The sequence below is a fragment of the Mesocricetus auratus genome, unplaced genomic scaffold (assembly GCF_017639785.1).
Source record: "Mesocricetus auratus isolate SY011 unplaced genomic scaffold, BCM_Maur_2.0 Super-Scaffold_6730, whole genome shotgun sequence".
NCBI lineage: Eukaryota > Metazoa > Chordata > Mammalia > Rodentia > Cricetidae > Mesocricetus > Mesocricetus auratus.
Window position 1 is genome coordinate 116,258,442 of NW_024429184.1, and position 72,089 is coordinate 116,330,530.

The 72,089-nt window shown below is 43.1% G+C and overlaps 1 protein-coding gene across 5 annotated transcripts; it reads right to left on the minus strand.

Annotated features, from left to right (window-relative positions):
- Positions 1-4,717: 4,717 nt before the first annotated feature.
- On the minus strand, positions 4,718-48,732 carry Ndfip1 (Nedd4 family interacting protein 1). 5 transcript variants are annotated; one of them, XM_021226658.2, is made up of 8 exons: positions 48,482-48,732; positions 26,362-26,449; positions 21,499-21,629; positions 17,804-17,891; positions 17,035-17,159; positions 13,607-13,673; positions 10,056-10,161; positions 4,718-5,644 (listed from the first exon to the last, which is right to left on the minus strand). In XM_021226658.2, exons 1-7 carry the CDS (start codon positions 48,542-48,544, stop codon positions 10,058-10,060), a joined length of 666 nt encoding a protein of 221 aa, XP_021082317.1. In that variant the 5' UTR covers positions 48,545-48,732; the 3' UTR covers positions 4,718-5,644; positions 10,056-10,057. The 5 variants fall into 5 exon arrangements, with proteins under 5 accessions (XP_021082317.1, XP_040597821.1, XP_040597818.1 ...); XM_040741887.1 differs by having other exon boundaries at positions 21,499-21,632; positions 48,482-48,729; XM_040741884.1 differs by having other exon boundaries at positions 4,718-5,659; positions 21,499-21,632; positions 48,482-48,687.
- Between the last annotated feature and the right edge of the window lie 23,357 nt (positions 48,733-72,089).

The window sequence follows — 72,089 nt, forward strand, 5'->3', positions numbered from 1 at the left end:
GTGTAAGTGATTTTAATTAATTGCTTTTGGAGAAGGATGAACAGTACGAAAGCAAGCCAGGTGGTGTGAATTTCATACACCTCCCATGCCAGCTCCCAGCCTGTGCCGTGTCCCACAAATGCATGGCCACCCTTCCTCGTTCCCAGCACTCTGCACTTGGGCTTAAGAGACTTCCGACTTCCACTGCGGCAGTGGTTAGCAGTATATGCTGTTCTTACTGGAGTTTGGTTCTTAGCACCCACGTCAGGCAGCTCACAACTGTTTGCTGACTGCAGTACCACAGGCACCTATACTCACACACACATACCGACACAGAGCAACACACATACATATAACTAAAAATTAGTAAAAATCGAGGCATGGTAGCATGCGCCTCTAAGCCCAGCAGTCTGCAAGCAGAGTCATGTGGATCTGAGACTGAGGCAAGCTTCAGGCTGGCCAGAGTTAAGTGGTGAGGCCAACTCAAAAGTCAATAAACAAGAACAAATCTTCAGATGTTTACACTGAAATTACTAGTTTCTTTTAAAAAGTGTGTATGTGTGCTGCTGCATGTGTGCTATACAATACATGATGTGTGGTCAGAGGACCACCTCAGGTTCTTGCCTAGGACCTTTGAGTCAGGGTCTCCTGTTTTTTCCCATCGGGAATGACAAGCTAACTGGCTCAGAGCGCATCGAGGGATGCTCCTGTCTCCACCCATCTTCCTGTAGAAGCATTGGGGTCGCAGACACCCACTGCTGCGTCCTACTTAACATGGGTCGAGAGGACTTGAACTCAGGCCTTCAAGCTTGCACAGTAAGTGCTGAACCCACTGAGTCATCTCTCCAGCCTCATGCCTTTCTGCTGCTGGTGGTGGGGGGCTGTGATGGGGATCTGCCCAGGCCCTTGCGCATGCTAGGCAGACACTCTTCACTCTATCTCTACTACTTTGTCAACTGATGAATTTAGGATTAAAACTCAGAGACAATGCTTCTTGGAAAATGAAAACAAAACAGCCCTTTAAGTAAGACTCAGGATCAAATTACATCAGAAGCTCTGAGTAATACGCTTAGGCTCCAAGTGGCAAACCGTGACAAGGACACGCGAGGGGATTAAAACACTCCGGAGTAGAGCTGAGTATGGAGGTATACGATCTTATTCAAAGACAGACAAAACTGAGTCCAAGGCCAATCTGGTCTACATAGCCTGGCTATAAGGTGAGATGCTGCTTCAAAATGTGAAACAAAATGAAAACACTATGGAGTGTTTAAAATCTTTTCTTTTTTTTTTTTTTTTTTTTGGTTTTTCGAGACAGGGTTTCTCTGTGGCTTTAGAGGCTGTCCTGGAACTTGCTCTGTAGACCAGGCTGGTCTCAAACTCACAGAAATCCACCTGCCTCTGCCTCCCAAGTGCTGGGATTAAAGGCGTGTGCCACCACCGATGGCCAGTGTTTAAAATCTTACCAACAGGAAAACCAGTCTGGGAAAGCAGCTCTTTCACAGCCATGAAGTTGTAGGTGACACAATGAGCTGGCTATAAACACCCTCCTATGGGAATGGGTATGAGGCTGTGTGTGCTGGCAACTGCCTTTAATCTTGAGAGTCTACGGCAGGAGGATGCTGTTGAGTTTGAGGCCACCTTAGGCTACACAGTAAATTCTAGCCACGCAGGGGAAAAGCAATTTTGTCTCAAATAAACAAATAGAGGGCTAGAGAGTGCTTGCTGCTCAATAAAAAGGAAATGAGCTCAAAGCCCAGCAGTTCACAATCACCAGTACTTCTAGCTCCAAGGGATCCAATACCTTCTTTTGGTTTCCATGGGCCCCTCCACACTAGAACATACACTCGTAGGGACACACGTACACACACATATGTAAATAAATAAAATCAATCTCCAACAATGAATGGGGATGATAGAATAGCAGGTTCATAACGATCTTTTCTTCCCCCTTTCCTCTCAACCTAAATTTCCTTTTCCCTTTGAGAATTCCTGGTAAGTCTTTTTTCTGAGGTCTTTCCCCCTAGTGGCTTATGAATACCCAGAGTCGTCCTTATGCAAAGTCCCTCAGTGGATGTGAGAACTTCTGTGTAAGAGTACACCGGTGCACACCCAAACTAAGTCCAAACCCTGGTTTGGTAAATGATCCCTGCCAACCCACCTTACCAACCACAGTAGACACAAATATTATATAGGCCCCAAAATAGGCAAAACAAAACTGAAACAATACTATCACCACCAACAAAATATCCTAGCCATCTTTGGAAACACATTTTGTATCTTGTTATATCTTCATTATTCCCCAAACTATCTTTACTGAAAGATGAGTATCTTCCAACGAGCGAAGAGACCAACTAGACACCCATAGAGGGAACAAATTACAAAGCTACACTTACCATTTTATCATTTTCTTTTTAAAAACTCTTATTTTACGTACATTTCTGTTTTGTCATCATATATGTGTATGCCTGGCTGTCAGAAGCCGTGGAACAGGAGTTAGACAGTTGTCAGCTGCTATGTGGGTGCTCTGAATAGCAGTCGGTACTCTTAACTGCTGAGCCATCTCTCCAGTCCCGCGTTCACTCTTTCTTCAAATGGCAATTAGACACAGAGCGTTGTGGCTATGAGTGAGCCCTGGTGCTTCTCCCAGCCAATTTATTCTAGACCTTCAGCAGATAGTGTTTTCTTCCTATTGTCTTCCAAAATAATATTCCAAATCTATTGTTGGTATAATCTAGTGGAGAGGGATTTCAGAAATTATAACCTTTAAGAAAGAAACACAGCTAGCCCAGCGGTGGTGGTACACACCTTTAATCCCAGCACTTGGGAGGCAGAGGCAGGCGGATCTCTGTGAGTTCCAGACCAACCTGGTCTACAAAGTGACAGCCAAAGCTACACAGAGAAACTGTCTCAAACAACAAAACAAAACAAAACCCCAAAAGACAGTTGGGCATGGTGGTGGACATCTGCATGAGGCTTGGGCTGGAGGACTGTAAATTCAGTGCTAGCCTGGGCTGCACAGGAAGGCCCCCAAACAAAACAGAACAAGAATACACCTTAATAACCAATAAACTGGTTGCAACTAATGACGTGTCCATCTAGGCAGGGTGCAGTGATACACATCTGTAATGCCAGCACTCAAGAGGCAGAGGCTTGAGAGCTGATGCAAGTTCAAGGTCAACTTGGTCTACACTAAGTTTCAGGTTAGCCAAAGCTACATAGTGAGCGTGCGTCTCAAAAGCAAACAAACAAACAAATAAAACCCCCCAAGAAAACACATACATAACAAAGCAATTCCAGGAGGCTCTGATGTTTGTTTGGCTTTCAGACAACTTAATGTTCCTGTGCATTGTATACTGACACCCCAAAGACTTGCTATGCTGTTCCCAGGCAGCAAATGAACACTTACAAATTTATAACTATCATACATGCTAGTGCTGCTTTACCAGGTGGTTTGACAACCTTGTGCATATCTTTCTTTATATTTCATGTAAATAGAATATGGAAAAAAAAATCAAATGGTTGGCTCAGAGGTAAAGAACTCTGGTTTCTTCCAGAGGTCCTGAGTTCAATTCCCAGATGGCTCACAATTACCTGTAATGAGATCCGGTGCCCTCTTCTGGCCTGTAGGGATACATGTATACATAATAAACCTTAAAAAAAAAATCAAATGGCTGATATAACAACCACTAATCTCTAAATTTAATACAAGCAAACAGGAATGACGATGCAGAGGAATGAGGGCAGCTTTGTCTCAAGAGGGAAGACGTCAGAGGTCCAAGCAGGCGTTCTATGGTTGTGGTTACAGAATGAAGCCCACCTGGAGTTCCAGAGCAGCTCTGGCAGGCTCTTCATGCTCCTCCTCCTTTGGTCCGTTCTCTTCTGCAGATGCAGTGTTCACATATTGAGTGAGATACAAAAAGAGGAGAAACTTCTGCTGCAATTTATGAGTGTACAAAACGAACTGTGAATAGAAGTGCAATCGTAGTGTGTTGGCTAGTTATTTTTATTTTCGTTTTTTGTTTTAGAGACAGGGTTTCTTCGTCTAACAGCCCTGGCTGTCCTAGAACTCACGAGATCCACCTGACTCTGCCTCCAGAGTGCTGGGATTAAAGGTGTGCGCCCCCACTGCCTGGCTGTGGTGGCTAGTTTACGTCCACTTGACACAAGCTAGAGATGGGGAAAAGACACCAATTGAGAAGACACCCTCTCCAGACTGACTTGTGTGCATGCCTGTAATGCAACTTCTTGACTGACAGCAGATGCAGGAGGAGCCAGCTCACTGCATTAGTGCCATCCCAGGGCAGGAGGGCCCGGAAGCTGTAAGACAGCAAGCTGTGAGAAACAGACGGAAGTAGCACTTGGTCCCTGCCCCCGAGTTCCTACCCTGACTCCCCTCAGTGAGGGACTGTCATAAACCCTTTCCTCGCCAACTTGCTTTTGGTCAAGGTGGCTTTTTTGTTTTTGTAAGACAGGGTCTCTCTCTGTGTGTGACCCTGGCCGTCCTGAAACTCACTCTGTAGACCAGGCCGGCCTTGAACTCAAGAGACCCACCTGCCTGTGCTTCCCGAGCCCTGGAATGAAAGGTGTCCACCACTACACCTGGCTTGGTTGTGGTTTTTCACAGCAATAAAATTATAATTTTTAATTTTTAGAACATATTCTGGATTACTATGTGAGACTAGAAAATGTGGTCACAATCAGCAACTGTAAACTCCAGAATTAAGCACTGACCACAGGAAAAGGTGCTACACAGAGACATTTATTGATGTTCTACTATATTTACAGTTTAATATAGCAACCAGAGTGAGCTAGCACTTGGGCAGCAAGCACATCATTCGACAGTTATAACATTTGTAAAAGCAAGTAGTACAGAGTGTTAGGGATCCTCTCAAAAGTTCCAAGCTCCTGACCCTCTGGGATTCTAGCCAGTTTCCAGAATAACATTTAGTACTTAGTCTGAATCTGTCTTTGCCCTTTCCATTGTATACAATGACAAACACCTTTAGAATTCCTTTGTACACAGAACTACAGAATGAAAAGGTAGTTTTTAAATATAGACTATGAAAAATTAATGCTTATTTACCAATTGAGAACTTATTTTTGTTAATACTACAATGAACTCTGCCACTATGGTTTTGCTTCCAAGTGTTCACACAGTACAATTAAACATATTTCTAGATTAATTTGAACAGGAAATATGGATTATGTGCAGAAATGCAGTCATAACCAAAGTTTTGACTTTTGAGAAAACCCCTTTTCAAACAGCCAGCCTTATGCATAGCTTACACTAATCAGTAATTTCAAATCCGCTTTGAGATGGAGAATGAATAAAGCAAGATTGCCCCCTACTGACTACAGGGACATGGCTCATGCTATTTAAAATGACTACAAACAATATATAAGGCATTATTAATAATACATCACAGACTTGATTGCAAGAGCTTTTTCAGACATTAACTACTAATGATTCGATGATTACAGAATTCTGCATTAACTATTAACATTTTACACCTAGGAACAAATAGAGAGAAATGATCTTTTTCAACAGTACTTTATTTTTAAAGCAGGTGACTGTTCCTCTGCTCTGGTGGTGATTCACTTCCTGCACGTGCTCTCTCTTCTCCAGCGACTTCATCAGTGCAGGAAGGTCTTTGCCAGAGAACATCTGCCAGAGAGGACACTGAATAGTCAGTCAGTCTCTAGTCACCCTGTTGTTTCAGCTAAGAGCAGGATGTAGCCACAGACAAGTTTTGAGACATCCGTGGTGTATTTCAACATAATTTAAAGATGACTATACATGGACATCATAGTAGCCAATAAACAGTCAACTTTCAGTTCTTAACAAGCCCCTCCACTCTCCCTCTAAAGATTTGCTTGTTTATTGTCTGTGTGTATGCCTGAACTCGTGTGTGCAGGGCCCTCAGAGGTCAGAACTGGAGTTAGCAGTGGTTAGAATCGAACCCCAGTCCTCTGAAGAACAGCAGTGCTCTTGACTGCCAAGCCAACTCTCCAGCCCGTGTACGTTCTCTCTTAATAACGAAGTGAGGAGTTTCTCACCCTTCTCTCTCATATCCTAACAAAAGCACAAAATGAAAGAAAATGGTGATTCTTCATCCTACAATTACTCTTGTTAGGACAGACTAAAACAGGACCATTTCCTAATAGACCCACTGTTACCATTCACTTGATGATTCTGTCAGATCTCACATAGGAAAATTCCAGTGAGGGTACCAATGATGATGTAAACTGGGGCAAAGTTAAAAAGTGAATGTAAGCTGGGCGTTGGTTGTGCACACCTTTAATCCCAGCACTTGGGAGGCAGAGGCAGGTGGATCTCTGTGAGTTCGAGGCCAGCCTGGTCTACAAGAGCTAGTTCCAGGACAGCCTCTAAAGCCACAGAGAAACCCTGTCTCGAAAAACCAAAAAAAAAAAAAAAAAAAAAAAAAAAAAGTGAATGTAAACTCACCTGTCCTATCCCACAAATATGCTGTAGAATTTTCAAGAACCAATGTGGTGGGAAGCATGTTTCTCAGAATATATGCATTTCCCAACCAACATTTAAAAAGTGATTTGACAGAAATGTATGTTTTAAGATGCTGTCTGTGTCGATGTGTGCCCCTGCCCTCCTCTCCTGCATGGGAATTGAATTCAGGGCCTTGAATGCTGAGCAGAGATATGTCACTGAGCCACACTGTGCATACACACTGGGTTTAGTTCTCCTCATTGTAACGCCCAAAGGAGGAGCACTACCAATGTACACCAGCCACTTTAACAAATACTGGGTGGCAACTGGATGGGCTCATCTGTAAAGTCTTTAGTGAACTTTTTTCCACCTCTCCAGATTAAGGAAAAACCACACAAAACCTTGTTGTTCCTTTTGTTTCCCTTAGACTGTATAATTTAAGAGGCACCAGCATGCACGGAAGATTCAGTAGTGGGGGAAATTAACATATTCTTTTACACCTGTCAACATTTCCCACAACTCCCAACTCGGTTGTGTCTGACGGACCACTGATATGATTGGTACAAGTGCACCTGTCTTTTACACCAAGAAGACAAAGAGACAGACAGACAGACCACAGCTCACCATCGACACCACAGAGAACTATCAGAACTGGAAAAGTGAACAGAAGAAGAAACTTGTTGCTACCGCCTGGAGGCTGTTCTAACAAACCAAGTCATTTCACCTTCATCAGCTTCAATTAACAGATGAAAACCAAGAGCCACTGACTGCTAAGTCAAAATGGAGTACAGGCAACTTCCCTGGCCACTTAGTTCATGCTGCTTAATAAAGAGCTTTAGCAAGACTCTCCAAGTCAAGCCCTGCCACTGAGCAGGAGGGTTCAGACTCAGGAAGAAAGGAGAGCTGAGGCAGCGTCCTTGCTTCTCAAATGCAGATGCAGTGTGACCAGCTGGCTACCATTCATGCTGCCACACCTTCCCCACCGCTATCCCCTCCTCCTTCAAGCTGCTTGTCCGGTGTTTTGACACAGCGAACAGGAAGTAATGTAACCACTACAGTGTTTGGTGGCATGCCTGTGACCAAAGTTGAGTAGGAGAGGCCAGTCTGAGTTATCTATGCAGACAATGTCTTAAAAATAACAAAAAATTGCTGGCCGGTGGTGGTATGCACCTTTAGTCTCAGTACAGAGGAGGAAGAGGCAGTTTGATCCCAAACTTATCATCCTCCTGCCTCAGTCCTCACATCCTATCAGTGTCCTATTTCCCCCCTAGAGCCTGTGTGAGCTGTGAAAGGCTGTTTGAGTACTGCTCCACCAGTCAGAAACTCTCTAACTCCTGCAGGTTGAAGATGCGCCTTTTAATTTATTTTTTAATTTTTTAAATAACATATTTATTTGTATTGTGCATTGGTGTTTTGCTTGCATGTGTGTCTTGTGTGACAGTGTTGGATCCCCAGACACTGGACTTACAGATAGTTGTGAGCTGCCAAGTGGGTGCTGGGAATTGAACCAGGGTCCTCTGTAGGAGCAGCCAGTGCTCTTAATCACAGCCATCTCTCCAGTCCAGGCCTTTTTATTTACGGTACTTATGGGCCAGGTGGTGGTGGCACACACCTTTTATCTCAGCACTTGGGAGGCAGAGGCAGGTGAATCTTTGAGTCTGAGGCCAGCCTGGTCTACAGACTTCCCAAGACAGCCGGCAACCAAAAGTACTTGTCTTTCAGTACTTTAACTGCAAAGCCATCACTCCAGCCCCAAGGATGAGTCTACTGGAAACATTTGACAGTTATTTTTGTTTGTCCTATATTTTGGATAGCCTAAAGAAGTCTCTATTATTTTCTTTTGTGTTTGTAGGAGAGTCTCTCTGGAACTACGTAGACCAGGTTGGCCTCCAATGCACAGAGATCTGCCTGACTCCCCACACAGCCAGTCAGAGAAGGCTCCATTCTAACACCCTGGGAAAACACCAAGCTGAGCCCAGAATGAAAGGTGTGCTACTTTTGGCTATGGGGCTACCTCTGAAATTCCCTATCTGTGGTCTTCCAGACACAGTTAAGTCTACCGCTAGCTTTTAATGAGATTAGATACAATGAAACAACACCATAATATTCACAAACTGAGGTTTTACTGTATCTCTGATTAAAATGTTTGCCAACTAAAGAAAGCTAGGGTTTTACACGTGGATCTGGACATAGGTTTCAGTTCAATAAACTAAGATCACTCACACAAGTTTACCATTTTCCTCCAAGAATTCTCCGAGAGCTAACTGGCAAGAAAGCGATTAAAATTCTAAGCACTTCCACACCCAGGTCCTTCACCTGGCGCTCTAGACCCTCTGGGCATATCTGAGCAACTTCACACCAACCAGTACCCTGATTGATGCTGGGCAGAGAGCACAAAAGCCGGCAGGAGTCCTGTTCATATCAGTCCCTGACCAGCTCCCACAGCACCGTCCTAAAGACTGCAGACTTTCAATCTACATCACCCAGAAAGATCCCAACATTTTAAATCAAAGCTGCAGCATAACACAACCCCCACCAAATCCTACATGGGAGAATGGAGTGTTTGGCAGCCCCTTGTCCTGGCTACTGCTTGTTCTATATGACAAGAGGAAGAGAGAACAAAATCTGTCAGCAGACTCAAACCTTCCCTGCTTCTCCTTTTCCTCCCTTCCCCTATCAAGGGGGGAGTCAAACCTCGTACACTGGGCTATAGCCCCAAGCCTGCCAAATGTCCTTGTAAACAAAAATTGATGACAATAGACAGCGGGGTGATCTCAGTCCACAGGGAAATTCACAGCTATCTGTCGTCACATTCCTACAGGGCAGTTAAGACTACCCCATCAGGTTACTATAGTTAGTAGTGATGCTTTGGAGGGAGAATGTAGCTGACCCCCAGCACTGTTTATAAAGGTAACCCACAGCCACCCTGAGTTGCAGTCTGTTTGTGTTCTCCACTATGCGTCAGGAGACTGAAGTTATCCCCCACATAAGCCACATTCCACAAGTTGAATTCTACCTATCATTTAAGATTTGTGACAACTGCTACACACAGGTATCACAAGACCCTTCTGAACCTTCGTTCAATTGGACGGCATTTAAGTGGTGCTTTAGGTTTTATTCTATCAAACATACAAGTCCCAAAAGCCCAAGGAGCAAAGAATCAAGTCCACAAAGATACAGCCTGCCTTGTCAGAGGGCTCTCTGCTATATTCTTTCCCAAGCTATGTCACCCTTCAGGTAGCTGCTGGTGGAAGGTGGAAGTTAGCTACTGGGGACACTGTGTGAAATCAAACACAGTTCAACGCTTACATCTGCCCCAGGTATAGGAAAGGTTTCTCTCTTTCCCTTGGATCCATCACGCCATCAATTCCCTACCGGCCCCTGTCACTACTGTGACTCTTTACATTGCCAACACATTTCTCTTATTCTCCCTAACCCTCATCAAGAGCTTTCTGCAGACACCACCCCTCCAATGAAAACAGGGAAAAGGCAAGAACTTTCTATTCCCCCCCACCATTTATGTGTACCCTTATCTCTTTCGAAACTGAAGCTCTGCAATGTATCACATGATCACAATGGTACTATAAAATACATTCCACCCCTCCCCCAATACCTTTAATAAATAAAGAGAACTCTGGTCCTGGGGAGATTTGAGAAAGTTTCTGGCATCTTCCGAACTTTTGCATAATTGATAAATCCTCTGAGAAACAGGAGAAAGCCTAATTAAAAAAAGAAAAGTCAAGAATGAACTTTTCATTTCTACATCAAGTCCCTTCCCCAGAACTACGCCCTTGTAACAGAAGCATGTCATTTTCCTGCTGAAACCTATTTCAGCAAGCATCTCCAAAGAGCTTTCCTATTAAGTCATCCACTTTTCAATTTGGGAAGCACATTCTCAAGTGTAAGCACCTCTTTTGGATAGGATCTGATTGCCCTCAAAAAGGAATTGGAATATAAAGTGGGACCAAACATTTACATGTGGAGTCCTTGCTGGGAAGTCTACAGAATCTGCCTGCTGAGTTCCCAAAAAGAGATTACAAATGGGTTTTGTTTTGTTTTCTGAAATATGGGCTCAATACACAGGCTGGCCTTCAACTCCTAATTTTCCTGCCTCTGTCTCTGAAGTGTTCTGGGATTACAGGCACACACCACAACCTCACTTTTCTCAAGCATAATTCTAATCTTTTCTTTTTCTGCCAACAGTACACAACATTGTCCACTAGATGTCAGCATCCACTTACATAATGTAGTTTTGTACTCTTAGAGATGGTTTCACAGCACCACGCTCACATTCAAGATGGCAATGAAAGCACACTCGTAACCTTCCTTCAGAGACATTCTTCCACAGGACTCTAATACTTTTATTGAGATACAACCTGCATGCTACTAACTTCACTGCATACAATACACTGGGTTTTATTGCATTTACAGACTTGTACAACAACTACTATCTGACTGTCCTGGGCTGACCCCTGCCTCCCAAGTGCTGGGATTAAAGGTGTGCGGCAGTGTACCAAGCTCACAGTCTAGCTTTAGAGCCCGTCTGTCATCACGCTCCTAAACCTAGATCTGAGTAGCTGATGCTTAGTCACCTCTCTCTCCTCCTCTTTCCAAGAATCATTAACCTATCTTGTCTGAGGAATTTTTAAACAAACTCGGTGTTGAGAATTCCTTTTTTCCTCTTTCTTTGGTGGAGCCAAGAGTTTCCTGCATTGGGACTGATTGTCATTCAGTTTGACACCAAAACCACAGAAACACTTAATATGCTCATCAAACAGAAGCTCCATCATTGGAACGGAGAGGCCGCTGGGTGCCCCTTGGGAATGCAGGAGAGTTTTTACTACGTATTTCAACTGCCAAGAAAAGCAAAAATCCAAGATATTTGTGTAAAATATCTTGATTTTTAGATATCAACTAATTAAAAACAACTTTAAAAATAATTAAGGTAAATTGGAAAACAGAGTGATATTTTATTATTGATTATTCTCGCTGTGTTCTATTTTTATATTAATAAGCAAAAAAGGGGGGCTTTGGCCAGTGGGTGGTGGTACACACCTTTAATCCCAATACCCAAGAGGCAGAAGCAAGTGGATCTCTGTGAGATCAAGGACAGCCTAAGCAACAAGAATTCCAGGTCAGCCAGGGATACACACACACAAAAAAAACTCTTTCTCAAAAAACCAAAACAACAACAACAACAGTAATAACAAGTGGGATAAACAAACTACAGTGCAGGTTAGCTATATCTCCTGAGCCACCAGCTTGGGTGTGCTCTATCGATCCCTACAGAAGCTTCCAAAGAGACCCGAAGAGAGGACGCAAACACACTTCAAACTGAGAGTACAAACAAACAAAAGCACCTTTGTTTTTTATTTTCTGTGTAGCCCTGGCTGTCCTTGAACTCAGAGATCCACCTGCCTCTGCCTCCTGAGTGCTGGAACAAAAGGCGTGCACCACCAACACCTGGCCAAAGCACCCCCCCCATTTTTTGCTTATAATACAGAAATAGAACACAGCAAGAATAATTAATAAAAATCCTTTAAGTTATACAGCAAACAACCCATCTGAAATGTTTACTGTCTCTCCTTTGGTTCAGAGCTCCTAGGCTACTGAGCATAACACCCTACCTTGCCTTTCTGTCAGGGTCCATCTGAGAGAATAAACAAGAAAGGATTCCTTCTGAGCTATTCTCCTGCCACTCATTTTCACTAAATTTGTGGAACTCATGGGAGTGGGAAATTCCCCATCTCTTTCTGGAATCATGAGCAAGACTAGACGATGCTTCAGTGGAGGAGGCAGAGAATGAGATCGTGGATGGCTTTCGTTTTCTAAGGAAGACTCATGGTCAGGAATGCATGAATTTGTTGGCTAACAAAGGCAGGTCTCAAGTCAAGTTCCTACTGGGCTTAGGTGCTAGGCTGAGCAGCCAGATTCATGAGCAACAGTACACCAACAGCTTTCACAAGATACAAGGTGTGTAAAGCAGGAACTAAATGTGAACACCATCTCTCCAGCTCCATCATCTTTAAAAGCTACTGGGTAGCTCTGTTATCGCTTTGTAGACATGACAGCAGTAATGTCTCATTACATATATTTCTTTATAGATAACAAAGCTACATCAAAAATATTCATCCCAATACTAATTTCTTTGCTTTAGTAGTTTAGGAAGGTTAATAGCCAGATTGCCTTCATGTGTGCATGCACACACATATATACTTATGTGTTGGGGACGAGGTCATTGAATCTAAATCTACTTCTTACCCCAGGACACTTCCCAAAACTCAGGCGCCTTCCCACAGATGGCTAACCCACGGCTTAGCAATGCCTCACTAACCCCTGCACTCCCTGGTGAGATCTCCTGCTCTCTTGCATATCAAACCTCCCTGCTCCTAACAGCCCCCTGCCTCACATCCCAGCGTCTCGGTCTAACAACCTCTGCCCCATGGCCAATGCCACATTCCCCTATGTAAGCCTGTACAGAATTCTCATTAAACAGCAGCTTGACCAGCCATGTTGTCTTGCTGTCCATCTCCTCTTGTCTCTTGTCTCATTCATTCCAGGTTCCCATGGCTCGAACCCGTTGTGCCCTGGTGGCCAGGGCAGTGTGCGTGTAAATATGTATGTATGTGTGCGTATATAGTTTTAGAACTTCCTTTTTCTAAGTCTTCTTATCAATGATGAACTACAGAATTCTGTAAACCCTGTAATTTCAGAAGTTATGTGTATTAGAGCTATACATTTTCTGTGATCTACTGATAGGCCTAATTAAAGGCGCTCACAAATATACATGAATTAATTCAATTGATTACAGCACACTTACAATCAACTTGGGGTTGAGTTTGCAAACCCTCTGCGGAAATAACTCATAAGTAGAAAAAACTCCACACTGTATTGTACTGTCATTAGTATGCTCCATTTATCAAATATAAATGGGATAGAAAAGCACTTCACAGACCTATTTTAACATGCACGCTACTCTACAGGTGGAAACTACCTAGTCTTTTTGGAAGAAACATCTAAAAATTGCATTTAAATTGATGGTAAATACAATACACAGAGATGAGACTTTACTAAAGCAATTTTAGCTGTCTAATTTAAGACATTTTCTTAAAGAGTTAAGACATATGGCTTTTTACTTCATTTTCTTTTGTTAAAAGCACTTACCTAAAACCAAGAACACCCACCAGAGCCAGTACTGGCCATCAAAGTATCCAGGGAAATAAGTGGAAAACTGGAAGAAAAAAAAAGGCAGAAACTTCATTGCAGCCTAACAGAACAATTTCACTTACCAATACAGGAGCACACAAAACACAGCTGTCACATATATACAATATACATACATACATACATACATACATACATACATACATACATACAAACAAACATGTTTGTGTTGAGGATAGGGGTTGGTATATAGCTCAGGCTGGACTTAGTCATGCTCCTTCGTCAGCCTCCCAAGAACTGGATAATACACTTGTGGCACATACTTTCTTCTTTTGTTAGAAAACCTTTCAGAATCTCTGGCATGGTGGTGCATGCCTGTAATCCTGGCAATGCTCCACAAAGTATTTCCCATCTAAACATATTTCTAGTTTCATTGTATATACTCAGTACTAAAGGAGATTATTTGGTTGGCATCACTGTCACCTTGCCAATGAGGTCCAATTTGTACCTAGCCTTCAATCTGAACTTGGTATCATGTACTTCATGGTAATCCTATACCTTTGCCAGGAACTGGCACAGGGCATTCTTCTGGCAAGTAAGAAAAGAGTACAGATGGCCCCTAACAAAAGTGGTTAACTTTATGTCAGAACAAGAACAATATGCATTTAGTAAAAACCATCTTCTGCATTTGAGTCTTTCCCCAGCCTTGTGATAGACAGGACAAAACTAAGTCTCTCAGGATGCTGGGTGGCGGTAGCCAGCTGCAGCTCTCTGTCAGCCTCAAGATCACAGGATGAAGAGTCGGTGCACTAGCATACTCTGACACCAGGCTGTGCCTTTCATTCGCCAGGGTAAATTAAATGCACGTGCAGGTCACGCTCTTCTGTGAAGTACTGCTGTGTCTTAGTGTGACACTAGAACTCCAGCCTGTTTCAGGACAGCCTCCAAAGCTACAGAGAAACCCTAGCTCAAAAAACCAACCCCCTCCAAAAAAGTTCTTTCTTTTTTAATTCAATAACTTTTCTGTTTGTTTGTTTTTAAATTTAAATTAGAAACAAGCTTGTTTAAAAAAAGTTCTTAAAAAAAAACCCTTGCTGCCATGAAGATGTTAGAAACCTCAATGTGGGATTTTTTTTCTTTCATGATTATGTGAAACTGTCACCTTTTACTAAAAGCATGTGACTTCTCTTTGGCATATACAAACTGCCATCTGCAATCTGGGACCATCACCATTTAAATAAGGATAATCAACCTTGTGCACTGCAATCCCAAGACAGTCTGATAACCAGGATGGCTCACTCCCAAGCAAGGCAAGTTTACTCTGTTCTGTATGGCATGCCATCTATAACTTATGAATTGGAGCCAGGCATGGTGGTGCCTGCCCTTGATCCCAGCACTCAAAAGGTAGAGGCATGTGGATCTCTGTGAGTTCACAGTCAGTCTGGTCAACACAGCAAGTCCCAGTCCAGCTAGGGCTAAATAATAAGACTCTGTCTCAAAACAAAACAATCAAGTGTTTCTGACAAATTCAGACTCAGCTGAGAAGCAGAGACAGGAAGCTCCAGAGTACACTTCACTTCTAATTCCGTGCACAAGTGTGTGCACGCCTGCTTGGCATGCATGTGGGAGTCAGGGAAGGACTTCAGGTCCTAGCTTCCCACCTTGTTTTAAAAAGGGGGTGTGTCCCTAAGCTACACACAGGTGCTAGCTGGCCTGCTCCCTTCCTTTCAAGGACTCTTGTCTCTCTGCCTTCCATCTCCCACAGGAGCACTGCTAATACAAAGCGAGCTCTATTACATGTGGCTTTTACTTGGGCTTTAGGAATCCTTTTGTAGCAAGCACTTTCCCCCTGACCCATCTTCCCAGCTCCTAATATTTGATTTCTTAACAAAACAACAATTAAAACTTAAAAAAAAAAAGAGATGGCTCAGAGGTTAAGAGTACTGGTTGTTCTTCCAGAGGACTAGGGTTCAACTCCCAGCACCTACATGGTAGCTCACAACCACCTATAATAATGAGATCTGATGCCCTCTTCTGGCATGCAGGCAGAACACTGCATTCATAATAAATAAATAAATAAATCTTAAAAATTTTTTAAGAAATGACAACTTCTCTTGGACTTGGTTTTAAAGTCTATAGGTTCTGACTGTTTGTTTTTTTCCTAAAGTTCATGTTTTTAGATGAATATAAATTAACCACCCAGAGGAGAAAACCATGCAATTACCTAATTTTCAAAGGAGTCTGGATTTCTAAAATAGCCAATGAGTTCTTTAGAACTGCTCTGAAAACTGCACTGGCCAGTTAACACCCACTAGTTAATGTGCGGTGTTCGTGTATGGTACAAACATGCACCCCCATGCACGGGCACAGAGAGAACCAGAGTGTGCAGTCTTCAGGTGTCTTCCTCTAAATCTTCACTTCATTTCCTCGAGACAAGGTCTCACTAAATCAGAAGCCTGCCTTTTTACCTGGACAGACCTGCCTATCTCCACTCTCCAATGTTTGAGGTCACAGACACGCGCAGCTATGCCCCCCTTATTATGTGAGTGGAGAATCAAAACCGGGGTCCTCATGCTTAAGAGTAAGTGCTCACACGTGTTTTGTTTCTTTGCTGTTTGTAGACAGGCTCTCCCTGCATGGTCCTGCCAGGCTTGGAACTCTATGTAGCCACGCTGGCCTTGAACTTGTAGAGATCCACCCATCTCTAGAATTAAAGGTGTGTGCCCATGTGTGGAAGCAAACTATACTTTAAACAAGTATTGGACCCAATGGTGAATCTGGTTCTACACCAGGGTTTCTAAAGTAAACTTTGTAACAGACCCTGACATACATGGTAACTCCATCAAGATCATCAGGCATATCATCAAAGAGTATTCATAGAACACTCTCTGGGAATGGCCCAAGCCCTGAGTTCAAAAAGATTGAGCACAAGCACATCCTGGGCTTATTGAAGAACTTCTACAACACTAGGTCAAGCACCTTGTAGACCTTGGTTCCCTTTCTGAAACCATTTTTATACAGTTGTGTGGCTTTTAACAAATTAAAGCTATTTTTTAAGGTACATGTATGTTCTAGAATTTAAATTATTTTATGAGATATGAACTGGGGACCCCCAGGGCAGGACGGCCAATGTCGTGAAACAGTACAGAGATGACGTGCTCTGCATCACACAATCTCCAGGTGTCTATACCCAGTAGCACATCATATGCAGCAAAACAGCCTGTAAGACAGAGCACCTCCTAAATCTGCACACGAGACCAGGAGACAGGGATATGTGCAACTGGTTTTAGCTCACTTATCATGAATCAGAACAGACACACCAGATTATCACTTTAGAGACAACAAAAAATGAAAACGAAAAATTAAATATCCAGTCATTCTAGTTACTGCCTCTCTACACAATCTACATTTTCTGCTTTGCAACTTACCCTGACAATAAGGATCCACTTAATTAGAGAAAGACCAAATCCTGAGATGGCCCCATACCTTCCCGCAGCTGAGGTGGTCAGGCAGAAAGACAAGAAAAATCCAATCCAGTTGAAGAGGAATGCCACTGTAAGAGTGGAGGGAAAGATATGTTAGCCAAGGAACAGGAGTGTTCTCTGCAGCAGCCTCTGCTCACGCGGCTTTCCCAAGGGTGTAAGACAACCTGCCCTTGACAAACCATCTCTGCCTCTCCACAAGCACCTTTTCTTTCATCTCCTCAAAAGCAAGGAAATCGGCACTGCATGCTCTGTGTGCTGCCGTCTTTGCTACCATACAGGTTAGTAAGTAAACTGAACACTCTGGGTAGGAGACTGGAGCCTCCAGGTAAACGTGGCTCACATCACTACTCATCCTTCTGCTGTGTCTTCTGACAGCTCCCAGCCGTCTCTTGTTTTGTCCTGCATTTTGTGATTTTAATGGAGCAAACAGATGCTCACTGGTAAGTGAGGTACATAAAAAGACACACATAAAACATTAACAAGGGGGAAGTCAGACTGACTTCGATCTATCAGAAAAATAGACATTTGCAGAACAGAATCCACCAGACAAAGTTGTTCCATTCACTCGGCCATCTGGGTAAGAGCAGTAGTAATAGTAATGGGCCCTGTGTGTGTGTTAGACATGCAGCACCCATACTTGCTTTAATTATATTCTCTATCAATTCAGAACACTTGGGTTTGTAGGAAGTGACTGCTGTGTGTGTATACTCACTGAAAAATGTCAACATAAAAATCCCATCATTTCCTATCCTTAGCTGGTCAGTATCATCAAAATCATCCCGACCCACAAAATCTTCATCCTAAATAAAGGAAAAAAAATAAGACAAATCATGATCAATTATTTCTAGACAAAGGAATGACATCAGAAAAATATAAGGAGTGAATACTAGTATCTAGGAGTGCATTTATTACTGGGTTCAGTTCAGAACTAAAAAGCATTAAAGGTTCATCATGTTAATATCTCCAGAGGTTTCTAAACTACTTTTTTTATTTTATAGACCAAGTTACTATTCTTATTATTAGTTATTCTTTGTGTTGGGGCTGAACCTAGGACCTCACAAATGCTAAGCAAGAGCTCTACCATTAAGTTACATTTCTAGCCCCATACCAAATTCCTTCAAGAAAACCCCTCAGTTGGGAATGGTAGCACACAACTTTAACTAACCCCAGCACTCAAGAGGCAAAGGCAAGTGGTCTTTGTAACCTCCAAGCCAGCCTGTCCACATAGTGACTTCTAGCCCACTAAGAAATACATAGTGAGACCCTATCTCAGAAAAGAAAAATATCATCTACACATGTGATTTAGACTCTAGGGTACCACCTACCCAGTACCTGTTGGAGGCCTATAATATCAGGAATCAAGAGCCCATTAAAGAGGTAACATTGGCAGTTCAAGTGCTTCTTGAGGCTGATGCAAGGGGCAAGCATAGAATGCTCAGCCATGAAGAGCACATGGATGCCCATGGCTTGGTAACACTTGTTTGTACAGATCTGTCCATCCAAATCTGAAAAGACATTATTATAGTCTAGAAGGAACATGATCCTGGCCAACACCAAGGTATGTAGCCTACCTTTTCAAATGATGTAGACTATGTATTGAGTGATTTGAAAGAAACTGGATATGCCAGGAGATGGTGATGCATACCTTTAATATCCCAGCACTTGGGAGGGAGAGAGAGGTAGGTCTCTGTTGAGTTTGAGGCCAACCTGGATCATCTAGTAAAAAGACACAGTTCCTGATGTCCACAGCTCTTGTGCAGTATAGGTAAGTGTATGAGGGAGCCTTTTACCTAAGCTGGATGTCAGGCTGCATGCACTGATGCAAACAAATCTCATTACCCACTGCAAAATACACTGCACCCTAAATTTAAAAGTACTTCTATATATCTACCTTTAAAAATTTCCCAACTATGTATAGCTGTCTAAAGAATTGTAAGTATTCTATAGGGTTTTTTTTGTTTTGTTTTTTTTTGTTTTTTTTTTTTGGTTTTTACGAGACAGGGTTTCTCTGTATTGTTTTGGAGGCTGACGGTCCAGCCTGGCCTCGAACTCACAGAGATCCGCCTGCCTCTGCCTCCTGAGTGCTGGGATTAAAGGCGTGCGCCACCACCGCCCGTAAGTGTTCTATAGTTAATCAGAGCTAATTCTGCACTGATGTATTCACACAGATTCCAACAAGCTGCAGAGTACAGTAACATGCCTGCAGGAAGCACATAAAGGAGACCCACCTCTTATTGGAACACTGGGCAGGAGTTAAGCATTATTTTTTTCTTTTAAAAATTTTATTTATTATGTATTTTGTGAGGTATGAATGTTCTGTCAGCATGTATGTCTGTATGCCAGAAGAGGGCATCAGATTACATTATAGATGGTTGTGAGCTACCATGTGGCTGCTGGGAATTGAACTCAGGACCTCTGGAAAAGCAGCCAGTGCTCCTGACCACTGGGTTATCTCTCCAGCCCAGAGTTAAGCATTATTAAGAATGTCAGAGCACAGGCTAATTCCAGGACAAATAAACAAACAAAGGTGCTAGAGCAGAGGGAACATGGCCCAGCAGAGGCATTGCTACGCCTGGCACAGAATGTAAGATCACGACAGGCACAAACAGAAGCCTCCCCTTGCACCAAGGATCAGTGGCTATCGATGCAAACACCCTCTTCACTGGCATTTAAGTAAGCTGTTTGGGTGTTGAGGACCAGAAACTCTTTTTCTTGCCCCAAGGCACTTCCCACAGATAACCCAGTGCCTCAGTAACACCTACACTCCCTAGTGAGATATCCTGCTCTTTCGCATATCAAACGCTCCCCGATCTAACAGCCCCCCCACCTTCTCAGCATCTCCAGTTTAAAAACCTCTGCCCCATGGCCAATGCTACATTTTTCTATATAAGCTCATACAAGACCCTCAATAAATGCAGCTTGATCAGAAAATCTGTCTTGCTGTCAGTTCTTTGTATCTCCTGTTCCACCATTCCAGATTCCGTGGGCTGGCCCCGTGGCGCCCTGCTGGTCAGGGCATTTGGGTATGCTTGTTAAATTGGCTAGGAGACAAATTCTCCTTGCTGCCTTGCCTCCTCAGTGCTGCAATGTTAGACCCAATAAAGGAATGCTGTGGGATAACTCTTCTGCCAGTAGACTGGTAAAAGCCATGGCCACATGGCAATACATAGACTAAAAGGAATGTGTTAATTTAAATATTTAAATCTAAGAGCTAGTTAGTTAGTAATAAGCCTGAACACAGACAGCCTGAACACAGACAAAACAGTTTGTAATTAATATTAAGCCCATGAGTGATTATTTTGAAACAGCTGTAGGATGGGGCAGAACAGAGAAACTTCCTGTGCAGGATTCTCCTGTACTTTTTACTTGATTTCTTTCTTTCTTTTTTTTTTTACTGCTTTTTTTTCCTCCAAGACAGTTTTTCTGTATAACCCTGGCTGTATTGGAACTTGCTTTGTAGACTAGACTGGCCTTGAACAGATAGATCCGCCTGCCTCTGCCTCCCGAGTGCTGGGATTAAAGGGTGAGCCACCACTCCTGGCTTGCTTACTGACTTTTGCGTAGAGCTAGGGGTCCATGGCTGCACAAGATCTGGCACACTAGACGGTGCGGCCTGCTGCTGCCGCCACTGTGCTGAGTGTTTGCTTATGTTTGATTCCTTTCTTCCCGCATCCCATGTGTCCTAGGCTGGCTATGAACTCAGTATGCAGCTGAGGATGACCTTCACCTTGTGATCCTCCTGCTTCCTCCTCTTGAGCAGTGGGCTTACAAGTGTAAGCCATAATATTTGATGTATGCTGTGTTTCGGCTCACAGCCACGGCTCTGTACATGCTAGGCAAGCACAACTGAGTTACACCCCTACTCCTATCTGATTCTATCTTAAATCTCTGCTAGGTTATATCACATCCCACTCCTATCTCCAGCAGGCTAGATGAGATCTGAACTTAGAAATGGCACACAAATTCCATGATCTGGAATATTGGAGGCACAAGGTTTATCTAGATGATGCTAGGTTTTAATTCAATGATGTCATTTGTATTTCTTCTCTCCATAGGCATCCCTTATAGCTATGAACTAATACCAAAATATTAAGTGTATAAATCAAGGCATAGTCAGTATATTTTTCTAAGTCCTCTCCTCCCACCCCAGGAGGCTTAAAATGGAGGTGGTAGTGGCAGTACCCTTAGAGATACAGGAAGATGAACAGGTGAGTAATTTTCTGCTGGGTGTATCATTTTCAGGAAAAGGTGCTTAGTTTTCAAAATGAAATTTATGTGTTTAAAATTAACTGTAACCAAATTCTAGTAACTCAATACTGAGTACTGAAAATAACTTAATTCCAACTAAGTAGCCCCCAAACAACATAGATAAAACACAAAGCAAACAAATGAAAACGAGCGGCTTACTCTTCCAGGAACCAAAGGGATGGTGGCTTCAGTCTTGGTTCTCTCAGCCTCATCATAACTGGGCAGGGTTGTAGCTACATTATAAGATGGGGGCTTTGGAAACCCAGATTCATCTTTGTAGTCAAAGTACGCTGCTGAAAAAAAGGAAGTAAAATCTACTGAAGCAAAAGGCACTTATAAACGAATGTGACAAGACACTCAGGATGATTTTTAAATGCACATTTAAAAGCCAGATTCATCACACCTTTAGTACCAGCACTCAGGAGGCAAAGGCAGGAAGGTGGATCTCTGTGAGTTCAAGGCCAGCCTATTCTTCGTAGCAAGTTCCAATTTTGCCAAGGCTACACTGTGAGACCCTGACTCAAAATACATACGTAAAAACTCACTTCATATTTTTATTTCCAATTATTCTGGACCACTCTGAACCTAACAGGCATTTATTCTGAGATACTGATGATCAAACCCAGGGCTTTGTGTATGAACACTCTACCACCAAGCCACATCTGTAATCCTCTTTTTATCCAGGCTGCCTTGAACTTACAATCTTCCTGTCCCAGACTCCTAAGTGAACATCAGACCTGGTAATTTAAGTAGGGATGGAAAACACTTTGGCTAACACTTTACATGATAGGCACAGTGGCTGTGCCTATAATCTCAGATACTTGGGAGATGGACGGTCACAAGTTTGAGCCCAGACTAGGCAACATAGCAAGATCTCCTGTCAAAGGACTAAAAATCCTTCACATTCGTACTAAGATCTATACTGTGGTTTCCTCTTATTAAAAAAAAGGCAAAAAATCAACCTTAAGAAAAAGGAAAAAGCTTAGTATTCATGTGTTCCTGTACTTGGACTCATATTTTTACTTCAAACTGTTCTCTGATGTGCTGAACTAATTTGATTACAAAATAATTCTCTCTATGAAAATTTTCACTTCCTCTTTTGAACACTGTATCTCATGCTCACTGACTTCTACTTTTTAGCATAACAGAAAAGATGTATTTACAAGATTAAACTTTTAAACATTTTAAGTTTCAAAAAACGAAAATCCTATAGTTCATTTAACATTGTCTTTCTTTTACTTTCTAGTTAAAAATTAGCTTCTCTGTAAATTTTTGTTGCTGTGTAGCCCTGGCTGGCCTAGAGCTATCTACCTCTGCCACGCCTTGCTTGACCTCCAGGGCACTGGTATTAGAAGTATGAACTACTTACTACACTAGCTAACTTTACACGTCTTTACCTTAAAACATTATTAAAGTTGTCAACCATCTTCATTAATAGAAAGCAAAAAGGGAGTAATAATCTCCCTCTTCCTTCTCCTCCTCCTCATCTTCTTCTGTAGTAGGATCTAGCCACATAAAACTCAGTCCGGGGGATTGGAGAGATGGCTCAGTATTCCCAGCACTCACAAGACAGCTCTCTTCTGCCATGCAGGCACACATGCAAATACAGCACTCGGATATACAAAATACATAAATACGTCTTTAAAAGATTACGTACTCAGTCTGTACTCAGACTGTCTTCAGTCTCAGCTGAGGGCAGGTACTACAAGCATGAGCCATCACACCTAGTATTCAGGTGTTGGGTGTGGGATACAGCCTATAATCCTAACACTTTCCAGCAGAGGCAGGAAAACCAGAAGTTCAAGATTAATCTCCCTATACATAGTATTTGAGGACAATCTGAACTATGGAGATCCTTTCTCAAAACAAAGCAACAAAAATTCAATATCGTTTAAAAAAAGTAAAATAAGAAAACTTCCTTAATTTGCTCAATGTCTGGAGAACACTCGCTCATGTGATCTGGGCTATACAATAGCCAGTGGAGAGCAGTTGCCTCACATGCCCAGTACTGCAAACAGATAAACACCCAGAGAAAACACCATCATCACTGGTGAATTATTAAAGGCTTTCTTCCTCAAGTTAGACAACAAAGGGTTGCAGAGACAGACAGCTCAGCTTGCTGCCACTCACTCGGAAGGCCCTCAATATTGTTCTCAGAGCCCGCATTATAAAGCTCACAACCTCCTGTAACTCTCATGCCCTCTTCTGGCTTCTGCTGACACCCACACAAACATGGCATACATATACAAAAAGAAAAGATATATAAACTTAAAAAATAAAGTAAAAATAAACCTTTAAAAAAAAGTATTAAAGAACAAGACAAAATGTCTACCATCACCACATCTAACCAAATCTCTCTTAGAAATCTTTGGTGTTGCAATATGGTATATGAAGGAGGAAAAAAAAGAACCAGAAAGCAACATGTAATTGGTAATTGGCAATCACAGATGATACTGCATACACAGAAAACCCAAAATAATCCAAAGGCTAGTTAAATGCATGAACGGCAATGTTCCAGATATACAGTTACTATAAGCCATTAGCTATACCTGCATATACCAACAACAAACAAAATCTCAATAAAAGGGGGTGGGAGAGTGTTTGACCATGTTCCTAAGTTGGATGACATTACACAGATGCTAACTTGTGTGTGTGTGTGTGTGTGTGTGTGTGTGTGCGTGCGTACGTACGTGTGTGTGTGTGTGTGTGTGTGTGTGTGTGTGTGTGTGAGAGAGAGAGAGATATATGCATGAATGTTTGTGGTGAACATACATGTAAGCACACGGGGAGGCTAGAAGTCAACATTACCTACCTTCCTCTATGGCTTTCAAACCACCCCACAACCTCCAGTTTTTCCAGACAGGGTTTCTCTGTGTAGCCCTGGCTGTCCTGGAACTTGCTCTGGAGACCAGGTTAGCCTTGAACTCAGAGACCTACTTACCTCTGCCTCCCAAATGCTGGGATTAGCCTGGTTATTTTCAACCTTTTCTCCTCCGGTTTTGTGTGGGAGAGATGTCTGAGTGTGTGGTGTATACTTGTATACAAGTTCATGTGTGTGAATGTGAGGTTGCCAATACTCCTTTTTGTTTGAAACAAGGTCTCTCACTGAACCTGGAGCTCACCAATTGGCTAGACTGACTGACCAGAGAGCTCCAGAAATCTACTTAAGTGCCCACGAGCATTGTGAACACATGAGATTGTATCTCAAACACTCACACACACACTCTCTCTCTGTCTCTGTCTCTCTGTCTCTCTCTCCCACCCTCCCTCTAAACTGATAAAGACATGACTCTACAATTTAATGGGATTTACTGCCAGAGATTATTTCCAGTTGTCTAATCCCTACGTCAAAAGAAGATTCTTTAGGAATAATATAGGATGCATATGAATAAGACAGAAGTATTTGAGAAAGAATATCTAAAATGGTTAAAAGTTGGAGGCAGGAGGACCAGGAGTTCAAGGCCAGCTTCAGCTATATAGAGTTGCTTATATGGGCTATGAGGTCCTTGCCTCAATGAACAAAACCAATACCCCTCCCCCCCAAAAAAACCCCAAAATTTTACAACAGAGGGTAGATTTTCAAATACTAGTCAGAAAGGGTAGCAATTGTAAAGGACTTTATATCATGAATGGAATAGCTAATCCAAACTCTTATTAATATGTTGGGTACATTTCAGAGATGAGCAGTATTTATGACCATGAGTTGAGTATGGTAGCACACACCTGTAATCTGCACTGGGAAGCAAGAGCACTGCACAGTATGAAAGTCATAAATTGTCATTTCTTTTCTAAGTTTTGGTGTTCTATCTTTAAAAGGCTGTTTTGCTTACAGGGCTGGGGAACAAACCCAGGCCTCACACATGGCAGTGAAGAACTCTACCACTGAGCTACATATACTCCCATCTCTTGGAGTCCTCGCCTTAGGCTGATTTCATGAGATAACTGAGAGTTCTTCCGAAGACTGAAATTTAACAGAGTAAGTTTCAGGAGCTCACAAATAAGTGAACCATAACTACTGTAAGGAAACTGAAGAATAAAGAACTACTGTAAATAAATAGAAATTCAAGAAGACCAAGACCAGAGCTCAGAAACTCAAGCCAGACTAGAGGTGAAATGCTTGACCTATGCCCCACACAATTAAAACGGTAGCTTCAGAGATGTGGAATACCAATTTTCTTATGATGAAATAGAGGCTGGGCTCAGAAGCGGCACATGGCTCTCTATTGGCCACTCTGCCACAATCCTGTGTAACAGAATATGGAAGCAGCTCTATCAAGCTGATGAACGGGGGCCGAAGTAATGGTTCAGTGGCTAAGAGCACCTGCTGCTCTTGCAGAGAACTTGGGTTCCATTCCCAGCACCCACAGTAGTTAACAACCATCTGCAGCCCCAGTTTCAACAATCTTACGGTCTCTATGCAAGCAAAATATTCTCATATAAAGCCAGCCTGGTCTACAAAGTGAGTGCCAAGACGGGGACGGGACTATAACAGAAATGATGATTATCAGAAATTCTAGCTATCAAAAGTTCTATAGACATTGTTTTCTCTCTCCTACAGAGGAGCTTCTATAATGAAAACCAAGTGATCACTCAAACCTTCGTTCCTTTCTTCTTTGTGTTTTTGCTGAGGCTGCAGGCATACAGACACCACACCAAGCCTGTTCCTCAGTTTCCCCTTCCTTTATACATCAGCTGGAATGGAAGTGAGCTCTTTAAAAAGGCAGCACTGGTAAGTGGGGCTTGGGGACTTTGGCTTCCGGAGCCTCCCTTCTGCTATGCAGAGGGTCATCTTCTTGGTGTATCTTACAGTGCATCCTCCTTACCACTAACAAAGTCCTTCTTTACCAGCTTGGGGGCGGGGTGAGGGGTGTTAATCTGGCTTTTAGAGGAACATGAGTTTTCGCCTTGGGCTACAAATTAAAATTCAAGCCAAGACATTTATGAAAAACTGATGAGAAGACAGCACCAAACAGCATCTTCTGGAAGGGTCTGTGTCGTGTTAGGCCTGGCCTCAGTACCCACCTGCGCTCTCTGCAGAAACGCTGCTGTATGGCGGAGGAGCATCACCTGCAGTCTGCACAGGTTCCCCAGGCTCCTCTTCATTCTGCAACTGAACAAAAATGTCAGATATTAACACACACAAAACAAGTTCAAAAGATGCAAACCTAAAAGCTAGAGTAGCTCATATGGAAGCCTTAAAATGTGCAAACCCTTTTTTAATAACTCCCAGGGAGTTATTACATGGAAATGAGACAAAAAGATAAAGTTACATAAGAATCATACTCCAAGTACACATGGTACATTCCTGTAGTCCCAGAGCTTGAGAAGCTGAGGAGGGAACATTAAGAGTTGTAGATAAGCCTCGATTACATAAAATGAGGCCAATCTAAAAAGAAAACAGAAAAAAAGCCAAATGAAATGTAGGCCAAGCTTGCCTCAAATTTGTCAAGTAGCTGACAAAGGCCTCGAACTCCTCTTGATCTCCCCACCTCTACTCCCAAGTGTTGAGATTTCAGGTATGCACCACCATGCCCAACTATCAAAAAAAATTTTTTTAAAAAGCAAAAATACAAAGAAAACAACTTGGATACTTACATACAGAATTATACATGAAAAGGTCTGATTTTTATCAAACAATGTGCACTGTGTTATTGTTTGTAAAAAGATAACTATTTAATGGAAAGAAGATCAAGAATGACAGATATCTACAATTCAGTACTATCTTTTTTTTTAAAATGGGGACAACAATCTTTTTTTTTTAAGATTTATTTATTATGAATACAACATCCTGTCTCCATGTATGGAGGCCAGAAGAGGGCACCAGAACTCATTATGGATGGTTGTAAGCCATCATGTGGTTGCTGGGAATTGAACTTAGGACCTCTGGAAGATCAGTCGGTGCTCTTAACCTCTGAGCCATCTCTCCAGCCCCTCAGCACTATCTTTAGGTAATGAAAAGTATAAAGGATTTCTGCTTATTTACATTTAGGCTCTAATTTCAGAATATCCATTTCTTGTAAATTTCTTTAAGTTAGAAAAGCAATTTGGTGGGATAAAGATTGAAGACAAGCAAACCAAGCCCTATTTTATCCAATCAATGTGTGTGCAGAAAGTTAAAGTTAAGTAACTGGCACAGTTATGAAACACAAACTTCTAATCTCTGTCAGCACTGACATGGGGAAATATCTCAGCCTGTTCTGGGTGGCTGAATCTTCAGTTATCTGACTCAGTGTTTTAGAGCTGGAATCAAAGCCTGGGTTTTGAGACTTCCAGGCCAGTGAGCGGTCTACAGCAGAGCTGACTCTCTGGCTCCTCCTCCAGCCTTTTAAACAGTTCACACTAAATGTGTGTGTGTCAGCCTGCTGCTGCTGCCGCCCCGGATGGCCCACCCAAGTTACTGCCATGAAACAAGGATGTCTCAATAGATTACACTTGTTAACTGTGCTGGTTTACACTATAAAGGGAATTTATCTACTATGTAAGCACTAAGGCTCTGATCCTGTTTTCAGTATCACCACACAGGAAGTCAACTAAGGTGGTTGTAAAACACACCATCTCCTAAGCACACTTCACCTGAGACAAACAGACAAGAGCCTGGGTTCTGACATGAAGCAGAGCCTGCATCAACTCAAATCCTGTGCTACCTACCAGATTACTACAATATAGATTTACTTATAAATTAGTAGCTGTATTACTACAAAGAATTCAATTGGACATGGGTTACTGGGCCATATTCTTAGCAGCATCTACCATCTAGACACTGTCTCCCAGTACTGAGTATGAAACCTGTACAAATATTTTAGCACTGACTTTCATCTCCAGCCATTGATTTTATTTATTTATTTTGAGATAGGGTTTTCCTGTGTGCCTTGGGCTGGCCTGGAGCCCCTAATGCTCCCCTTGTCTCAAATAATGGGATTATAGGCATATGCCACCATTTCTGGCTTGGGCACTTTTTTAGCTGTAACAATCTAATCTTAAGCCACTCCCAAAATTGTATTGTTAACCTAAGGTAATTTTTCCCTTGGAAAAGAAAGCACATAGGCAAAAATAGCTAGCTCTAGGAAAGCAAATGTTCCAGGGACTATTCAATCAACAGTCTTAACATTATCTGAGGCCTTAAAAGGATATTCTCAGCTCTTCACGACTAATCACCATTGTATGAGAGAAGAGAGACAGCAACAAAAAAGAGGAAAACAATTATTCAAGTATCATTCTGTATTTCAACCTAGCTTGACATTTCTAACCTGCTTTATAATTCTGGAGTCTGGCTAAAGGAAGCATGTTTCCTCTACACAATTTGGTTTCAGAAAGGAAGCCTGGCAGTTCTAAGAAACATACACATACAAAAAAAGTCAGGAGGTAAAAAGGTATGCCATGCCAATAGCTGTGAGATAGGTTGCCTGTCTCCTAGCAACCTGGAGATGTGAACTGTGATCACTCCCAGCACAGTAACAGATAACAGCAGAAAAATTCCAGTCTTCTCAGAAATGCTATCTCTTTGGTGATAGCAACCCGCCAAAACCCATTGTTACTATAGAGGCTCCACGTGTTGGGCTGACACCCCCCCCCCCTCTGTTCTCACAGCCTCCTCCTCACATAGAAACCTAATTACTTCCACAGCACTTTCGATAAGGTTAGGCTCAGAAAAGTTGCTCTAAAACAAAATACTATGAGGACAGGGAACAAAGGTATTCACATTCCAAAGGCCACATATGCTGACCACCATTTATGCTTAGTAATGACTGCTGAACAACAGAACTTATACATAAGCATCTAGATTCTTACACTCTGGGGTCTCAGGTCCACCACTCACCTCTGCACGAACCACAGCTAGAGTGCAGACTGGTTAGGAAACAGTCCCACGATGAGTTTTGTCCATTTTCCTGTTCTGTCCCTGAGAGCCTTTCTGGTGGAGCCTGTCCAGCCATATCCCTTCAACTTGGAGATTACCCCCTCTAGGTGCTCACACAGAATGAACACGTTACTTCTGGGTCAATGCTGGAAAGGGTCCCACTTTCTTTTTTTTTCCAGCTGAATCGAGCTTAACTGTCCAGTATGGGCCTCACTGTAGCAGGTCCTTGAGACAGGTCTAAAAGGGGGACCTTAAATCAGAGCACACACAGGACCACTAAGGAGGGAGGGAATAGTCTCTAAGGGTGACTCTGGAAACTAATAAATACTACTCGAGCTAGATTTCTCATCCTATTACATTACTTTTGTTAAATTTTGAATCAATCTTATCTTTATTGTGATCAACTATCATGGCATTTAAAAAATGGCATGTTTTGTGCGTGTGTGGTTTTTTTTACAAACAGAACTATAAAATTACTCACAAAAAAAAATTACTCACAAATGACATAGAAAAAGTCCAATGTAGTGGCTCCCACTTGTAATCTCAACACTTAAAGGCTGAAGCTGGAACATTAAGGCAAGTTCCTGGACAGCCTGGGTTGCTACATAGTGAGACCCTGCCTGAGTCACACAAAGTGCTGAGTTAATACAGAGTGACCTATGTCTCTACCAAGATGAAAATGGCTGGCAGTTAAGAGCACTGATTGCTCTTCCAAAAGACCCAGGTTCAATTCTCAGCACCCACACAATGGCTCACAAACATCTGTTAACTATGCGTGTGCTATACCAACACACATGCACATAAAATAACAAAATAATTGTAAAATATGTGTCTTGGAATTAGAGAGACAGCTCAGTAGTTAACAATGCTTGTTCTCTTTCAGAGGATCTGAGTTTGATTTCCAGTACTCAAGTCCAAATGTCTCACAACTACCCATTAACTCCAGCTTCAAGAGCTCCAATGCCTTCTTCAGGTCTCCTCAGATACCTGCACACATCTAACAAACATACATATAGACACATAAATAAAAATGACCAAAGCTTATAAAAATAAATCTTAGCAAGAATTGCAGCACTCAAGAAGCAGAGGCAGGTGGAACTCTTGAGTTTGAGGACAGCCTGGTCTACCGAGAAAGTTCCAGAACAGCCAGAGCTACAAAGAAAAACCCTGTCAAGAAACCAAAACTAAACAAATCTTTTTTTTTTAAATCTACAAAAGGTGCCATTGTTTCATTTTTAAGGTTAAGGCTATAAAATATAGTACATCTAAAATAAAGAGATCACTCTCCTTTGAATCTTAGTATAGTTAGTACCTATTAGAAATAAATGTAGCATTTAAAATTAAAATCTGCAAGAGCCAGGTACAATGACACTCACTGGTATTCCCAACTCGTGGGAAAACTGAGGCAAAAGACTAACTTAAATCTAGTTGATTGAGGCCAAGCCGAGGAGCATGGAGACCAAGTATTCCTACCTAAGAAAACAACAAACAAAAAGCCCTGCTGGATACAGATGGCAGCACAAGCCTATGCCTCCTGAAACGGGGACTGAGAGGTGGCACATGGGAGAGTCAGGAATCCGAAGCCACCCTTGGCCACACAGTGAGTAGAAGCCAGAAATCTTAGTTACAGAAACTAACTGCATGGCTCTTTTTGTTGTTTCGTTTTGTTGAGATGGGGTTTCTCTATGTAGCTTTGGCCATCTTGGAACTAGTTCTGAAAACCTGGCTGGCCTCAAAATCAGAGATCCTCCGGTATACCTGTCTCTCAAGTGCTGTAACTAAAAAGACTCATGCCACCATCACCCAGTAATACTTAATTCTAATAAAAGCAACTTTAGTTTTAAGACACTGATAGGGGCTGCAGAAACAGGCATTTGCCACAAACCTGACAAGCAGGGTAAAGCAGACTCAGTGATCCCCAGCAATCCTACAGTGATATGGGAGGCAGACAAGAAAATTTCCCAGAAACTCTTGGGCCAGACAGACAGTGTGTTTAGCAGCAGAAATTAAGAAAGAGCCTTACTCAAAAACAAGGTGAATGGAGGGAACCTCCATAGGCATGCCACAGCATCTAAGTACCAATATTACATACACACACATCACATCATACATATCATACAGCACGCTAACACACACACCCCTTCAGTTTTAAAATGTGTTGTTCTGAGGAACAGCAAAGCAGAACTAGGACTGGATTTCTCTAAGAGGCAACATGTAATCTTATAATGAGTGGTACCCTTGGGAGGCAAAGGCAGGGATCTCCACAAGCTCAGGACCCCAGTCTACACCTGAGTTCTGGGCTACCCAGGCTGCATACATAGTGAGACTCAGTTTCAACCAAACCAAATCAAACTAACCTCACAAATCTATATCCAAGGAGTTATGATGTCAATATCTACCTCACAAAGACACAAAAATATACATGACAAATAATGCCAAACTAGCCAAGAAATCCATACAAATATTCACACTATTTAATTTGTTGTTGTTGGGTCCTATTTAATTTTGCTTTATTTATTTATTTTGGGTTTTCAAGGCAGGTTTTCTTTGTGTTAAGCCTAAGCTGTCCTAAAACTAGCTCTGTATTCCAGGCTGCCCTCAAACTCAGAGATCTACCTGGCTTTGCCTGGGATAAAAGATATAGCCAGAGAGTAAGAACTGCACATTTTCTATTACATCTAATGCAACTACTGTGCGTGCTTGGAGCCTAGAAGGGGAGCTCAAGTTACAGGCAGCTTCCAGACTCTATGCTGGGATTAAAGCTATGCACCACTACCACCCAGTAATTTTCTTTCTTTTTTTTTAGAACTTAATTTTATGTGCAAGAATGTTTTTGCCTGCATAAAATGTATGTGTAGCATGTGTGTGCTTGGTGCCTGCAGAAACAGAAAAAGGTGTCCGAGCCTCTGGAACTAGAATTACAGATGGTTATGAACCACTGTGTGGGTGGTGCTGGGAAACAAACTCAGGCCCTCTACAAGAGTAACAATGCCTTAACCACTGAGCTGTCTTTCCAGCCCCCGTTGGATCTTATTCTAAAAATAAGACACATCTTGAAAATTTCAAGAAAGTTCCTTATGTTGTTAATAACCAATCTGCAAAAACCCTGGACCAGTGCTTAAGTTGAAACTTTAAATGTTATTTGTCACTTAAAAACAAAAACACTGATGCTGGAGCGGTGGTGGCACACGCCTTTAATCCCAGCACTCGGGAAGCAGAGGCAGGCGGATCTCTGTGAGTTCCAGACCAGCTTGGTCTAGAAGAGCAAGTTCCGGGATAGCCTCCAAAGCCACAGAGAAACCCTGTCTCGAAAAACCAGAGAAAAACAAAACAAAACAAAAAACAACAAAAACAAAAAACAACAACCCCAAAACACTGAAAAACTTTATCTTAGAATCTAATTTTTAAATCTCTCATTAGCAAACCCATTACTTCAGCACACTCTAAATCCTACCAGACAAGACGGTGTAATTATCAGGAGGCAGACACACATTTCTGCAGATAAACAACTGAATATGGTATTTTACTGTCACTGTTAAAAGATATAATCAGAAAGTAAGAACTGCACATTTTCTTTTATGCCTAATGCAATTACTGTGACACTTTAACCTACCAAATTCTTCAATTTCTTTTTTAAAAAGCGTTTTTATTTTGTGTTTGTTCAGATGCATGTATGGGGTGGGTGTGAGCTCAAGTTACAGGCAGCTGTGAGCTATCTGACACAGTTGCTGGGAACTGTATAAGCTCTGAGCATCTCTCTCTCCCAAATTCTTTACTTGCAGGAAGAGTTCTGCACTAACTTACTATTGGTATATTAGGTATATCTGAAGTAATTCTGACAAGGTACAAGAGACTCAACTATAAGAAAAGCTACTTGATCTAACAGTGAGCAAAGGAGGGCTGGAGAGTGCTTGCCATGACAGCATGAGGAAGTGAGTTCAGATTCCCAGCACTGTGTGCCTGCAACTCTACCAATGGGGGGCACAGACATAAGGACGGCTTGGGTTCGCAGCCAGTCAGTCTAGCCCTAATGACAAGGTGGAGCTCCAAGCTCAGTGAGAGGCCCATCTCAGAAAATACAGTGGAGAGCAACTGAGAGAGGCATCCGATGTCACCCTCAGACCTCCACACATGCCTGTATGGGCAAGTGCACCCGCACCCGCACACACACGTGCATAGACACACACACACAAGCATGCACACACGCACACTGAACAAACATTTCTCCAAAGACAGCATGCAAACGTCCAGTAGACACAAAATGCTCAACGCTATTAGGTCAGTCATTAGAGAAAATCATGAGGTAATACTTCATACCCACTAAAATACAGTAACAACTGTGGAAAACTAGAACTCTAACAAACTTCTAGTGGGACTAGAAGGTGTAGTAAGTCTAGAGTTAGACATATGGGCAGTGGTGGAGCACATCTTTAATCCCAGCACTCAGGAGGCAGAGGCAGGTGAATCTCTGTGAGTTGGAGGCCAGCCTGGTCTACAGGGTGAGCTCCAGGACAGCCAGGACTGTTACACAGAGAAACCCTAACTCGAAAAACAAAATCAGACATATGTCCACACAAAATTTGATGGTACAGCATTACTTTTAACAGTCAAAACTTCATACAAATGGACACAAGATCTGTGGTTTATCCATACAATGAAACACTATTCAGCAAGAAAAAAGGATAAATTGCTAGATATAAATAAGCTTTGAAAAATCATTATACTAAGAATAAAGCCATTAACAAAATACTGTATGTTGTAAGCTTCTATTTATATGAAATGTTCCAAAAATGAAATTTCATAGAGAAAAAAAGATTAATAGTTGTTGGTAACTAGGATAATGGGGGGAGAGAGGATAGCAGCTGACTACTGTTATACATGAGTTTCCAGTAGTGTCAGGGATAGTAATAACAACTGTTTAAAAATTAGATGGGATAATGGTTATGCAGCCTAATGATAATAATTCTTTTTTGTTTGTTTGTTTGTTTGTTTTGTTTTTCGAGACAAGGTTTCTCTGTGTAGCTTTGGAGACTGTCCTGGCACTAGCTCTGTAGACCAGGCTGGTCTTAACTCACAGAGATCCGCCTGCCTCTGCCTCCCGAGTGCTGGGAGTAAAGGCGTGTGCCACCACCACCCAGCAAAATAGTTCTTTTTGATTATACTTTAAAGAATATGCTTGGTCTGGAGAGGGCTTGGAGGCTAAGAGCACTTGCTGCTCTTGCAGAGGACATCAGCTCAACTCCTTACCCCACATGTGGCTCACAACCATCCCTAAATTCACTTCCACAGGATCTGAACCTTCTTTTGACCTCCAAAAGTACCGGACACACACATGGTGAGTACACATACATAAAATGGTGTTTTCTATTTCTGAAAAGCCAAATCTTCTATACTGTTAACTATTCCACATCACTGCTCCCTTATTAAGTCTGTATCTATCCCTCTCAATGAAAACGATCCCACCAATAGCCCCACAAATCACCACAGAACCATTTGGTGAATGGGTGAAAATGGCAAGCACAATGAATCATTGTAATTAAAAAAAAAAAACTGTTTCCTGGTACTGGAGAGATGGCTCAGTGGTTAAGAGTACTGGCTGCTCTCCCAGAGGACCTGGGTTCAATCCCCAGCACCTATACTGCAGTTCACAGCCATCTATAACTCAAGGTCCAGGAGATACAACCCACTTCTGACCTCTACAGGCACTGTACACTGTGGTGCATGGACATATATGTAGACAAAGCATCCATATACATTATATATATATATATATATTACACTACTGCTGCATTTAGAATATCCAAGACTATCAGAAGTAAAAAATAATGCAAATATGTAAATCTTCTAATACAAAATGGAAACATACAAATGCACCAAATCAAAGGAAAATCAAGTAGTGAGAACAATGACTTAACAGTGTCTAACAGACAGAATGCTTCCTCTTAAAAAGCCATGTTCATAGAGCTTTTGGTTAAAGGCTTGTGTGGCTTTCTATGACTGGTAACACACATTCAACAAATGAATACTTGGTTTTACAGAGGGAAATACCCCCAGTATCTATAGAAGTCCTTAGAAATGGGTGCAAATACGGCCAACTGAGATCACCGACTTGCAATTCCTTCAACTCCCCGTTCTCCATAATAGAGCACATTGACAAGAGAGAAGAAGGTGGGCACAGTAGGTACTCATCTCCAATTCAACTAACCTAAAAAGTCAAAACTCTGAGCAAAGTCACTGCTCATCTGCAAAGGCACTAAATAGCGGCTATGGTGTCAGCTCTTTTCCATCAGCGTCTATGTCTAAATTATTTCCAGAGCTGATGGCTCTACCAAGACGTTTTAATTAAGTAAATGGCATCTAGCTTCAGGAAAACCTGAAGCCAAGTATCTTCCAGGCTGACGGCTTACCCTCAGTAGGCTAGGATTTCATAAAGACAGATGTGTCAGGTCTAAAGGAAAATGCATTTCGTCAAATTCCAAAATGCAGAAGAGACAAATGGCTACCTGTAGTGCCTTCTCTGGCATACCAAAGCATCTGCTGGTCTCCAGGCTCCCTCAGTTTCACAAGTACCTGTTACATATTTCAGAGTCCAGGATAGCACCCAAGCTAGCTCTTCTCACCTTCTCCCCTACCCTAAGCCCCTCCCCATTCACGGGCTTCCCTCCCCCAGCTACTCACTGTCACCACAAGCCTGCTATTTCAGCCTCCTCCCCTTTGCCCCAACCCATGCCCACCCCAAGTCTCCACTGCTGCGCTCCTGCTTCTCTCATGGTCAGGTCCAGTCTACTGTCTTCTCTTTCTGCTTGTTCTCTCATATCTACAATAAAAACCTTCCCCCTAACCATACCACGGAACGGTCATGACATCAGTTATACAGTCAGGAGGGACAACTGCCCAAACTCAGATAGTTAACACCAGGTCTCAAGGCTACATATGGAGACCCTGTTTCAAAAAAACAAAAAACCCATATAAGGATGCCCAAAGTAACTGACACAGCTCAGTAAGTGCTTATTGCACTGGGAGAGGACTCCCTCCCCACCCACCCACATGCACAAGCTAGGGCTTTCCCCTGCAGCTCAATGGTAGAACCTGCCTAACATACAAGATTCTGGGTTCAAATTCCCAGCACTGCAAATTTGTTGTTGTTAGCTGGGTATGTGGTGCACACCTTTAATCCCCAGCACTCAGGAAGTAGAGGCAGTCAGGCAGATATGTGAGTCTGAGGCCAATCTGGTCTACATAGTCAACACCAGGTCAGCCAGGGTTACAAATGAACCCTATCTCTCTCAAAAAAAAAAATCCTTTTTATTAACATTTAATGAAGGCAGGCAGTACTCTGCCCCTTGCAATGTTCAATAACTTTCCTTTCTTTAAAAAAAAAAGATACTTGAGGAATTTAGCTACTTATAGACAGATGCTGCAACCAAGGAAGGGACAATGACAACGGCTCCGGGTGATCCACAGGCAGGCGGTACCCACCGCTACCACCCATGGGAAGTGTGTTAAAAACAAATACACTAAAGGAGAGGGCCTTAAAAGCATGGAGGGCTCACTGCTACCACGCAGTATAAAAGCAAATATTTAAAAAAATAAACCTTAAAAAAAAACACTATGCCCTAGGATATAAAGCCACAGTGTTTGATTTATTATCACTCTTCCTAGTGACAGAGATATACACATCTCCCCCCCCCCCACACACAATGCCCCTTTTCTGTATATTAAATTAGTAACATAAGGGAAGGGATGGTAGCTGTATGTTAAAGATTTTAAAAAGAAATGACAACAAAAAATTAGAAACAGCTGGGTATTGGTGGCGCTAACCCCAGCACTCGGGAGGCAGAGGCAGGCGGATCTCTTCGAGTTCGAGGCCAGCCTGGTCTACAGAGTGAGTTCCAGGACAGCCTCCAAAGCCACAGAGAAACCCTGTCTTGAAAAACAAAAACAAACAAACAACAACAATAAAAACTAGAAACAGGAAAAAATAGATCTCTAAGCCTTTTCTCTTTAAAAATGAGCAATACTGAATGGGGCGGTAGGATGGTAGGGTGGCTCTCAGGAACCCACAGGATGTGAGGACAGAACAGAGTCCTTCCTGTAAGCTCTCTTCTGACCTCCAGTGTGTAACCATGGTGTGAGCACACACAAGCATGTGTGCGTGCACACACTCTAAATGCATGTTCTCTTCAAAGAAAGAAACATGGAATATTCACTCTTCAATCTAACAAATACTATAGCCTGCTGGATATAAGTATTTAATAGATGCTATGCTTGTGGTACACATAAAGAAAACTTGGTATTTTTATCACACTGTAATACCTACAATTTTTTTCCTTCTAAAACAACCAATTGGCATATTTACTAAATGCATGTCTATATAGCACAATTAGATGTACAGGCTGAAAGTCAACAGTCATGCTATGATGACCATTACTAAATCATCATGTGCTGTGTGAGCTTACTGAGAAGCTGGCTCTGAAGAGGGGTTGTTCCTCTCCCCCTCAGATTAAGGCAAGTTTATCTCAGAATGTCGTTCAAGGTCCCTTGATCAGGGATGGGCTGACCCTCCTCCCTGAATACTGTAACAGGGAGGAAAGGGAACAGCAAAAGAGCTCAAGAGGAGACACCCTGTGTCCTTGAGAACAACTAGAAAGTGAACCACTTTCAGGGTACTTACTGTTTATTCCAAAACATAAAAAAGCCATGGGAACCCATCCATGGAACAGAAGCTCAATCAGGAACTCCAGCTAACTGCCTCAACTTCCCCAGTAGGTTTCTGTTGGGTGTCGTCAGCACCAGATTTGATGGTGTCGTCTGTCTGTCTGTCTGTCTGTCTATTTGTTCTTTCACTTGGGAGTCTCACTCAAGGGAACACTCAGCTCTGCCTAGGCATCTCTCAATCTGGACTCCAGCTGGCTGTCTCAACTGGTCTTCCCAGTTGATTTTTGTCAATGTTTATAGCTCTCAACTTGATGGTGTTTTGCTGTATGCATCTCTTACTATTTGCTATTTATTCTTTTATTTTTGCTTGCTGTATTCTTAACTCATTAAAAAAGAAAAAGAAAAACAAACAACACACACCTTTAATCTTAGGTGAGTTCCATGATGGCCTGGTCTATATAGTGAGCTCAAGGTCAGCCAGTGCTACATAGTGAGACCCTAACAAAAACATTCTGGGCTGGAGGCATGGCTTGGTGAGTGCTGGCTGCTCTTCCAGAGGACCTGAGCTCAATTCCCAAGGACCTACATGGCAGCTATCTATAACTCCAGTTCAAAGAGATCCAATACCCTTACACAGACAAGTATGGAGGCAAAACACAAAATATAAATAAATAAATATAAAGAAAAGAAAGAGAAAAACCTATGAAGTCAAACAAGACAGAAAGTAACATGAAAACCCTGACAGCTACAAGTGAGATTAACAAGGGGACTGGTTCAGCAGACAGAGGAAGGCTGAATCTAAACCAGAACACAAAACAAGTAACCTGTTTTACATGCTCAGAAAGTGATGTCAGCAAGTACTGGCAAGCTGAGTTGACAGTGTTAAAAACAGAAAGGAAGGTCACAGGAATGGTTACTCACAGCTCCTAGGTCATCTTGCATACATGATGCCACAGGTTCTTTCCTCAATACAAAAAATGCTATTCTTGCAACAGCATAAGACAGGGAGAGAGCTATGGAGAGACATCAGCAGTTTTTTGTTTGTTGTTTTTGTTTTGTTTTTTTTCAAGAAAGAATTTCTTTGTGCAGTCCTAGCTGTCCCTGAACTCACTATGTAGACCAGGCTGGCCTTGAACTTGGAGGTTCAACTTCAAATCCACCTGTTTATGCCTCTGAATGTTTGGATTAAAAGTGTACACCACCACTACCCAGATAAGACATCAGTTTAAGGAAATGGGTGACATCTAGGAAAAAAAAATGTGAGCTCCCCAACCTCTTCCCCCAATCATTTCTGAGGATAGTGACAGACAGGCTTGCTCTACGAAAACCAGCCGAACTAAAAGAGAAGACTCAAAGATAATAATGCTCAAAACAAGCAAAATACCAAACCAGCCCTCAACACTTACTTTCTGATGATCTGGGTTCCATTCCCCGGAGTCCACAAGCTGTTCTCCAACTCCCACATGTACACACACATAGTAAAGCTGTATCTGATGCAGAACTGAATTCATTCAGCACTTCTAAAGCTCACATTAACAAGCAATGAATACAGGCTATCTGCTGTGTATCGGAACATAATCATTGGCATGCACAAAGCGCTGGGTTCCCCAGCTAGGGCAATGTGAGTAGCCCTGATTGGAAAGCCCCCCAAAAAAGTAGGAAGTCACCTCTCTTAAGAGGGTGGGAGCAAAGGTGCCATTTAAGTTAACGCAAGAGCCTAGTAGTTCATAAGTATGTATGTGCCCTGTCTTCTGGAGAGTAAGCTTCCCATATGAATGAGTTAATTATTCTTTTTTGTTTGTTTGTTTGTTTTTTGAGACAGGGTTTCTCTGTATTGTTTTGGAGGCTGTCCTGGAACTCGCTGTGTAGATCAGGCTGGCCTTGAACTCACAGAGACCCACCACCTGCCTCTGCCTCCCAAGTATTGGGATTAAAGGCATACGCCAACAACGCCAGGCTGAGTTAATTATTCTGGTACCACTTTATATATGCATACTAAAACTGGAGAATTAAGTAAACTGATGCTATATGGTAGAAGCCAAATTGAAGTGGGAGTTCATAGATCAGGGAAATAAGCTATCGTGATCCACATGCTTGAATTAGATTTGGAGACGCTGTGCGAACTTGGCTTTGAGTAGCTTATTTATACACTGTTTATGGGGCTGAGTGGTTAGTACACATGTAGCTTGTGGTCAAGCCCAGGTTCAATGTCCACCACTTAAACAAGTACACAGGCATTTTCTAGTTTGCCACCTCAGAAGGCCTAGAACAATACCCAGAACAAGGACACAGACCTGGTTTCTGCTATCATTCTCCAAGGAAATGAAGCAAGGCTTCATCTTAGAGCATGAGTCGTTCAAAGATGGTGCAAGAAATACAGTTGGAACTGGTCCGAAAGGAAGTGCAGAAGTGCTCTAAAACAAAACAAAGATGTAGGTGTGTTGGGGAAGTCCTGTGTATTTGTCAATAAAGTACTGTTGGCCAATAGCAAACTAAGATAGGTGGGACTAGGAGTCCAGGAGGACTCTGGGAAGGAGAAACACAGAAAGTCAAGATGTAACGGGTAGGAAGCCCGGAAAGTTCGCCGGTAAGAGAAATACTTAGATTAACAATTATGGGGTAATTACTTAAGTCAGAGCTAGCCAGTAAGAAACAAGCTTCATAATTAATATAGCCTCTTGTGTGTTTATTTGGGACTGATGCGGCTCTAGAACCAGGCTGGCAGGAAGGCTTCTCTCAAGGAAAAGGTTTCCCTTTACATAGGTGCCAGAAGGAAACAGGACTGAGAGTTCCCAATGGTTAAGACAGCACTACACAGTGATGCTGGAATCATAGTACCAAATAATTATAAATATTTATGAGTCCATACAGACATAAGTAATTAATTAAGAAGTAAATGTCCCACATATAAAAATGAGAAATAATGTATGTCAACACCCTGCTTGCAGTTAGCCCCCACCCCAAATGAACTGTGAGCCACCATTCTCACACAGGATAGCATGCAAGAGGGGAAAGCACCTTACACAAGAGAACCCGGCAAACACTACTTCAGCATAAGCAGTAAATCGTGCTGACAGCATACATTTGTTATATATGTGCATGTCTATGAGCAGACGTGCCCAGCCACGCATAGAGGTCAAAGGTAGATTGAGGGTGTCTTCCTCTACCATTTTCCATTTGTCATTTTATTTTTTGAGCCAGCATCGCTCACTGAACCTGGAGCTCATCGATTCAGCAATGCTGACTGGCCAGGAAGCCCTAGGGATCCTCCTGTCTCCACACCCGACTCTGGAGTTAAAGCCACAAACATACTACCTGCCTGCACTTTATGTGGGTGCTGGCAATTAGAATTCAGGTCCTCATGACTGCAGGCGCTTTTACTGAGCCATACTTCCAAACTGCTGGTGGAATAAGAAGTCCACACGTAGTCTGGTGCAGATGTATCTTTATGAATTAGAAGCTAGTCTATTCTATATACTAGGTTTCCAGGAAGCCAGGACTACAGACAGAGGAGACCCTGACTCAACAAACAAAATACAGACAAAAAAAGAAATTATGTACTCAGACAACTTAGTGAAAGCCTAACTTACAGGCATGGTGCACTAGGCGATATCATACTTGTTTTAACACTACACTTGAAATTAATAACAGAAACTGTGCTTCTATTTGCCAACCACCAAAAGCAACTGTAACTAAAATGTTTGCAAAGCACAATAAATCTGATACATGTTTACTACTTGTTTAGTTTATTGGCAACAATTACTTGGGGGGGGGGAAGATCTTCGACCTTATTTTCAGCATTAATCTAAAATTAAAGCAAATTTCTTCATCTAAATAGGTATCGCCAATCTAAAACAAATAACAAAGTAATTCTCATGGTAAGAACTTTTTATTACTATACACACACACACACATAGTACAGTATATTGTAACTAATTTCTGAAATAAACATGTATGTACAGGACCAACTTTGATCAGTCCTTAGAATAAGATTCCCTAGGGCAGCTCAACTGAGTCTTGGTTTCTATCCCGTTTACAGAGTACAGAGTGATGAAGCCAATAAATCCCAACAAGTGATGACCAGTAGACCCAGCCAGAAAGAAGAATGGATCAAGAATCTACCAGTACCATAAAAAATGACGCAGAGTACAAAGCTTGCCAAGAGTGAGTCAATTCAAAAACAAAGGACAGTTACAGTTCTGTGGTTCCTGACATTTACAAATCCTATTTCCATATTTCTAACAGATTCAAAGAGAGCTCTCAAGGCTGGCAGCATGTAAAAGGCACTAGTCACCAAGCCTGACAACATGAATTCCAACTCCAAGAACTACACAGAAGGAGAAAACCTAATCCTGAAAGTTGTCTGACCACACCCACAAATAAAAAAAATAAAAGGTTTTTAAAGCTTTCATACTGACCTCATGAGACAATATCCACTTGAAATATCATTCTTTTCTCCATTTCACATAAAAGTATTTGTATGAAACTATAGGATTTACAGCTAGACACAGTGGTACATGTCTGTATCCTTACCACTTTGGAGACTAAGACAGGAGAAATGCTGCAAGGACAAGGATAGCCTGAGCTACACAGAAAGTCCCAGGTCAGCCTGGGCTATGGTGTAAGATTCTGTTGTCTCCAAATATAAAAAATAAATAAAAATAACAAGAGAAATTAAATGAAAATTCTGGATCCAGGAATATTAATAAAACTGGCTATTTATTGATAGGTATTTACTGAATACAGGTGATGGTTTCCATAAGGTTTATCATACTATCCTAGTTTTTATATATTTGAAATACTAATAAAAAGTTGGGCCAGGCAATGGTACAGTCCTTTTAATCCTAGCACTTGAGAGGCAGAGGCAGGCAAGTCTGTTTGTGAGTCCAAGGCCAATCTGGTGGTCTACATAGCAAGTTCCAGGACATCCAGGACTACATACTGAGGCCCTGTCTCAAAAATAAATGAAAAAGTTGAAATAATTTCAGGGGGCCAGAGAGATGGCTCAGTGGTTAAGAGTGCTGGATGCTCTTCCAGACAACCCCGGTTAAATTCCCAGCACCTACATGGCAGCTCATAACTGTAACTCCAGTTCCGGGGGATCTGATACTCTCAGACACACATATATGCAGGGAAACACCAATGCACATAAAATAAATTAAAATAATAGTATTTATAGGCCAGGAGTTATAGTACATGCCTTTAATCCCAATTTATAGGTAGTAGAGGTAGTCAGAGCTCTGTAAGTTCAAGAACTAACTGGATCTACATAGAGAGTTCTAGACTAGCCTGTCTCATAATAATTGTAATAGCATCTGTCCGAAGACAGTATACAAACAGCCAATGCAATGCTTAGGAAATCAAAACTATAAGGAGATGCCTTTACAAACAACAAACAGATGCCTACTATCAAGAAACCAAAACAGGTCTGGTGCAGAACTCAAGTGGATGGTAATTGTCAGTCATGAACAAAGCCTGGTTTCTATCCCTGGCACTACCAAAAAAAAAAAAAAAAAAAAAGAAAAAAAAAGAAAAAATAACAAAAAACCAGAAACTGTTGTTGAGAATATGGAAAAAATGGAATTTTTGTACAATGCTGGCAACAATCCAAGATGGTGTGGCTGCTATGGGAAACAGAACAGTAGTTCTAAGAAAATTTTATAAAAATAGAGTTGCCAAGCCATCCAGGAATTCCACTTCTGGGAATATTCTCATAAAACTCAAAAGTAAGGACCAACAGATATGTGTATACCCATATTATCAGTGCATTATGTATGAAGACCAAATGTCTACCAGCAAATTAATTCATTACCACTGGCCTATGATCCCAGCTCTTGGGAGATAGAAGCAGAAGGATAAGGAGTTCAAGGTGAGCCTCAGTATATATGTATTATATGTGTGTGTGTATTTGCACATATATGTGCATGTGTGTTGTGTTGTATATGGTGAGGTCAGGCCTTGATACAAGAATCCCCATCTCAAAACAAAAAAGCAGTATAAACAAAATATTGTTCAACCTTAGAAATTCTGACACCTACTCCATGGATAAATCTTGGCACCTTGCCACATGAAGAACAGACAGTTACAACAGGATAAATAGCTGATTGCACTTATACTAGTATCTCACTGACATAAGTTGGAATAAGCAAAGTGGAGCACCTAAAGGGTACTAGATGAATGTGGTATGTTTTATTGTTTATTTTACTTAATTCTCTTCCACAAACAATTTACCCATGTTTGTTTCAAGTAGGATCTCACTATGTAATCCAGCAGCCCTAGAGGTCACAATCCTCCTGCCTCAGCTCTGGAGCACTGAAATCACAAGAGTGCACCAACCACCGTGTCCCTCTTCAAGGACTTCTACTAAGTTTTTTTTTTTTTGGTTTTTTCGAGATAGGGTTTCTCTGTGGCTTTGGAGGCTGTCCTGGAACTCACTTGGTAGTCCAGGCTGGTCTTGAACTCACAGAGATCCGCCTGCCTCTGCCTCCCAAGTGCTGGGATTAAAGGTGTGCGCCACTAACACCCGGCCTACTAAGTTTTCTTTGATGACTAACCATTTGGCCACAAACACAACAAATAATCCTTTAGAACGACAAGACTCCAAAGAGATAACCTAAGATGTAACTATAACTTATAAAACTTCTGAACAAATGTGTAAAAAACAACCACATGAGCACTACTAGGCCTTCTTCCAAGAACCCAACTTCACCACAAATATGGTTTCACCTGCTACAAAGGTGACATCTTTCCCTAATCCACCAAAATGCCCTCCAGAATACTCAAGCAACTTAACCCAAACGCTCTCATGCCTATACCTGGCTAATGATGTCATCTGAATGCTGCACAAATTTACTGGGGAGGACTGCAAACAGACAACTTTCTCAGCAGGCAACAAGGTTTGTTTCGTTAAGTACAATGAAGCACTGTCATTTACACAGGATTCAAATCCAAAATTTTTTGTTTTTTTGAAACAGGGTTTCTCTGTGTAACTGCCCTGGTTGTCCTGGAACTTGCTCTGTAGAGTAGACTGACCTTAAATTTACAGAGATTCACCTGCCTCGACCTCCTGAGCACTGGGAATCAAGGCATGCAACACCACCACCCGGCTCAAATCCAAATATCTTAAGATATCTGGCATGAGGTGGCAAAATTGATGATATAGATGCAAAGATCTATTGCAATGAGGAAAATGGATGACCAGCAATTAATGTCCTCTCTGAGATAGCCACAGCTGGGATTAACCCACCTATACCTTTCTGAAACACTGTTCCATATATTTGGATAGTCTCAGTTCTAAAACTGCAAAAATGGGGGGAGGGATCATACTACAGGGAAACTGAGTCCAGCCTATCTATAAATTGTCACTATAAATGAGTTGTGTACAAATGTGCATTAATAATATCCCATTAAAGCAAGGGAAACAAGCAGTGTCAGCATTTCTGAATGAATCACAAAAGCTCTCCTTTAGAGTCACTTAGCTGGAGGACCGCCTCAGTTAGCTTAACTAGATCAAAAGAAGTCAGAACAGTCTTTTGTGACAGCCTAAAGAGTGGTATGTTCCTATCAAGTGGCCTGGACAATTCACCAGCTTTCTATAATTCAAAAGCCTTTTAAATATGTATAGTCTCTGATCACACACTACAAAGGAACAGTTACAGGTGTGTGGAAAACAAACTTCAATGAATGAAAAAATTATAAATATTCTTGGAGACTAGTTGTTGGTAATTAAGTTATGGCTCAGCCATGCAATTACATGCCATACAGGCATTAAAAATGGCTGATTGAGGGGCTAGAAATACAGTGCAATGGTACAGGGCTTACCTACAAAGTGTAAGGCCCTAGGTTATACATAGGCACTACTCTCTTTAAAAAAGAAAAGCCGGGCGGTGGTGGTGCACGCCTTTAATCCCAGCACTCAGGAGGCAGAGGCAGGCGGATCTCTGTGAGTTTGCAACCAGCTTGGTCTACAAGAGCGAATTCCAGGACAGCCTTCATGGTCGCAGAGAAACCCTGTCTCAACGTTCCCCCCCACTCAAAAAAGAAAACCAGGATATAAAAATCCAATTTTATTAATAACTGTGTACATAATATGTGCAAGCCCACACACATGAAAGTGAATCCACATGTCTGAGACCATGAACACATCCAAGTATGATTAGAAGCCGATGGAGCTGCATGGATGTATAAAGATGTGCTATATGACATGCGAGAGCACACAATGTACATGTAACATATGTATCTGCTAATGGGCAAAGCCTGTCTTAGGGCTGTAACTCTTTTACATAAGTATATGAATTCTCTTGTAACCACAATTTAGCAGTTTTGTGAACTTAACAAGTCACTGAAATCCTGAGAGACTTGACTTGTATAAAATGTCATCTATAAACTGGGCAGTCTTGGCACACACCTTTAATCACAGCACTTGGGAGGCAGAGGCAGGCGGATCTCTGTGAAGTGCCAGACCAACTTGGCTTACAAGATCTAGTTCCAGGATAGGCTCCAAAGCTACACATAGAAACCCTGTCTCAAAAAACTAAAAAAATGTTAAATGTCATCTATAAAAGGAGAACAAACTTTGTTGACCCACAAAGGTGTAAGGGCTCATTGAAGACGGGCTTTTTGATTTGTTTTTTGTTTTGTTCAGACAGGGTTTCTCTGTGCACCAGTCCTCGGATATCCTGGAACTCACTTTGTAGACCAGGCTGGTCTCCAAAACTCACGGAGATCCGCCTGCCTCTGCCTCCTGAGTGCTGGGAGTAAAGGTGTGTGCCACCACTGCTAGGCTAAATGAAGATGGATTTAAAGTGAGTTCTACTGTGACTGGTGTACAGTAATTCAGCACTATCGCTCCATGCACCGTGACCACACTGTTTTATTTCTACATAGCTCTAATCCACACAAATACGTACCCATGCATTAACTTTGCTTATCTATGGGAACAGATTTCTGCTGGCCTTGACTGTTCTTTCATATTTCATGCTTTTTTCTATGTAGATTTTTTCATGTTTTATTAAAGATTATTTCTTCCAACTTATTTTGTGGTTGTTGAGGCAGGGTCTTCCTGTACCTCAGGCTGCTTGCAACTAGGTTAGCAGTCCAGGTTGGCCTTCAACTTTTTGATTTTCCTGCCTCTGTCTCCCAACTGCTAGGATTGTAGACATGAGCCACCACACCCAGCAAAATACTTACATTTAGAGTAATGATATAAAGATGGCCCATATCTAAATTCTGCATAATCAAAAAGCCACTAAACACATTAAGCCAACAAAAGCATAATTTTAATACTGACAAATTTCCTGTATTCTAGCAGTAAACCAGCATTACCCCATAGCTCAGTAAGATGGCAGTACAAAGAAAATCCAACAGCTCTTCTGTTTGTTCGCCTATCCAAATCGGGTTGAAAAGATTGACATTATAAGGTTCAGGGGATTTGTGAACAAGTTGATGAAAGACTGTGCCTAGAATTTATTAAGGCAGGGAAGCACCCGGAGTCTCATCCAAGGTCATAGGATAAAGACTATGAAGACATAAAGATTAGACTGCATCGCCACAATTTGGGGGTGTTTATTAGACCAAGAGGCTAAATCCTTAACTAGTAATTTCAGGAGTCCGGGCGGGGGCGGGAAGGGGGCGGGGGCGGGAAGGAGGGCGGATTACAACACACCTCTCAAGACGGCAAAACAAACCAGTAACCGACCGCGCCAGGGTTAATCTACAACACGCTTTAATCGTACTGGTTTTATTTCTACAACGTAGATAACGTAGATCACTTAAACCACGCCATTTTATGCCGAAAAAGCAGGATCGACAGTTTTGTATGCAAGTTTGACTGAAAACATTTAAAATTTGATACAACAGAAGCAGTTGCCCGCGGTTCAGTCAACAACTCTCTGGCCCAATTCCCACAATTACGAGATGTTTTAGATTAATCTAATTCCCCCTTCCCCCCCAAGTCTCTAAATTCCCGAGAAAACCCAGACCGGGAGAGAAAAATATCTCTTTTCCCTGGGGCCTCAATTTACAGAATCACACAGCAGATAATGACCCAATCATCTGGATATATTTCCTCCCTAGATACGCTATTAAATCTCTTACAACGTCATTTCCAAGCGTGCAAAATACACCCGGGCACACGCCCTGCAGCCTCACCGTAGCCCTACATTTTAGGGCCTCTTCCTCCAGATCGATCGAAAGCTGCGGGCTCATCCCTCGCTTCGGTTTTTGACTCGAGTCTCAAAGGGGAACGAGGGGGATGGGTTTGGGCAGAAACGAGGCTCTGGAGCCCTGAGTAATCGCACCTCGCTGCGGACAGCCGGCGGCGGCACAGGCGATATGATCTTTTCTTCGGAACCCATTTCCTTTACCTTTTCGGCTTCATTTTTGTTCCCCCCCCCACCCCCGATTTTCCAATGACATCAAACCAACGCCGAGCGAAGAACGGATGCCTCCTCCGGGTCGGCGCCCCCAGAGCGCCACGAGTCCGGCCTCCGGGCCCCGCCCGACCTGGGAAGCAAGGTTAAGGCGACGGGCCCAGGCCCCGAGGTCCGGCCCGGGCCCGGCGCGGCCTGCAAAGCCCTGGCGTCGAGTGGCCGGCGGAGGGCGGGGCGGGCCCGGCCCAGGGCCGCTCACCTGCTGGTACCCGGTGCCGCAGGCCGGCTCCACGGCCGCCAGCGCCGCCAACGCCAACGCCATGGCGCAGCGGGCCTCAGGGAAGGACGGCGAACGGGCGGGCTGAAGGGACGCGGGCGCCGCGGCCGAGGGTCGTCGGGAGGGCGAGAGGTACGCGCCGCGCCGCGCCGTGCGGACGCTCGCAGCCAGCACCGGGACGCTCTCCTCGGGCACTGAGCGCCGCCGCCGTGGGTCCGCCGCGGCCCCTGGGGAGGAGGCGGGGACGACGACGACGACGACGACGCTGCGCCGCCGCCCCGCCCCCTCCGCGCCCCGCCCCGCCCCCTCCGCGCCCCGCCCCGCCGGGCCGCGCCCCTGACCCCCGCCCGGCCCTCTCCGAGTCCCGCAGGGTCGAGGGTCCTAGCCATTCACCTCCTAGCTTCCATCCTCAGACTGACGCCAGCCAGCCCTCGAGCTGGGGCCTCCTCCCGCCTGTCAAGACCCTTAGGATGTTTGTAAATTCGAGGACACAAATTAGGTTCATTTTTAAATACCTCAAATGAAGTTTTATTGTTACACAGCGTCTTGGGTGGCCGGCAAACTCTGAAGAATGCACCGCCTGACCCTTTATAGAAAAAAAATTATGTCCCAAAATCTTAGTCTGGGTTATTTATAATAAAGCCTAACGTATGTGGCCTATTAGTAGATCTTGTGTTGATACATATTATCTGAAACACAATTCTCTGAGGAAGTGGTATGAAAGTCAAAAAACGAGGATTTTATCCAGATAGCAGGAACGTGTGTGTGTGTTTGTGTGTGTGTGTGTGTGTGTGTGTGTGTGTGTGTGTGTGTGTGTGTGTGTTGAGGCCATGACAAGAAAGAGCTGGCCTCACAGAACTGAAAGGCGCTAAGCACTTGGGTGGAGGACTTACTAGAGCGGTATTTCACAAATGAGGAAATTGTGTGTGAGGATTCGCTGTTTACCCACTGACCCTGAGCTGATGAAGGAGAAGCTGGAAAGCAAGCCCATTAAGCCAGCCTTAACCATTATGACAGTTTAAATGATAAGCTTTGTGGAGACAAGAGTGTCTCTCAGGTGTGAGAGCCAAAGTTATGTTTTACGTCTTAATTACTGTGCTTAAGAGATCCATGAAAAAAAAATGCCTCTGCTGTGCAAGACCCTTGCCCAAGGACAGACAGTTCCTGAAATACTGGAGGCTATAGTTTATGGTAGATAGCAAGGCACATGTTTTCACTCCTCTAGACAAGTTTGACCCATCTGCACCGGATGTGCTTGACCACATGAGGGTGGGAGGTTCATAAGCAGGAAAATACATCAGGATGTATGCTTGCCTTTTAATGGACCTGATGGGAAACAGTTTAAGCCCCTGAAAACTGTGACTGGAGGCCATTTTCTGGAAAACCTGTCCATCCCGATCCAACCAAAATGCCTACAATGGTGGTCTTATTCTTGACCAGTGGGATTAACACAGACCTTCCATTTTCTACAACAAATGAACAGTACAACTGCATAACAGGCAGTTTGGGGGCTGTTTCTTTTTTTTATCACATCCAGTCACCTAGAATCATTTCTAAGCACACATTTAACACGGAAGGGAGATAGGGGAGAATCCTTCACTCGTTAACGCATGAGTTGGTTTTTTTAATTGTCTTTCCAAGTTAGTACTCTGCAGTTGGTTATAATAATAGGGCTATCTTAGCCTCTAATTTTGAAGTCTATATATATATATATCTTTATGTGTTAGTTATATTTTTAAAACATAGCTGTTTTGAATTATGCTAAGATTTCCATGCATAGGAGTGCATGATAATCAAATAACATTTTTTGGGACAGTGGCAGCTCACTCCTTTAATCCCAGTACTCTGGAGGCAGAGGCAAGTGGAACTCTGTGAGTTCGTGGCCAGTCTGGTCTACAGAATGAGTTCCAGGACAGCATCCAAAGCAATACAGAGGAACCCTGTCTCAAAAAACCAGAAAAAAAGAAAAAGAAGGAGAGAGATAGATAAACAGAGAGAGAGAGAGAGAGAGAGAGAGAGAGAGAGAGAGAGAGAAAGAAAGAAAGAAAGAAAGAAAGAAAGAAAGATTCTATGGAGAGGAAGAGATGGCTCAGCTGTTAAAGACCCTGGCTGCTCTGTCAAGGGACCCAGATTCAATCCCCAGCATCCACACGATAGAAACATCTATAACTCCAGTTCCAGAAGATCTGACTCCTCTTTTAGTCTCTAAGGGCACTGCAGGCACATGGAACATAGACATACATGCAGGGAAAACACACATACACACAAAATAATTTTTAAATTAAATTTGAGGGCTGGAGAGATGGCTCAGAGGTTAAGAGCACTGACTACTCTTCTAGAGGACCCGGGTTCAATTCCCAGCACCCACATGGCAGCTCACAACTGCATGTAACTCCAAGATCTGATAGCCTCACACAGACATATGTGCAGACAAGCACAATGCACATAAAAAATAAATAAATATTACATTTGAATAATGTCTACATACATATTTTCACTCTGGGTCTTTTTGCATCCAAGCTCCTATATAGCTCCCTATATCTAAGTATTAGCATTGGATAATTATTTTATGAGCTGAGAGAGGACACACTTAGTAACATGCTATGCTGACAGGTCTGCTGGGCTGCTTGCTCCCTTTCTCTTTTATTTTTCCCTTTCCTCTTCGGTGCTGGGAACCAGAGCCAGTGCCTTGAGCACATGGGGCATGCACTCATTACCCCTGAACAGCGCGTCAAACCCAGAAAGACAAACCTTAAATGTTATTTGCCGCAGTGAACCAGACAAACACAACGTCCTTCCATGTGTCTTATATAAGGAGGGAGGAAAAGTCTGGCTTGAAATTTAAAAACACATATCATCAGTGGAAAATAGAAATCAGGTCACTTTGTCTAAATTTATGAGTAAGAAGGGATAAAAAAGCATATGTCTGTCCTGTCACATATGGCAGCAACTGCCATCACCGCGAAGGCTTTCTATGGAGGAGGAGTTGCTAGTCTTCATCTCTTATTTCTCCCTTAATATCTGTGTACTGCTTGCATGGGAACCCAGATAATAGCATACTATAAATAATGACCTTTCTCACAGGAATTGCTCTCAATAGCCAAAGAAAATTGATCTCTCACTTCTAATGCCCCCTCCCAACTCTTTTATTGGTAGCCTCAACCCTAGTGTTTTGAGTAACAAATATTTTGGTCTCTCTATCTCTTTGGTTTTGCAAGACAGGGCTTCTGTGTGTAATAGCTCTAGTTGTCCTGGAACTTGCTTTGTATACCAGGCTGGCCTCAAACTCACAGAGATCCACCTGCTTCTGTCTTCTGAGTGCTGGGATTGAAGGCATGCACCACCACTGCCTGGCTCTCCCCAAGCTTTTAATACACAAGTCGAGATTATTGGCTTAATTCAGTGAGTGTCTGAACTGAAAACTGTAAAACTTTTTTCTCTCTCCCTCCCTGACTTTCCAATGACATCAAACCAAGCCTGAGAGGAAGAAGCCACCAGAGCGCCCCAGGTCACTGCCGTATGAGGCCTCCAACTGACCAGAGACTGCAGGAGAAAGAGGAGAAAGGAGTAGTAGGCTGTGTTCTTGACCGGCAGATCCGTGCCTGGTACATGCCAAGCAAACAGGGAGGGTAACCCAAGGCGGTGAAAATTGCACTGGGCTTCATCTCCAGATGTTGTCAAAACAACTTCCCTAAGAAAATTATTAATTTTAGGTTGCTGCACTTAGAAATTTATTTCCCCTGAGAGCCACAGTCATGCATTCCATGAGCAATACTCTTTATGTGACTTGCTGACGCATCCATCCTAGGAGAGAAAGGAGACATGATGGAGAAAGGGGAGCGTAGCTCATGTTGGCATTGCTCTCCCCCTGGAATTTAGGTAAAACTCTCTGGAATAGATGTGGTCTTTGTCTCCCACATACACAGGACGCTTGGCTCAGGAGGCACTCAGCTCTCTAAGCAGCCAAGTGTCTGTCCCATGTGTCCAAGCCTTGTTAGTGTAGCATCTCACTTGAGACCTTAGCTGCTGCAGCTAGTCTTCCAGGACTTCCCGAGTCCTGCAGTTTCATTCCTCCTGGCCGAGGGGTTTTTTTTCAGTCACACTGCCTCACCATGGCTTTTGTTAAAGGGCAAGGGTAATTTCTTCACATTCCAAATACAGAGGTCAGCCACTGGTGACCGATGCTGTCTTGGAAGCTAACATACACCATCTCTCTAATCCTCATAACAAATATGCTCGGCAGATGACGAGATTCAAGAGATTCATGGCACTTGTTCATTTCGGGATGGATAGGGCCAAAGGGAAGATTCAGATCTACCTGACTTAAAAACGTGAACATTGCTCAGCTCATGCAAAGAAATACAGGACATTGATGGGCTAACCTTTGGGTCTTACAGTGAAATAGAGTAGATAGTAAACACACTTGTTTATTTGTTTGTTATTTGACACAGGGTTTCTCTGTGTGTCCCTGTGTATCTCTGGCTGTCTTGGTATTCACTTTGTAGACCAGGCTCTCCTCAAACTCACAGATATCTACCTGCCTCTGCCTCCTTAGTACTGGAAATAAATCGTGTACCACCATGCCCAGCTTAGTAAACACACATTTAAGATTATTTTTAATGTAAACATTCCAAGTTGGAGCTAAGGCTACAGCTCAGTAATAGAGTGCTTGTGTAATATAAGCAAGGATTTAATACTCAACAATATACACACACAGTACTACTTAATTGCAGTACTGTTGAGCTGAGGAATAGTGAAGGAAATTATGTGATCAGGTGGGATAACTAAGTAAGAACTGGAGAGACAGAGTTCCAACTGAGAAACGGGCTTTGTTGTGATGGGGAAGGGGAGAGCACACCAAGTCATAAGTGTGCTTGCCTAGTTTAGCACAGAATTTAGCAACCCTTTATGTAAAGGGACAAGTAGTAAATACTTCTGGCTCTGTGGACCATAAACTGGCTATCACAGAGATTCTGTCATCACTGGGTCACAAGCATAGCCATGGATGTTACCAAACAAACTGGCATGGCTGTTGCTATGGTTTGGTTGTTGCCCAAAAGTCATTCCCTGGGCAGCTGTACTGGTACTGGCGCATTGGCACACATCTGTAATCCCAGTATTTGAAGAGCTGAAACAGAGGATCACTACTCCCCACCAGTGCAAGCTATATAACAGAGTCTGTCTCCAAAGCCAAACAAAAGGTTATAAAGTGTTCAAATATACCATAGGTTTGACATAGTGTCAACTAGATGCCTGGTTGGTTACATAGTTGATAAAGACCCTGAGATGAATGAAATGAGAGATAACACCAAGACCAATGGAAAAAATTCTTCCACAGATCACTAGTATTACAAATACAAAAAAGGAAACTATTATACAAATGCTAAAACTAATCCTTTATCTTAAACAAAGTGTATGCCTTAGATTTGTCAATTCTATTTTATGTTTATGAGTGTTTTGCTCACATGTATGTCTGTGCACTATATGTGTGCCTGGTGTCCAGGGAGGTCAAGTCCCCTGGAACTGGAGATATGGACTATAGCTGTGAGCCAACATGTGGTTTCGAGAAAACTAATCCAGATCCTCTTGCAAGAATAAGTGTAATCCAGGTATGGTGTTATATGCCTTTTATCACAGCATGTAGGAGGCAGAGAGAGAGGCAGGTGGATCTCTGAGTTCAAGCCCAACCTGGTCTCCAAAGAGAGTTCTAGGGGAGCCAGAGCTATCTACACAGAGAAACCCTGCCTCAAAAAAGAACAAAACAAACAAAAAAGAACAAGTGCTGTTAACCACTGAACCATCTCTTCAGTCCACCAAGATTGGGTATTCCTTTATCCCAGTGATGCTACAGCTGGACCATCTGAGTGTACAAATGTGCACTGTCCCAGCTCCAATGACAGACACCACATTGTATTCAAATGGCATGTCCAACTCTGTTTGCACAGAATACAACCTGTGCAGCCAAAGGCACTTACCCCATAGCATGAGTAATCCTTCCTCCTCTCCCACTCCTTCTGCTCCTCCTCTGTAGGAGGAGACTTAGGACTGCGCCATTAGCCATGTGGTGCGCTAGAGGCGCATACGGATGAGGTAATGAAAGGACGGTGAACTATGCTGCTAGCCAGGCCCACTTTTGGGCGTGGCTAGAGGCATGTACGGAGGTTCTTATAAAAGACTGTACAGCAGAGCCGGACTCCTTTTCGGCTTCCCGTTCGGTGGTGGAAAGCTACTTAACTCATCTGGGTTGCCCGTTTTCTCTTGTAAGTAATTTCTACAATAAACAGTTACCTATACCCTCAACAAGTGTGCCGTTTACCGTTACAGCTACACTCCTCTTTTTTTATTTTTCTAGACAGAGTTTCTCTGTGTAACAGCCCTACCTGTTCTGGAACTAGCTCTTGTAGACCAGGCTGGTCTTGAACTCACAGAGATCCACCTGCCTCTGCCTTCCAAGTGCTGGGGTTAAAGGTGTGCACCACCACCACCCAGCCTCTTCCTCTTCTTTACCCTTATCTCTTTGTTTTTTATTTATTTGGTTTTGGGGTTTTGTTTGTTTGTTTGTTTTTGAAACTATCTAGCTATATCAATTTGGCTGACCTGGAACTCACAGGACAGGATGGTTTTGAACTCACAGAATCCCTCCTGCCTCCACCCGGAGGTGCTGAGATTGTGGGTATGTACCCCCTACCTGACTCTGAGTGATCCCTCTCCTATAAAATGGCTTACTAGTTATTATGTAGCTAGAGGTTTTAAGACACTAAAATATGCCACCTCAAAATATGCTTCTTTATGTTTTTATTTTTTATTCTCTGAGAGTATGTGTACATGTATGTGTGTTATGGAATATTTGTTTAAGATGTTACATTTGTTTATGCTGTGGAATATTTGTTTAATGATACAAGAATGTGTTACATTCTTTTATGTTGCATTTGTTTAACTCTGTAAAGTTGTGCTACTTTGCCTGTCAAAAATGCCTGATTGGTCTAATAAAGAGCTGAATGGGCAGTAGCTAGGCAGGATAGAGAAATGAGCAGGGCTGGCATGTAGAAAGAATAAATAGAAGAGAAGAAGAGTGAGGAGAGAGAAAAGGAGAAGGAGAGGCCACCAGGGACCAGCAACCCAGCCACACGGCCAGCCATGGGGTAAGAAACAAAGAAAGATACAGAATAAGAGAAAGAAAGCCTGGAGACAAAAAGTAGATGGGATAATTTAAGTTAAGAAAAGCTGGCTAGAAATAAGCCAAACTAAGGCCAGGCATTCATAATAAAGAATAAGCCTCCATGAATTTATTTGGGAGCTGGGTGGTAGGTTTCCAAAGAGTGAAGAGCAAAAACAAACAAACAACTTTGTGTGTGTGTGTGTGCATGTGTGAGAGAGAGGGAGGGGCTGTTGCCTTCGGGTGTCTTCTTTTACTACTCTCCACCATGCTTTCTGAGACAGAATCTTTCACTGCACCTAAAGCTTACTATTTCGGCTAGATTGGCTGGCCAGCAAGCCACAGGGATCCACCTGTCTCCACCTACCCCATTTGCCCCTGCTAGGGTTACAGATACACATCTCCATACCCAGCCTTTATATAGGGGCTAGGGATCTGAATTCAGGTCTTCAGGATTGTACTGCAAGCGTCTTACCAACTGAACAATGTCCTCAGCCCAAAATATGACTTTAAGCGAGGATTGCATGGGGATCAGGCTGTGCCCTGCCCAAAGACTCTAAATTCTATAGAACAGTGATTTTTTTTCCAAACTGTGCCTTGTCCTGAGAGATGCCATCTTCCAAGCAGCAGTTGACTCTATTTTGACGGTGTGGGCTGACTGCACCTGAGTGGACATGTGAACAGCACCATCTGTCTGGTACCACCCACATGGCAGAGACCAATAAATGACTTATTCCTGGGAGCAGAATGTTCTCTATAAACTTATCTGTGTGAGGTTTCAGGGACAAATGTGTGCGCTAAAACATCAAGAAAACCAAGCCCCAAAACTTACTGTGCACACCAGACTAAGAGAACTATGTGACTCTCATCGGGACCCAGGAAAGAGGAGAACAAATAGCACCACAAAGGCAACGGCACCCCCTCACCTGCCATCTGATCGCCCCGTGTGTGCATCAGGGAACAGGCGGGCAAAGAGCGCTCCACTCTCCTGGGAGCTTCAGCCCGACCTGGACCCCACATCTGAGGTGGCCGACTCAAATTGCTGTCCGTCTGCCCATCTGGACCTTCCATCCATCTACACAATTGTTATCCACTTCTGGGTCTGCTCTTTGCTTCACTTCCCTCACCCCTGATCCTAGTGCCTAGCCAATGGCCAGCACCCAGCAGCTTCTCCAGCTTCTGCTGCTGCTCAATTGGGCTCATTCTTATCAAAACTCCGGCATCTGAATCAGTTTCCAAGCCTTGGCCTCTGGTCCCTTTTTGAAGCTCCTTGTCTCCTTAACCTTTTGCTACCTTTCTTTCTTTCTTTCTTTTCTTCTTTCTTTCTTTCTTTCTTTCTTCCTTCCTTCCTTCCTTCCTTTCTTATTTTGGTTTTTCAAGACAGGGTTTCTCTGTGTCACTTTGGAGCCTGTTCTGGAACTCACTCTGTAGACCAGACTGACCTCAACCTCACAGAGATCCACCTACCTCTGCCTCAAGTGCTGGGATTAAAGGCATGCACCACCAACGCCCGGCTTCTTTCTATCTTTTTATAACCTATCTACAGATAGATGATAGGTAGGTAGCTAGATAGACAGACAGACAGATAGATGGATGATAGGTAGATAATTTACTATGTGATATGATTTATGATCTGAGAGTTATTATTAGTAACTAAGTAATTAAGATTGAAATGAAAGAATCAGGAAGATAGCTCAGCAAGTAAAAGCACTTGCTGCCAAGTCTAATGACATGAGGTCAATCCTTAGGACTCACATGGTAGAAGGAGAGAATCAATTCCTGCAAGTTTCATGCTGGCCTGCAAGCATATATGGGCATGTGTACAGACACAAGTACACACACACACACACACAAAATAAATAAATAAACAAACGTGATGAGAATTTTTAATAGTTTATTTTTATTTTAATTGGGGTTTTGCCTGCATGTATGTCTGTGTGAAAGTGTCAGATCTTGGAGTTACAGACAGTTGTGAGCTGCCATGTGTGTGCTGGGAATTGAACTGGATCCTTTGGAAGGGCAGCCAGTGCTCTTACCCACTGAGCCATCTCTCCAGCCCTAGAATATCTTAAAATATTGAAATAAAACAATCCTTGTTCATGTTATTCAGGGCTATCGAAGTAAGTGGGACTATCTGGCAAATTACTGCCATTGAAACTACCATTCCTTACTAATTTATTGTTAATCAATACATTCTGATATTGTATAAAGACCTAAATATGTTCTTCTGTGCTTCTGACATGTGGTGCTCACTGTAACTGACTATTTCATGAAAGAGCAGACATGAACCACCATGAAAGCAGAAATGACTGTTTTGTAAGGAGAAAACACACCTCTACGTGCGCAGAGATCTGGCTGTGTTTTTGCTCTGAGTCACACTTTATTGCGGAGATCAGAAGCCCCCAGGCAAGGCCTCATCCTGACTCCACTTGTTTTTGTTTTTTTTAAGACAGGGTTTCTCTGTGGCTTTGGAGCCTCTCTTGGAACTCGCCCTGTAGACCAGGCTGGACTCGAAATCACAGAGATCCGCCTGCCTCTGCCTCCCGATTGCTGGGATTAAAGGCGTGCGCCACCACTGCCTGGCTCTGACTCCACTTTTGAAAGCAGTGCAAGTAGGGAAGCAGAATGACTCAGGACCCAGCCTGTGCATGTGAACAGTCACCAGCCACTCACACAAAGGTGACACACAGACAATGATCACCATCATCTGTCCACACAATGTGACACACAGACAATGATCACCATCATCTGCCCACACAATGTGACACACAGTGATCACCATCATCTGCCCACACAATGTGACAGACACACAGTGATCACCATCATCTGCACACACAATGTGACACACAGTGATCACCATCATCTGCGCACACAATGTGACAGACAGTGATCACCATCATCTGTCCACACAATGTGACACACACACAATGATCACCATCATCTGCCCACACAATGTGACACACAGACAATGATCACCATCATCTGCCCACACAATGTGACACACAGTGATCACCATCATCTGTCCACACAATGTGACACACAGTGATCACCATCATCTGTCCACACAATGTGATACACAATGATCACCATCATCTGTCCACACAATGTGACACACAGACAATGATCACCATCATCTGCACACACAATGTGACACACAGTGATCACCATCATCTGTCCACACAATGTGACAGACAGTGATCACCATCATCTGTCCACACAATGTGACACACAGTGATCACCATCATCTGCCCACACAATGTGACAGACACACAATGATCACCATCATCTGCCCACACAATGTGACACACACACAGTGATCACCATCATCTGTCCACACAATGTGACACACAGTGATCACCATCATCTGCCCACACAATGTGACACACACACAGTGATCACCATCATCTGTCCACACAATGTGACACACACACAGTGATCACCATCATCTGCCCACACAATGTGACACACACACAGTGATCACCATCATCTGCCCACACAATGTGACACACACACAGTGATCACCATCATCTGTCCACACAATGTGACAGACACACAGTGATCACCATCATCTGTCCACACAATGTGACAGACACACAGTGATCACCATCATCTGTGCACACAATGTGACAGACACACAGTGATCACCATCATCTGTCCACACAATGTGACACACAGTGATCACCATCATCTGTCCACACAATGTGACACACAGTGATCACCATCATCTGCCCACACAATGTGACACACAGTGATCACCATCATCTGCCCACACAATGTGACACACACACAGTGATCACCATCATCTGTCCACACAATGTGACACACACACAGTGATCACCATCATCTGTGCACACAATGTGACAGACACACAGTGATCACCATCATCTGTCCACACAATGTGACACACAGTGATCACCATCATCTGTCCACACAATGTGACACACAGTGATCACCATCATCTGTCCACACAATGTGACACACAGTGATCACCATCATCTGCCCACACAATGTGACACACACACAGTGATCACCATCATCTGCCCACACAATGTGACACACACACAGTGATCACCATCATCTGTCCACACAATGTGACACACACACAGTGATCACCATCATCTGTCCACACAATGTGACACACACACAGTGATCACCATCATCTGCCCACACAATGTGACACACACACAGTGATCACCATCATCTGCCCACACAATGTGACACACACACAATGATCACCATCATCTGTCCACACAATGTGACAGACACACAGTGATCACCATCATCTGTCCACACAATGTGACAGACACACAGTGGTCACCATCATCTGTGCACACAATGTGACAGACACATAGTGATCACCATCATCTGTCCACACAATGTGACACACAGTGATCACCATCATCTGTCCACACAATGTGACACACAGTGATCACCATCATCTGCCCACACAATGTGACAGACACACAGTGATCACCATCATCTGTCCACACAATGTGACACACAGTGATCACCATCATCTGTCCACACAATGTGACACACAGTGATCACCATCATCTGCCCACACAATGTGACAGACACACAGTGATCACCATCATCTGTCCACACAATGTGACACACAGTGATCACCATCATCTGTCCACACAATGTGACACACAGTGATCACCATCATCTGTCCACACAATGTGACACACAGTGATCACCATCATCTGCCCACACAATGTGACAGACACACAATGATCACCATCATCAGTCCACACAATGTGAAACACAGTGATCACCATCATCTGCCCACACAATGTGACACACACACAGTGATCACCATCATCTGTCCACACAATGTGACACACACACAGTGATCACCATCATCTGCCCACACAATGTGACACACACACAGTGATCACCATCATCTGTCCACACAATGTGACAGACACACAGTGATCACCATCATCTGTCCACACAATGTGACAGACACACAGTGATCACCATCATCTGTGCACACAATGTGACAGACACACAGTGATCACCATCATCTGCCCACACAATGTGACACACAGTGATCACCATCATCTGTCCACACAATGTGACACACAGTGATCACCATCATCTGCCCACACAATGTGACAGACACACAGTGATCACCATCATCTGTCCACACAATGTGACAGACACACAGTGATCACCATCATCTGTCCACACAATGTGACACACAGTGATCACCATCATCTGCCCACACTATGTGACAGACACACAGTGATCACCATCATCTGTCCACACAATGTGACAGACAGTGATCACCATCATCTGTCCACACAATGTGACACACAGTGATCACCATCATCTGCCCACACAATGTGACAGACACACAGTGATCACCATCATCTGTCCACACAATGTGACACACAGTGATCACCATCATCTGTCCACACAATGTGACACACAGTGATCACCATCATCTGCCCACACAATGTGACACACACACAGTGATCACCATCATCTGTCCACACAATGTGACACACAGTGATCACCATCATCTTTCCACACAATGTGACACACAGTGATCACCATCATCTGTCCACACAATGTGACACACAGTGATCACCATCATCTGCCCACACAATGTGACAGACACACAATGATCACCATCATCTGTCCACACAATGTGACACACAGTGATCACCATCATCTGCCCACACAATGTGACAGACACACAATGATCACCATCATCTGCCCACACAATGTGACACACACACAGTGATCACCATCATCTGTCCACACAATGTGACAGACACACAATGATCACCATCATCTGTCCACACAATGTGACACACAGTGATCACCATCATCTGTCCACACAATGTGACACACAGTGATCACCATCATCTGTCCACACAATGTGACACACAATGATCACCATCATCTGCACACACAATGTGACACACACACAGTGATCACCATCATCTGCACACACAATGTGACACACAGTGATCACCATCATCTGTCCGCACAATGTAACACACAGTGATCACCATCATCTGTCCACACAATGTGACACACACACAGTGATCACCATCATCTGTCCACACAATGTGACACACAGTGATCACCATCATCTGTCCACACAATGTGACACACAGTGATCACCATCATCTGCCCACACAATGTGACAGACACACAGTGATCACCATCATCTGTCCACACAATGTGACACACAGTGATCACCATCATCTGCACACACAATGTGACACACACACAGTGATCACCATCATCTGTCCACACAATGTGACACACAGTGATCACCATCATCTGGCCACACAATGTGACACACAGTGATCACCATCATCTGGCCACACAATGTGACACACAGTGATCACCATCATCTGCCCACACAATGTGACACACAGTGATCACCATCATCTGTCCACACAATGTGACACACAGTGATCACCATCATCTGTCCACACAATGTGACATACACACAGTGATCACCATCATCTGCCCACACAATGTGACAGACACACAATGATCACCATCATCTGTGCACACAATGTGACAGACACACAGTGATCACCATCATCTGTGCACACAATGTGACACACAGTGATCACCATCATCTGTCCACACAATGTGACAGACACACAATGATCACCATCATCTGTCCACACAATGTGACACACAATGATCACCATCATCTGTCCACACAATGTGACACACAATGATCACCATCATCTGCACACACAATGTGACACACAGTGATCACCATCATCTGCACACACAATGTGACACACAGTGATCACCATCATCTGTCCACACAATGTGACACACACACAGTGATTACCATCATCTGTCCACACAATGTGACAGACACACAGTGATCACCATCATCTGCCCACACAATGTGACAGACACACAATGATCACCATCATCTGTCCACACAATGTGACACACACACAGTGATCACCATCATCTGTCCACACAATGTGACACACAACGATCACTATCATCTGCCCACACAAACGTGACACACAGACAACGTTCTTGGCGCCAATGAAGCATCACCACCTGTGAACTCTCCCATCTAAATCAGGCACACATGGACACAAGAACCATGTCAGAGGAAGAAGCAGGCTGTGAGCGCATCACTAGACTGACAAACAATATTACATGTGGGTCATATAAAATGAAAAGTACCCAACACAGTTGCCTCCCCACACAACAAGTGTACCATTTGGTGCGTGTGTCACGGGAGTCACAGACCACAAACCCCCAACCTCGTCTCTGGGGCTTCAGCTAAGCCTATCATTGCCCACTGGAACTGTCATTTGTGTAGACCTACTGTGCTTTGACTGTCCTTCCCCTGAAGAGTAACTCTCCTTTTATCTGCATCAGCTCTCTGCTACCTTCAGTGAGGCTCCTTTGGATCCAGTCACTTCAACCCCTTCTCAACCATCCTGTAATCTACATGTGGTATGACATGTAATGCAGGAAATGAGAACTAATACTCAAAATCAAGACTGGAACAGAATAAAAGAAAGACTGAAACAGAATAAAAGAACCCATGTTTGCCAGTGGTCACAAGTGACAGGTGAAATTAAAGATAAGAGACTTAGAGATAATGAAATTGGCATAACTTGTGAATGTATTGTTTTCAATAAATCCTGTGGAAAGACACAAGCATTCTTGCTACGTGATTGATACAACTCCCTTGAGGCAAAATGAAATTTCTATTTGTACATGTATCTTTATTCCCTTGCCAGAAAAATTATAAATCTCAAAAGATTCTATTAATGAAGGCTCAAATTTCAATCTGTAATAATCCTATGTTCACTTTTCCTGATTGCTCTCCTAATTTACCTACTGTTTTCAGTTCTGTTCTATCGCTATGGGGAGACATCATGACCAAGGGAAATTTTAAAAGAAAGCATTTAATTCAGGGCTTGTTTACTGTTTCAGTTTAGTCCATCATTATGGTGGCGAGCATGGCAGTACACTGTTGAGGTAAAATAACCATACACAGGGTATGAATAGTGATGGTCAATTTATTAAAGAAAACCACTCACAAGAGAAACCGATAACCAGATTGGTCTCCGAGAAATCCAATCTCAGCCGCACTCTGAGACCCGACCAGAACCCCAAAAGAGCGAGTCCCCTTCCTCTCAGATCTTCATTCCACACACCTGTGGCCAGGTCCAAATGGGTGTGGCCAGTGCTACAGGTACCTACGATCTCTCCCTACAGTACACAATCAGACTTGGTGCTGGGAGATCAACGGAGAGAGACACTGGACCTGACATGGGCTTTTGAAACCTCAAAGACCACCTTTAGTGATGCAACTCCTCCTACAATGCCATAGTTCCTACCCCTTCCCAAACAGTTCTACTAACCGGGGACCAGTCATTCAAACGTAGAAGCCCAGGGGGGACATTCTCATGTAAACCACCTGATCTGCTAAACAACCTAATCTGCTTTTTAAACTCTGATTTAGCTGAGAATGCTATTTCAAACTGAGATCCCAAGACCTTCTATAAGCACTCATCATTCCCTGGGGACCTCCCATGTCAGTCACCTTTTGTTTGTTCTTCTGCCCTTTAATCTGTCTTTTGTTACAAGAGTCTCAGCCATAAAGTATGGGGTAAATTATTTTGGGTGCACAAGCTGCTGTGGGTGACCAAGAATAAAGGGAGAACAAAGCGTCCAGGCTCAAGGAAGTCAATGCTGATCCCCATCTTTGGATACAGTGTTGCAAGCAGCTGGATTTCAAGTGCCTTGATAAAGGAACAAGAAGAGCAGGGAAGATGCTTGGCTCCTTCAAGTCCCCAAGCTGATCAGGAGAGTCAAACAATGGTTCCTCCCCTCTCCCAGCACGGTAGTTTGCTTGCCATGTTTAGGGGGTTATCATAAGAAACACAATTACTAAAGCTTGGAGCTTTTGTGTTCCCTGATGTATCAGGGGAAAGGTGGTACTCACTGTTTATGACACAGATAAGGAGCCACCCGCCTGACTCCTGCTGCAGGAAGCCCACCTGCCTGACTCCTGCTGCAGGAAGCCGGTGTTCTGCACAGTTGGACTGCAGCTTGGGTGCCATGCAGGCTGGTTGCTACAGGTACACTTAAGATGACTCCAGGACAGCCATAGGGTAGTGGTGCATGCCTTTAATCCCAGCACGTGGGAGGCAGAGGCAGGTGGATCTCTGAGATCCAGGACAGTCAGGATTGTCACAAAAAAAAAAAATGACTTCAGGGGCTGCCAATGATTCCTTGGTTTTTAAAATAGGGTTGAAGTTCTGGTCAAATAACTCAGGACTTAAGGACTTTCTTTTTAACATTATCCTCACCTGAGAACACAACGTCTTCAATTGCTAAAGCCCGGGGACAGGAACAAACAGGCCTCTTCCATTTCTCCTTTGGAGTGAGCAGTGAGTAACAGACAGGGCTATGTTATGATTTAGACCTTAAATGACCTTCAGACACCAGGTGGTAAAGACTTGTCATAGAATGTATAACAGTAGTGAAACCCTTCAAGGTAGAGAAAAATAAATTAAATTTTAAAATTTTTAAAAAAGCAGGCACCTGCCGGGCGGTGGTGGCACACAACTTTAATGCCAGCATTTTGGAGGCAGAGGCAGGCAGATCTCAGAGTTCAAGGCCATCTTGGTCTACAGATCCAGTTCCAAGACAGCCGCGGCTACACATAAAAACAGTTTCTCAAAAAAAAAACCAAACATACACACAAACAAAATATCCAGTCACCATAAGCCTAACATGAAGATAGTTTAAGCTCAAGAATTCAAAGCCAGCATAGGCAACATAGTGAAAGTCTATCTTAAAACTAAAAGAAATACATAAATATGGAGTGAGACCTTGAGCTGGGCCTTTAATTCCAACACTCAGGAAACAGAGACAGGTGTATCTCTGAGTTCGAGGTCAGCCTGGGCTGTGAAGGGAATTCTAGGATAGCCAGGGCTACACAGAGAAAGCCTGTCTCAGAAAAGGAAAAATGAAAAGGCATAATGGAAGTCATTAGGTCACTGGGATGTGTCCTCAGAGGGAACTGTGGAATATTTGTTTTCTTCCTCTTTCTCAGCTTGAGTTCAAGCCATGAACGAGGAGAACCACCACGTGTACCCAGCGAGGAGAACCACCACGTGAACCTCCGCGGGGTGCTGCCCTGTCACACTCAGTGGCAATCCAGGCAATAGCAGTCCAAAGGACCAAAAATTAAAATTAATAAATGTCTAAAAACTTGGGTCCTGCTGGGCGATGGTGACGCAGACCTTTAATCCCAGCACTCGGGAGGCAGAGGCAGGCAGATCTCTGTGAGTTCAAGACCAGCCTGGTCTACAAAAGCTAGTTCAGGACAGTCTCCAAAGCCACAGAGAAACCCTGTCTCGAAAAACCAAAAACAAAAAAACAAAAAAAACAAACAAACAAAAAAAAACAAAGCCACAGAGAAACTCTGTCTCGAAACAAACAAACAAACAAACAAAAAACCAAACCAAACAAACAAACTTGGGCCCTAAATCTATACAGAGAAAGGTAACTTCTAAAGGTAAAGGAAAATCTAAGTTCGTAAATCAGGAGGGCTGTGACTGACGCCTGAGTCTCACTCTCAGAGAAGGGGAGGTGACCCTCCACCACTTGGGTCAACATTCCTGTCTGCTAATTGCTGGTCCCCAGCCCAGGGGATAACTGACACACCCTGTGACTCTGTAACCCTATGTCCATCCTGTCTTATCCTACTCAAATGTGTCTTGCTTAAAATATACGGTTATTTTTGTATGACCTTAAGTAACCATGGAAACTCTAGAATTTGTGGCCTTCAGCCTATGGTCTGCCCCTTTAAAAGCTTCTCTTTTTGGCTGGTTGGCATCTCATTTCCCCACCATGGAGTGAGGTCCAAGCTGGCCAGCTTGAACAATAAAAAGAAACCTTTGCTTTTGCATCAGGGTGTTGACTGGGTTAGTCTCTGGGCTCCACAAACCAGGCACAACACAGGCTAAGCCCGATAAAGCTGTAAGCCAAAATCAACAGTTTCTTATCCTAAGTTGATTATCTCAGGTATCTATTATGACAGGGAAAGCCAGCTAACAAGAGCCACAGCACAGGGTGGCATCGCCTCCTGGAAATGAGGCATTTCTAGAATCGATTATAATGGAACAAGTCATAACTCCTCCGAGTTCATCTCCAGACGGTATGATGGACACACACTCAGAGGCTGAGTTGAGACTATATTACTGGCTCTGGAAACACTAACCCATCTCTGACATTGATTCTCCCTTGAGCTAGTGTTAACCCATAGGCAACATGGTCAGAAGACTGCCTTACAGCTCCTTTAGAACCCTAGATTCCCTCCCACCAAAAAGCCCACCATACGAAGCTTCCAGACACGGTTTTTATTGTCTAATGCTTTAACAAAGGTGCCTCTGATGCCACTGGCCCCAAGAACGCTATGTCAGGGGCTATGCTGGGCAGTGGACACATGTCTTTTCTATCATTCACGATGAACACAAAGAGCAGGATCTACTTCTATCTCATTCTGTGAATAAGGAAACAGAAAGTATAGAAATTAATTATCGTGTGGAGTAGTGTGTGTGTGTGTATGTGTATGTGTGTGTGTATGTGTATGTGTATGTGTGTGTATGTGTGTGTATGTGTATGTGTATGTGTATGTGTGTGTATGTGTGTGTATGTGTATGTGTGTGTATGTGTATGTGTGTGTATGTGTGTGTATGTGTATGTGTGTGTGTATGTGTATGTGTGTGTGTATGTGTGTGTATGTGTATGTGTGTGTATGTGTATGTGTGTGTATGTGTATGTGTGTGTATGTGTGTGTGTATGTGTATGTGTGTGCGTGTATGTGTATGTGTGTGTATGTGTATGTGTGTGTGTATGTGTGTGTGTGTGTGTGTGTGTGTGTGTGCATGCTAGAGGACTAGGACCATTGCATGCGAGCAATAGTACAGACCTATAATCCTATCCATTAAGGGGCAGAGGAGGAGAACTAGGCCCATAAAGGACTTTAGAAATTATTTAGTTTGAGCTTTTATTTCTTACAGATGAGAAAGCTGAGATCCCAGGTCACACGCCACGATTTTAAGGCCAGGAAGTGGCTCTGAGTTAACATATGTCACTAAAGTCACCTGTTCTCTTTGAGTCTGGGCTTTTCATGATCTGAAGATATGTGCCATTCTCAGGTATCCTCTTACAACCAAATACTATTTTAATTTTTTTGTAAAAGGTGTGTTCTGTCTGCATCACACTGGAGAGGATACCTGCCAAGCACATAGTTATCTTTGAGGTTCTCTACGGGCCTTAGAAAACACATCTAAATATAGATTTGTCAACAGCTCTCCCAGAAGAGGCTTGTAACCCCAAAAATGTCTCTCCTTTATCCTTTCAGAAACATGGCTCTCCCCATCTGCCTGGGGACTGTGCCTAAGGAGAGGACTTCCTTCTCGAGTAGGGGAGAAGAATGTCTCTCGCTAGGTAGGAAAGCCCTTTCCTGGGGAATCCGAACAAAAACTGCTTTCTCTAAAGTGGGATGACATCAAGGAGGAGGGAGTAGGTCTCTCGATGTCTTTACATCCTGAACAAAATGGAACAGTGTATGAAATCCCCAGAACTATTACACATCTCTCTGTGCAATTTCCTGCCTCTTCAAAATGATAGCAAGTGGGCTGGGGATGTGGTTCATCAGGGCTCTGTGTTCAACCCCCTGTACACACACACACACACACACACACACACACACACACACACACACACACACACACACTCACAGCGAGTGGGAGATGGCACTAGTAATACCACTAGTGACATAGATTTTTCCAGACACAAAGCCCAGGGAGTTTCCCTGGCCCAGTCCTCTTTGTATGTAACTCTTTGTGTGCCGAGTTTAGAACCGAGTTTAGTCCAGCTCTGCTGGACTTTGAAGCAAACCACAGTACGGCGAGTTCTGCAGAATTTCAAGAGAGAATAGAATGGCCACAGGTGCTGGCGTGACCTGAAAGAGGCCGCGGAGGAGGGCGGTTTTAGCTGGTTCTTGATGGACTGATCACACTTGGGTGGAGTGGGTAGATAGGTCAGAGGCTTGCTGTGGAGAAAGCAGCCCACTCACTGAGAGTAGATGCTTTTCAAAAGCCTTGTTGTTTTTTCTCTCCCATTAAAAAATTATTTCTCTCTCTTCTACTCCCATTTAATATACTTACTATGCAGATCTTGAAGCCGTTCCCGTCAGTCGTGTATAACGCCCGGGGGGAAAGTGCCCAATTGAAGAGTTTGGGTCTCAGGCCAAACCTTGGCTGTGGTTCGGTGTCACTGTGACACCGAAGGCCCATTAAGTGAAAGCTGTTACCTCCTAACCAAAAGAATGGGGTCTATATCTCAGTGAAGACATGACACTGTCTCTTCCCTCCATAGTTAATCCAGTTGGGTCCGCTAACGGCCAGTTTTAAGTGTAGATTCACCTAACACCACACTAAAGAGGTAGGAGTAATAATTATTCTTTTAAAATGTCTCTTTTATTTTTTGAGATTATAACATAATTACATAATTTCCCCCTTCTCTTTCCTTCCTATAGAGCCTACCACATATTTCTCCTTTCTCTCTTTCAGATCTACCCCACACAGTTTAAGAAAGCGTCCCCCCCCTCTCTCTTTCTTTTCTTTGCTCATTCCCATTCTTTTTAAAAGGTGGTCTCACATAGCCCAGGCTAGTCTCAAACTCACGAATCTCTAACCCTTCTTGCCTCCCCCTCTCAGCTCTAGGATCACTGGTTTGTCCACCACGCCCAGTCTGTGCAATGCTGGGGACTGAATCCAGGCTTTATGCATGGACATTGGCCTGGTCTCCTTGAGAGTGGCTGGTTCTCACATGGGAATGTAACATGTCAGACAAAGGAATGGGAGAGGAGATCTGCTTACTGGGAAAATATCTTAATACCTCATTTTGTTGTTGTTCATTTTCCCCCAGAGTCTCATATAGTCTAAACTGGCCTCTCACTCATTCTTCTGCAGCTAAGGTTAGCCTTGAACCCTTATTCTCCTGACTTTACTTTCCAAGTGCTATGATTACAAGTGTGGACCACAGTGCCCAGGACCTTGCTCTACAGCCCCTCCCTTACTAGACTCTCTGGCTGCACTACAAATTAAATAGACACAAGGCATATTAAGAGGCAACTTTAAAACATCTGAATGACCCCCTGGGAGCAATCATTGGAATATAGGACCTCTTGTAAATATTGCCAGCTGGGGAAGGTCCTAAATAAGGACAGCATAATAAAAGCCATCTTTATATTCCTACTGTATTCTTTTGTTTTGTTTTGTTTTGTTTTGTTTTGTTTTGTTTTTCGAGACAGGGTTTCTCTGTGGCTTTGGAGGCTGTCCTGGAACTAGCTCTTGTAGACCAGGCTGGCCTCAAACTCACAGAGATCCTCCTGCCTCTGCCTCCCGAGTGCTGGGATTAAAGGCGTGCACCACCAACGCCGGGTTATATTCCTACTGTATTCTTAGAGACTAGCACAGTTAAGCTTCTGTCTCCGTGTCTGCTTATCTTCCTGTACCGCATACTTTCAAGGCCTGCAGTCCAGACTCCCCCTGCCACAGACTTGTGTCCTTGGAACATAACCTGCCAAGACCAAGCTCCCTGCTTCAAACCAATAGCCTCTCCCACCTAACCCCCCTGTTCTGCCAAGCTTCCTGCTTCAACCACTATAAGAATCCTTGTGAGAAAATAAAAAAAAAAAATTGCAGCTTGATCAGAAAGCCTGTCTTGCTGTCCATTCTTTGTGTCTCTTGTCCCTTTCATTTCAGATTCCTGTGGGCTTGACCTTCGTTGTGCCTTGCTGGTCAGGGCAATTGGCGCCCAACGTTCCGGCTCTAAGACCCTAAGGACCCTAGGAACACTGCTGCACAAAGGGACAGGCCTGTCCATGCACTGAACCACAGCGCCTGAGGGGGGAAAGCATTGGCTGGCAAAGAGATCGCCAAGGCTCTACCCGGCTGTGAGTCAGATCCGGAGGAGTAACGCAGCAACGCAAGGTAAGCTTACGCCATGGGACAAGCATTTAGTAAGCAAGATTTGTCCATTAAGGGACTCAAGGAGTCTCTCAAGACACAAGGAATCAAGGACTTTAATATATATGATTAGAGATATGAGACAGAGAATCATTGATCAGATAATGATCGTATGTTTATTTGTGTATAGTTTAATAGTCAGGAGAGCTGAAATAAAGCAAAACTAAGTACAGAAAATTTTAGAGTTTAAAAGTTTTGAAAGGATCTTTCCCTCTAGCAGAAGCCATCGCTGCAGCTGTATCAGAGCTGTGCCAGGGCTTGCGGAAGCGAAGGCTCAACCTCACGTGTGCAAAGGACAGCAGAGAATGTCTGCCCCTGAACCGGTTAGCAGTGTGATAGAGCCCTCTGCACATACTGAAGAGTGACTACATGAGAAAGAACATACAGGGCAGAGAGACTGGGGTGAGTATAAAGAGAGAGTTTTCAAGTATCAGGATACAGAGTCTTCACCTCCCTCATTTTTAACTAGAAAGACAGAGAGGCAGAAACCTAATGGTAAAATTGAACAAAAGCTAAGAGGCTTGAAAGATTTAATAAAATGGCTCTCACAGGAGATAAGGAAGGCCAAGGCCAAAACCTAGGAAGCTCATTGAGAGCTGCTGCTATAGCTACCACCCAGCTAAATGTATAGAAAATGCTTTTAATACAGCCAGTCAGAAACTGTTTTAAGACCTTATAGAGAAAGAAAGACAACATGGATAAATTTGGATTTGTTCAGATTTTGGATGCACATAATTCAAGGATTGGCTATAGCTACTGTGTTCACAAGAGACTTCAATTAAAGAAGTTTCATTTCAACTAACTAATCATAACCTAGGCAAAAGGAGAGACGTGTGCATGTTATGTGTGTGTGGTGTGGCCACACCGGTATGTATGGAATGTGATTGTGAATGCGTGAATGTTGACAAAAGGCTCAAATTGCCTTGGATGTGATTAAAAGGATACTTAAATTACTTCAGATATAGTTAAAAAGCTACCTAAATTGCTTTAGATATAGCCAAAGGAGCATCCAGCCTGTCAGCGTCTTAACAGGAAAGGCTGGCAATTTGAGCCCTCAAAGCCAGTTGATAAAAAAAATAGCAGAAGCCTTCAACATTGACCTAAGATCAAAGAGACTCTGTATGGATGATTCTATAGAGTTTAGCGGAGGAGAGGACACAGAGATCCTCCTAAATTTTTATAGTTAAAAAAAGAAAATATAGAGAATACATTACTTGAAAAAAGTTTTTGAGAAGAAGCCTCAGGGAACTGCTGCCCCGTTAGGCCCCACCCATAAAGGTGTCAGTGTAGATGCAAATGAGGCCTTGTCAGCTAGTGAGATTTGGGACATATGTTATAGCCTAAAGAAATTAAGCTTCAAAAA

What these genes read in the sequence shown, in the direction of transcription:
- Ndfip1 (XM_040741887.1), bottom strand. Translation starts at nt 48,544, where the DNA reads ATGGCGTTGGCGTTGGCGGCGCTGGCGGCCGTGGAGCCGGCCTGCGGC. An exon ending in TCCCTTTGGTTCCTGGAAGA is followed by an intron (nt 17,892 to 21,498) that starts GTAAGCCGCTCG and finishes TCCTTTATTTAG; the next exon opens with GATGAAGATTTTGTGGGTCG. An exon ending in GTGGGTGTTCTTGGTTTTAG is followed by an intron (nt 10,162 to 13,606) that starts GTAAGTGCTTTT and finishes TTTTTTAATTAG; the next exon opens with GCTTTCTCCTGTTTCTCAGA.